The sequence below is a fragment of the Parasteatoda tepidariorum genome, chromosome 7, assembly GCF_043381705.1.
Source record: "Parasteatoda tepidariorum isolate YZ-2023 chromosome 7, CAS_Ptep_4.0, whole genome shotgun sequence".
NCBI classification, from domain to species: domain Eukaryota; kingdom Metazoa; phylum Arthropoda; class Arachnida; order Araneae; family Theridiidae; genus Parasteatoda; species Parasteatoda tepidariorum.
Window position 1 is genome coordinate 63,088,692 of NC_092210.1, and position 72,089 is coordinate 63,160,780.

The 72,089-nt window shown below is 28.2% G+C and overlaps 1 protein-coding gene across 1 annotated transcript; it reads left to right on the forward strand.

Annotated features, from left to right (window-relative positions):
• Window positions 1-1,648: 1,648 nt before the first annotated feature.
• LOC107444143 (angiotensin-converting enzyme) lies at window positions 1,649-57,584 on the forward strand. The gene is made up of 13 exons (XM_016058228.3): window positions 1,649-3,711; window positions 28,849-29,007; window positions 30,923-31,052; window positions 36,186-36,329; window positions 37,949-38,140; window positions 45,034-45,131; window positions 47,231-47,400; window positions 47,632-47,756; window positions 48,704-48,802; window positions 50,213-50,357; window positions 54,031-54,129; window positions 56,838-56,960; window positions 57,359-57,584. Exons 1-13 carry the CDS (start codon window positions 1,726-1,728, stop codon window positions 57,546-57,548), a joined length of 3,660 nt encoding a protein of 1,219 aa, XP_015913714.1. The 5' UTR covers window positions 1,649-1,725; the 3' UTR covers window positions 57,549-57,584.
• Window positions 57,585-72,089: the final 14,505 nt, after the last annotated feature.

The following is a 72,089-nucleotide window of genomic DNA, read 5'->3' on the forward strand; positions in this document are numbered from 1 at the left end:
AAAACTACGTCCATTTTTTAAACACTCGTTTTGTGCTATATTTCCAAAGTAGAAATTATTAAAAAAACAACTGGAATCCCTTACTAAATAAAAGAAACATTCGAAAATTTCGTTATATTTTTTAAATAACTTAAATATTCTCTTCATAGGAATCAACTGCCGTAGTAAACAAATAATAATAATGTATCCAAAATTACATGCTTATATAAAAATATTGCCTCTCGAATCTGCTACAACGTATTGCAAGAAATTTAAATCGATGCAATACTTTTACCGACAGATTCTATAAACGAATTGAATCAGATTCCGTTTCATTTATTTAAAGGTTTCTCGCAGTATAGTGATATCAACTTAACATTTATATTTTTATTATTCTTTCGATGCAAATATATTAACTGAGTTATCTTCAATTAACTGAACATGTGATTACAAAAAGTACTGTACGTGTTTTTACACGTTTATATTACATGAGTGTCTTAACGATGATTCCTTTCTCGGAAGTTTATTTTTATAATTATTTGAATTGTGTTTAAACTCTTTTTTAATAGAGATAAATTTAATAGAGATAATTCTTTTTAAATAGAGATAATTTTAAATTTTCTATTTTAAATATAAAATTCTATTTGTCTTGTTTCAAACTTTCTACTAAAGATTTAGTAAATATACAAAAAGTATGTTATCTCATTTACACTATTCTGCATAAAAGAAAAGAATCAACAGGTTGCATGTTCCCTCGAAAACATTTATTACAGAATCATACACCAAAAAAAGGACATTTCTTTGCAGCTTTCAGAAGATTACTTACTATTAAGTTATTTTTTTTTTAGTTTCTATTGGAATTTAATATTTACTTTGAACCAAAACATTGTCTTTAATCCATATATTCATATTAACTCGCTTTCAAGTTATTGATTTGGAAGACTTTTTTTTCTTGATGACTAAAAAAGAAATAATAAATTAGTGGTCAAATTCATTTCAAAATTTTTAAAGAAAAACATGCTTAAAAAATTACAGTAGTTTTACAGAATAGGAATAAAAAAAGAGGAAACTATTTTCATGTTGATAAAAAAGATGTTTTTCCGAGGAATTAGACTTTTCTTGTAATCTTTTGTGCTTCCATACAAGTACGGAAAACGTTTCCTTTCTACCTTATTTATTCAGTTATTGCAGAAAGTTTTATAGAAAGCTGTTTCCAAGGTTATAAAGAAGAAATAGGAGCTAATCTAGATGGTGCAACTATATGTCTTGTTAAACATGCTTAATAAAAACAAAGCAAATGAGGAAGACATCGAATTATTTCGACTTATGCCCTAGACGATGAAAAAAGCGAAGCAACCATGTTAAGGACAGGGATTAATATCCATTCTTTTGTTCTAAACTGGAAAAAGACTCAGAGAAGGGGGGAAGACCCCAGCCTGGCCGACGGGACAACTTAGATACTTCAGAAAAAACAAACAAATAGACGTAAGGAACAATTTGAAGAGAAAACAAGACAGCTTTGACGCGCTTGTAGTGACCGTCAGCCTGATCTCCAAAGCATTTTCCTCACGTGACCAGTGCATCGACACCGGACTCGTGAAACCGGCTTTCGAACGTTTTCAGAATCTCTCTTCTCTTTTAATTCTCTCTCTTCGAACTTTCATCTCTCAGTTCATCCTCATCCATCCGCGGTAGAACAGTTAAAAATCCTTCTCTGATTCATTCGAAACAAGACCGCATCAAATAATGGAGCATCCGCTCTTTCTAATTTTTGTCGTGCTCTCGGTGTTCTGTGTGAAGCTCTCGAATCAAGCTCCCCAAGCTTTACTGAACAAAAATGACTCAAATATTGATGAAATCGTTACAGAGTCGTACTCCAAATCTACTACTCACAGTATTCTTGGTGAATTGACCTCCAGCGAGTCTTTAGAAATATCATCAATATCTCCCAATGAAGTTACTAAAACTGAAGCTGTGACTGGCTCACAAGAAACGACTAAAAAAATTGAAGAGAGTTCTTCTGTTTCGGATATAGTGACTATGCTCGATTTCACCGCTACTCCTACCATTGGAGATTCTTCGGTTTCTACGGAAGGAACGACTCAAAAAAGGCCTGATGAGGAAGTTGTACGATATATCCCCCCTCTAGATCCGATGAAGAATATGTTAATGATGGCAGAAAATAAACGCGTCTTAAATATTACCGAGAATGAAAAATCCACAGAAAAAATCACGACGGAATCATTAGTCACCGAGAAAATTGAAACAACTTCCCCAAACACAGAATTATCTTCAACCCCCGAAATAATTTCTAATAAGACAGATGTTTTAAAAAAGTCCGGTGATGTTCTCACGGAGATACAGAGCACGACATTGGAAGCAGAATCATCTACCTCTGGTGTGTTGGACAAGACAGCATTATCAACAACAATGAAAGTTCCAGTTGATAACGTGACTGAAGTTATATCAGACTCTAACAGAACTGAGGAACAAAACGATTCTATTTTTAACTCAAACACTGAAATTAACACAGAAGGGAGTGAGAAAGTGAATGCAAATATTTCTGCAGTAACCGAAAAGCTGGACGAAGCATCTTCAACTGATTCTTCAGAGGAATACTTGGAAAGTGAATCTACTACTTTTTCTCTAGCGAACCAAACATCAACACCAAGTAACGTAATTGCTGAAGAAAAGATTGATGATACAATTTTATCACGAAGTGATGAAATTGATTCTGAAAACGAGACTGCCATTCCGGAAAATAGTCTTGAAATCATGAAGACGAATATTAGCGAAAAAGGGGAAATTGAATCAAGTTTTGAGTCAAATAGCACAAATCCAATAGAAAATTTAGAAAAACTATCTGCTTCTGAAGACGAAAAAGTAAAAAATATAAGTTTAGAAGAAGATTTAGAATTTAAAAATGCTGATTTACCTCTCGAGGAGTCCAATGTTGTATACAGTGAAGAATCAAACAGAACAATGGAAAGTGAAGTTGCAGAAAATGATGCAGAAGAGACGGAATCAAGAAATTTACCAGAACAGGAACAGACTACACCAAATATTCTTACAACTGTCGCTGATTTCGTACTTTCTTCAACTACAACAATACTTTCAACTTTAGGTGGTTCAGAAAGTCCTTCTAAAAACGCTACAGATTTGGTTCTCGAGTTCAACCAAACAGAACCGTCTGTTACAGAATCTGATCTTGGAGTCGTTTTAAGAGAGGAATTACCAGAAATACATAAAGGAGAACTAGAAAAATCAAATATGGAGACCATCCCTGCAGTCGAAAACGTCACTACTGTCTCCCCTGCATCTTCTGAAAAAGTTTCAGAAATTTCAAAAGAAGAACCCAATAAAAGCTTAGTTTTGACAACTACAGAATATAGTACAAGTACAGAACTGCTAAGTACAGAATTAAAAGAGCAGGAAATTCCTGTAACTGACTCTGAAATTAGTGAAAATAATACTAAACCACTAGTTGAGTTATTATCAAACTCAGCAATGCTTTTAAATACTTCTTCAAAAGAACAACCAGAAGAAAATTCCATAATAGAACACAAAAAACATGTTAATAACCGTTATGTGAGTGGCAACAAAACAGATACCATAGCAGCAGTTCAATTTCTACATTATCATGATAAAACAAGTTCTGAACAGTGTTTTAAACTAGTCGATGCTCATTGGAACTATGCGACAAATTTAACTGATGAAAACAAGAAAAAACAGGTAAGTTCCTTTTAGCATATTTTCTTATGAAATGCATTCAAAATATATTAACATTCGATTATTACGCATTTTATAAATATTCAGTTGAAGTGAAGCTATATTTGGGGAATTAATATAAGAATTTAAATTTTAATTTTACTTCTATAATTTTAAAACTTCAACCAATTTAAAAAAAACTCTTATATGTGTATAAGTTTTGTCTGAAACATATCAAATACCACCCAAGTAAAATCTATAAAAAAGAAAGTAAGTTTTAAACAATAATACAATATTTGATTGGTAAGCTTTATTTACTTAAATAAAATCAGCTGTTTTTATGGACAATTGATAAAATTGCTCCAATTTCTGAGTATACTAATCTCTTAAAAAAGAAAAAAATATTAATGTTTCAAATCAAGTATTAGTTCAAAATCAATTAGTTCGAAGTCAAAAATCATCTTTCTCATCTGATCCCTTATCTAGGAACAAATATTTGGGGATGCAAAAATTTAAATCAAGAAAATTTTTGAGCAATAATTGTCAATGAAAAAAAAAATCATCTACTTATCAAGTAATCAAATTTAATTCCGCGTGCTCCTTTTGTTTTTCTATATGTTAAAAGTACTCAATACGCATCTTATCTTATTATTAAAAAGAAATTCCGTTTAATTCTTATTTTTTCGATAATTATTCATTCACTTATTATCAAACTTTGAATTTCAGTGCAAAAAATTTTGCTATGTAAAAAGATTTAATATAATTACTTAGTTTCTACAAAAGTAACAATATCTATGTGAAAATTAAATATTATTATCTATACAATTATTTTAATAATAATATACATTCAATTGTGAGAAGTAAAAAGAAATGTTGAAAAAGGCTTAAAAATTATCTGTAACATAAAAGACCTGCTCTGAAAACTATTGAAAACTATTTTCTGATATTCAAATTTTATCAAAAATGTATATTTATTCGGGAAAAGTAAGTTATTATGCTATATTTAACTTAATTGATAAACGGGAGAAATTATCTGTATAATTTAAGTGTAACTTTTGATTCTTGGAAATTTATTTATAATTTATAAATGTGATCATTACGTCAAAAGTTATTCTCAGTGCTTTGCTTTCGCTACAGAAAATTACAAGCTAAAATATTTAAATTTTTTCTGAAATAATCAGTTGCCAAGTATCTAATTCCAATCAATTTGTATCAATCTATAAGACTAATATATTTCTAAATTTTGAATTTAGAGGCTCTTGGAAATACATCTGTATATTACTATGAGATGGGTCAATTTTGATAATTAAGCTAGTTATTAGTAGTTTCAAAACTTTAGATGATGTCTTATGATTAAGAGTTGACAGGAAGGAATTGATGCCAATGACTTGAATCACATAAATAAACATAAAATTTGATACCATGTAAAAAAAATATAAATGTTCCTTCAAGAGTGTTTCGTATTTGTTTTCAATTTTTAATTGAAAATTTTACTGATGATCATCTAACATTGAAACGATGCGTAAGTAGAATAAGAATTTTTAATAGTTTTTGAAGGACATCAGTTTTAGTAATCATCTCGTGTTTAAACTAATTGGTTATAAAATTTATGGATCTCTTGCATCTTCTTCGAACTTAAAAGACTAGTATTTATTTGCCCTCTTGCTTTATTTACTTAAATTCGTTAAGAAAAAATTGTGTTTCTTTGTTTGCAATAGGGCTAAAGAAAAAATCTCAAAATGCTCGGGCAAAATTTATTATTTTTTGTGTAAGTAGATCAAATTATGTTAAGTTATTTCAAATTTCTTGTGTAAGTAATGTTGACTTTCAAAACAATATGACTTAGGTCTGTTTTATGGCTCCTTTCAAGCGTTTTTGAAGTAATTTTTTTTGTTTTCTTTTTTCATATTTTACTAATGCATTTTTTGGAAATAATGGTCTAATGAGTATACTTAAAGGTTTATCTTTGATTTAAAAAAAATCTTTTCTGAACTTTTCAGTAACTATTTTAAAAAAATAACATATATTCGATAAAAAAATTGTTTTTTAAATTAAATAAATCAAAGTATTTTTGCTCGAATAATAAATTTTCATGTCAGAATTATTTTTCTAAAATAAGTGATTATTCAAAACTACTTTTTTTTTACTTTTATGCGAAATAAAACCTAAAAACAAATAAAAAAAAACTTTTTCTAAAGAACTTATTTAAAAATTAATTTTAAAAAAATTAATTCGAAATTAAAGCATTAATTATTTTTAAGTGATTCTGAGTCGTTCAAAACCATATCATAAAATTCATTGAAGACAACATTTTCAGTTGAGCCTGCAAACAGCCTCTCATGAAGGTTGCGTCATTTTTTGGTGGAACTGAATTATATCTTTGATATTTTTGCGTATTAAAATAAAAATAACAAAAATATGCAAATGGAACTTTAATTACTTCTTATACGTGTAGCAGCAACATCATTTAACAAAATATTAAAAAATTAAACATGGTGTTTAACTTTAGATTCATGAAAAGTTAATTTTAAAAAATTCTTATTTAAATCAATGGATTAATAATTTTATTGTTAAACATGAGTCGAACATAGCAACAACCATACTATAATAGAAATATATAATAGAAATATATAATAGAAATATATAATAGAAATATATAATAGAAATATATCATAGAAAACACATTAAAAGTCAGTCTTCTTCTGTATTTATAATGTTGTATTACAATTTTCATTCTAAATTTCAAATCTGAAATAAAACATATTTATAAGATGAGTCACCTAATAATACTTTAAAATAAATATACTAATTTAGTGGAAAAATGAATATTAACAGCTTAAGTAATACCTACAAATCACTCATCATTTGCCAATTTTAAATTAATAAAGACACGCATTCTATATTAGAACAAAATCAGTCAAAATTTAAACGAAACTTTTAAAGATGATAAGAGAGAGAAAATAAGCATTTTTCGGAAAATCATACCAATAATCAAATCATCTAAACACTGATACTTATCTTAAATGCGAAATGTGCTAATTTATCAAATGTTCCTATTTTTCAAGTTTTTGTCTTTCATAGATTATTTTAAACGGAAAAAAAACATTTAAAACAAAAAGAAAACTTATTAGAACAAAGTAGCAGAAAAAGTGTCAAGTTCATTGTCCTTTAATTTTGAAAGGTTGTTGTTCTAAAGGTTTAATTCCATAGGAAAAAAAGACCATATGAAGGATGCATACCAATTTTTAATCTGCTTTAGGGGTCTATTTGCCTAAATAATTCATTTGTTTTGAATTCCACGTAAAAATAACAAGTTTCCTAATCTATACCTTTAAAATAATATTTAGGAGCTTTTTTCTAGCTAAATTCTTTATATCTAATAAATTATTCTTTGTACCATTTAAAATTTTAAACAATATTTTTGATTTTAATACAGTTTAAAATATAGCAAAAATAAAGAATTAAACAGTTTTTGTTAAATCAATGAATGCAATTTACTCAAAACTTGGGAAACTTAAATATAATTTAATCTTTCTATTTATGAACAGAATAGTATGATTAGATAAAAAAATTCTTAATGCTTTAAACACAGCAAAATGTGAATTAATTTAGCTTCTAGCAAACCCAAATGTGCCATTTCAAATCTTATTGCCTCAACACCATTGTCTAATAATTACTTATTATTTGACCTAACAGAATAAATATAATTTACATATTATAAATATTTCATAAAATAATATATAATTTAATAAATAAATATATTATTAAATGACAATAAAAAACCATGCATTCGGGTTTTTAGTAATTTTTTGAACAAAAATACTAACAACGTATATTTATTCAAAGCAATATTTACAACAATTTTATACTATTTCTTAATTTTTCTAAATGAATAAAATATGACATATTTTTGATGAATTGATGATTTTTATAACTATAGAAACTGAACATTTGGTTGACCTATTTATTTGTTGACCCTTTGATGCAGATGAGACACCGGTGACCCTTTAATATATAATTCCTTTTGAAGATCTAATTACAAGTAAAAATATTTTTCAGCATTTTTTTATTTTAAAAACAGTCTAATAGTTACTGAAAATTCTGTCAGATAATCGGAATTATATTTGTATTATAAAACACAAAATCTAAAACAGTAGCTTTAATTTTTTTTCATTTATATTCAAGAAATTATCAATAATTGATTTTGCAAATTAAGGAAATTTAGATGATGAATTACTGTTTCTCCTGGATCTGAATAACTGTAAATAAGTGCAAATTTGAAAAAAACATGGTCTGGCCGTTTGACGTCCAAACGTGAGCAGTCAGTTCATACTTGCGAAAAGACACATGTATCTTATTTGCGACTATCTATCCCTATTTCATAACTATAAATTATTAAAACCCACATACATATTTTTAATTTATTTTGACCTGAATTAATACAAAATAAGGAAAAAAGTATAAAAAATATGTTTAATGAAAATTCTGCGTCAAAAGGTTAGTAATAAAGTTCATTTTCTGAGAACTCTTTTTGATTAATTTTATTTCCCCTTTCCATCACTTTTGCACTTAATTTTGATTTACATTTTTCAAAAATATAGATATTGTTAAATATTGTTTAATAATTAAATTATGCATAGATGAATGATCACTGAGTGTTTTAACTTAAAATTTATTTTTGCCCCTTTCGCAAGCTTAAAGAAGATAAGGACTTACCCCAACTCTATACATATTTGGATTTGGGAGCGCTACTAGGTGATTAGAAACGGCCTGAATTTATAAATATACTGATGTCAACTTTGTTATATATTTTATTGAACGTCCTATTGTCTTTTAACATGCCATTAGAAATGGAAAAATTTCAATTTAGGTGGAAACAAGACTCAAAATTCTTAACCATGAGCTTTTTTCCTTTACTTCAAAGTGATACATTCTTATTTTTTATTCAGATGGTGACAAAAACTACTTTTTTTCAAATAAAACGCAAGATAAAACATTTTCAGTTTTATTTTGATACTTTTTTGTACATTTATTAATTTATTTAATTTGGTTTTTCCTATTATATGTGTCAAGTGATACATAAAATGTGAAGTCTTTTTACTCCCTGATCGTTTCTTTTTGTTACTCTCACCCCGCTCAAGGAATATTTCTATTCAATTTTAATTTCTGAATTTTTTTAAGCAACAAATAACAAAAAATTTTAAAGACAAATAATACTATGGCTATCTTTATTCTATCCGAGATAAAATATTTTTAAATTAAAATGTAATACTTTCAGTCATATCAAAAATTAAGAACATCAATATTTTAAATTTTGCCTTTGCATCAGAAAGGTTCTGGGTTCGAATCCCGGTCAAGGCATGGATGTTCTTTCCTTCTCTGTAATATCTGTCCTTACTGTGGGAGCAACGTTGGCCCACCTAATATGGTGCCCCTGAAAGAGAGGCCGACAAATCTGCCCTGTAAAATGCCTGAATTGACGAATGTTAACACAGGTGGGCATTGGAGAAAAAAATAGTTTAAATTTTGGAAATTTTCAAAAATGAACATTTGTAAGCACTTTTGTTGATTTTTTTCTGTGGTACAGGAGCATAAAATTTTTAAAACAATGCATCAATTTCAAAAAAAAAAAATTTAAATGCACTCCTGATAATCTAATTAAATTATATTATACTACATTATGTTTTGTCATTGATAGTAGCGTCGGAAGTCCTTTCAGTCATTTGATAAGCAAAAAATATTAATTCTGATAACGTGGTATTACTAACAATTATATCAATTTCAAACATCGTGGCTTTTGGTAGGATTGTCTTAATGATGACAGTTTATTGTATTCAAATTACTTTTTATGCTTGCTCTCAGTCCCATTTACTTCCTTAATTCTTGTTTTGAACAATACATACTGCGGACTTTAATGTTCTCTCTTTCAATGATGCTTTCCACATTCTTTATGAAATAATTCTTCCGCCCATTTTACTGAGTTGTTTATTTTACGAGTTTTTTTCACTGCATTATATCTACATAGATAGTCCTAAATAAATAAACATCTGGCATGAAATAAAGGAACAATTAACTGTCAATACCCCGGAAAGGTTTTTGATTGTTTGCTTTTTCAATCATAGATATCCTTTCATTTCATTGAAAAATAAATTAAGATAAGGAATTATCAAAAATACGTTTTATGATTTTTATCTTGCATTTTCAATTTTGACATATATCATTATCACATATTATTGGCATATATTATTCTTATTGACAAAATTTGAAAATCTAGTAACCTTCAAGCATTTTAACCAAGTAATTGTCACAAAAACATGTTATTTACTCAAGAAAATTTATTCTTCATATGACGGCAAAGCATTACAACGGCAAACTCTTCATTCAGTATATATAGCTGGAATTTTTCAGAACAGATACTATCTATTGGTTAAAGAGGTACCATTTCTAGTTTTTCAAGAATATGCTACGGAATTTATTTTATTTTATGTATTTATTCATTCTTTCTGTTTTACTTTATTTCATTTTTATTAAATAATTTATTTATTTTTTACTGAGTAATTCTTACAATGAATTCGTTATACCATTATGAGAATATATTTTTCTTTAAATCACTTGTTATTTTTAAATTAATATTTTGAAATTAGTTTCGTAATGTACTTCTAAATTTCATGATTTTCTTATTTATTATTATTTTGCTTTTACTTTTTCCCTTGAGTTCGTGGCATAAACTGAATGTATAGTATTCCTATTATAAAAATAGAATCTTAATAGCAATAACTTTAAACGTATTTGTCAAATTTTCACGAACTGAAACGCAATAATTATTTCGAGTGTATAACTATATACTAATATGTTATTTTAAGTTACGAAAATAGACCCCAAAATGCACTTTCTCAAACCTTTCTTACACATTTTTTTAATAAAATCCGTATTTTTGTCATGGTGTAGCTATAATCGAGAAAATATGGCCCAAGTTAAGTCATCAAGGCAATCGAAATTTTTATCCCCCTAAGGGGTCACGGTACTCTTGCAACATTTTTTTAAATAAAGACATAATCTTTCATTTTTAGATGATTTACAAAATTTGTCAAATAACAAAAATTGTTAACCTGTTTAGTTTTTTAAAATTTAAAAAAAAATTTGAAAAAATTAACAATTTTTAAATCGCTAAGGCTTTTTTATTTTTACATATTTTTAAAAAAAAAAATTTCCTAATGCTTACAATATTCATGTTTACAACTTTGTGCATTCATTTGTTGATATATCAATTAGAAAAATTTTTATGGTTTTTTACGTAAAAAAGTAGGAAAAAATTATCAAAAATTCCTAATAGGTTAATACAACATGCTGTGAAAATTGTAATACCTTATGAAATACTTATTTCATGCACAGTTTAAAGAAGTGAAATATACTTAACATAAAAAAGTTTACTTCAAAGCTTTACCTTAAATAGAAAAAAATCCTTAGGGATTTAATATAAAAGTCCCTTTCTGTGTATATTTTTCGAATTATTAAAATGAATAATAAAACATTTGCTCAAAATTATAAAACTATTTTCGAAATATTAGGTCAAATCTAACACAAACATTAAACATTAATCATTAAACATTAATCATTAAGCATTAATCATTAAACATTAATCATTAAACATTAAACATTAAGCACAAATCATTAAGCATTAATCATTAAACATTAATCATTAAACATTAATCATTAAGCATTAATCATTAAACATTAATCATTATAATTAGATAAAATGTAATTAAAATGTCCCGATGCTTCCTTTTATTTTCATTTCAATATAAATTTTTGCTTTAAGAAGCGGACAATATTTTTTGTATGATAAATTATCAAAATTTATTGTTACATGAGAACTTTAAATAATATTTTTTTATTGTATAGTTGTTATCACCAGTCTAGCTGAACGCATTCCTGAGTTCAAACATTCCAAAAAAAAACCAAAATCTTTCTTGAAAGTTTAAAATCTCTCTGCACAGTTCCGCGCTAGTTAACATCGCTAGTTTTGCTCTTACTATTATTCGAAAGTGACATGGATTCATCATTGCCAATCATCAACCAATTTTCAGGCAGTTGATCCATTGTTTGCGGGGTCGCATCAGCCATTAAGTGAGATTGCGAAAGAGAAATCAAAGAGATTCGGGTGATGTCGGCTGAGTGGAAGGATTTTAAAACCTTTTGATTCTATAGAATCTCGGTTCACTTACTTTCGATTTCTCCCGCTACGCTTCGTTGGCCCCGATTTCGTGTCAACCTGTGAAGATGGAAAGTGTGAAATTGGAGGAAGTAACTTAAAATCTATCATTATTTTAAGAAAAAGAAAAGTGAATGTGATTAATTTGAGGCGGCACTAAGAAGCTTACTCAGATAATGTGGTATTACTCAAGTCAATAGTATTTTACACCAAAAGCAATTTCATTAAGACTAATTGGAAGAAAAAAATATCTTAGGTCTTAGTTCTGTACCTAACAACTAAATATATATGTCATATATTACTCAACTTTAAGTAAGAATTTAGGCGATCAATAGTAAAAAGGGGTATGTTAAAAATCTGTTCTTTTGAGAAAAACCAAATAAACTGTTTCAATTTGGTTAGGATTGTTTTAATTTCACTCGAATTCTTGGATTCACTTCTCTAGGCAGTCTAGAAAATTACTAGGTATTTGATAATCGGTGATTGATATTACAAAATATAAAAAAAAAATTCGTAAAAATGTTCCATAACCCCTTTTAACATTGACCGCCTCTGTCATAAACATCTTTCAGTGCTGAATTGAAAAAAATGGGTATAAACTATCAATTTTTTAATTCTTATTGAAATAAATGTCTAATAATACTAATTTCAAGAAATTCTAATGGCAAAAAAATCGATCACCCTGAATCTAATATGGATATTTAATCATGGGTATTTGAAAGCATGCATATTTGATCTAATGATCAAATATCAAATGTTCTAATGATCAAATGTTCTAAGACTCGATCTTAATGGTTAGAGGAGATGATTGAAAATGTACTAAATAATTACAAGGACAATACGGACAATATTTTAAGTTACGAAATCAGACACAAAAATGTACTTTCTCTCAGTTAACATAGCTTTTTTTAGACTGGTTACGATTTCTTTAATTTTACTTTTTGCGTATTTTGTGACTTTACTTAACTTTTAAGCGAACTTTTTAATAGAATTAAAGAAAAATTTAACACAACTATAAAGTTCGAGTATCTAAAATAATCCCCTGCAAAAAATAAGTTATAGCAATTATTTATTATTTTTTATTATTTTATTTAATAATAATCGAAAAAATTTTGAATTAAAATTGCAGTTTGATTGCATGCAGTTTTTTTACATGATTTACATAGTGAAATACAAATTTTGTGTGAGAGCAGACGAAGGGGTCCTGAGAAATTGAATTTTTAAAAAGTCGTATTTTTAAAATTTGGTTTCTCTTTAATCCTAATCCGCATTCAGAGAATTTGTCAATTGTTTTTTGAATGATTTCGTAACTTACAATATCTCCTACACAAATTAATTAGCATATTTAATTTCTACCCCTCGAAACATTAAGATTAAGTTCCTGAACGAGAAGATCAGATCATTAGATCAAAAGTTTTTCAAAGTTGTTCGATTTTCGCTTCCACTGTACGCCTTTTATATTAATAAGTGCAATAGTGCAGTGTTACAATACTAGGGCTCACAATGAACAGAAACGTGGATCAATTGAACGCCTACTAACCTATTAAGTTAAATTGTAGTAAGCTGGCTCCATATTATGGTTTAAGGTATGGCTGTAGGATACCGTGTTAAAACTAATCGGATACCGTGTTGAAACTAACTAAAACGGAAGCATTGTTGATTTCCACGCTCCACGCTTTAAAAGGGCAATATCAGCTTTAAATTTATTTTTTGCACAGTTAATGTCAAAATATCAATATCATAATTTACTTTACACTTAATTTTATCAAATGTTGTGTGGAATTTTATGTGAACAGTTTGAGAAGCCGCAATATATATATATATANATCTAGCATCATAAATACAGCTTATTAGCATTTTCATATTTTTGGAAACTGTAGACTTTCGAGACTTTTTCCAGTATTAGTGAAGAAATCTAAACATTTTTTTATAAAAAAAATGCATATCTCTTATATATATATATATATATATATATATATTAAGTGTATATATATATATATATACACTTAATATATATATATATATATATATATATATAAGAGATATGCATTTTTTTTATAAAAAAATGTTTAGATTTCTTCACTAATACTGGAAAAAGTCTCGAAAGTCTACAGTTTCCAAAAATATGAAAATGCTAATAAGCTGTATTTATGATGCTAGATAATTTAGATGATACTAGACGATTTAGCTTCTTTCAAAGACGATACAGGTTTTACGCTACTGAAATAATAATTACCTTCTGACCCTAATTAAGGTCAAACATTAGCCTTGAAAGATTTTTGTATGGGATTTCCAAAGTTAAAACGATATTTTTTTAAATAATTCTTCTCCAAATGATATCGAGGTCAAAATTTTTTGATCTATGAGACAATGGTAAAAGTTTTGGCTCTTTGATAACCCCGTTCATAATTCTTCTCAAATACTCTTTGTTAGTTATGAATTTCAACATGGATTATTTTTCAAAATGATTCAGATAGAATGAAATTAAGAAATAGAAAGGAAATGCATTTAAAGAAACGTCTTTTCATTGGATATGATTTCGTTATATTTCTTTTTCCCATGTGCTTACATTTATAAAGCTTAATTCTTCAGTAATAAGAAAGAATGAAGATAAAATGAAAATTGATAAAGGAAGATAAGGGTGAAACAAATCGGTAAATACTTTTTTATAAATTTTAACAATATTCTGTGCAGCTGAAAAATATCCTTCACAGTTTTTTATAAGCATTTTAAAATGTAATTAATGCATGAACTGAACATTAGTTTCTGCCTGTAAAAATATATTTAATAAAAAAAGCAAAAAGTATATTCTAATCCGGTTTTGACAGTAAATGAAGTCAAACATTCAATATAATGACTAATGATAACAGAAAATCTCATATATTTTATCACTTTTTTTCATAAAAAAGGGGAAGAATAACTTTAAACTTCTATAATGATGAGTGATTCTAAAGAAAATGTTCTAAAGAAAAAAATTCTAAACGAAAAACCTTGTTTAATAAGATGCTCTAATGAGAAGCTTTATAGAAAAAAGTTTTCCTTGCAATAGTTTTAAATTGCCAAGAATGAAAATTGTAATTTAGTAATGGTTGTTTGATGAAATATAGTTATTTAACCTAAAACATTAATTTTCTGATTAAATTTCAGCTCAAATTTACGTAAAGTCTTTTGCATTCCACAAAAATTCAAATTTTTGAAATACTCTAGGGTGCAACTATATTACTATATCGTTTTTTATTAAAGTTTCCAAGTTTTTCTTTTAGTTACATATTAATTAAGCATAAATTATTTTATGAAAATCACCAACTTGTTTCGTTTTCCACAGATTTATTTTAAGTAAAAAATTTTAAATTACATATTGGAATTTTCAGGTATCAGGTATATTATAATTGCAATAAAGTATTTTTTTTTTATTTCTGTCATAAAATTTAAGGTTATTATTTATTACTTGTAAATTTCAGATTTTTTGGCATTTGTCCATCTCTTCTAAACTTTCACAATCTCTTTTTTACTACAATGCTTATCTATTTAAATTATCTCATTTCACCTAATTTTTCACTATTAAAGCACTCTTTGATTGCTATAACTAATGAGATTATTCATGGAAGAAAAGAAAGTTAATTAAACGGATACACTCATTTCTAAATTAATTACTATAATGAAGTTAATAGTAATTGAAAATGAAAGAAAGTGTCATTTTCTTTAATAGAAAGAGAATCTTCATTGGAATGCATAAAATACATCATGTTCAAACAATTTCTAGCATAAATAAATCATAACATGATTTAATCTTACATTTCTTAAAATGAAAATAACAAAATTCTTTTCCTTATAATTTGACAAAAATAGAAATGGAAAACATTGTAGTATGAACTAAAAAATGTCAAATACGTGAATCTTTCAAAAAATAGAGATTTAAAATTCTAATAATACATCCTTTTCAGTTAATAGTGATAAACTGCCTTCACTTTCGTTATTATTCATCGTGTATTCTTACTTAGAAATTTATATTTCATGTTTATACTAACAGTTAGATAGATTTTCGTGTTTTGACTTGAAATTTTAGAAACTTATATCACCTCTAAACTGATTTGAGAGTAAGATAAAGTGTGAAAGCAATGAAATTTTTGCTAGCATTTTTTTTCATCATATCTCTGTCAAAAATGTGAAATATCTTTAAGAGTAAGTTTTTTATTGCATGTTTTTAAAGTTTTGAAGGCGATGATTTCATTATTCGGTTAATTAATATTCTAAGTAAAGACTACAAAATTGTTAATAAATTTCACTTTCATAATTTCAGTGAATGACTTTACCGTTTTAAAACTCTATAAATATTTTTTGAATAAACTGCAGTCAATTCTCTTTTTTTCTGTACTAGCTGGAAAAAAGTGTAAATAGTACAAATACAAAAGAGCGGAGCAATAGAAAGTAAAAAATCAATAAATCGATTTCACGCAGTACTACTCAAAAGAGCCCAAAACTGAAGGACAAAAAAAGTTAGAAATCCAAAACTATTTTAGTTTTTAAAATTAATTAATAATATTGTTTTCATTTATTGCCCTTCCTGACAATCTAATGTTATTAGATTAAGCAAATCACGATTTTGGAAGCTGAACTGATCAAAATAAATGTTTACTATGTATTGTTAAAGCTTTTAGGAAATCTCAACGAAAAAAATAGTGTCAACTACTTTACACAAAAGTGGCATAGTGAAACGCAACACATAACACTTTGATCTAGTATTTCATTACACCAATGTTCTTTAACTTTATTTGGTGTAAAGTACCAGCCACCATTTTTGTTATTAAATAACATTAAAATTTATAGCAGTAAGATACACGTAAGAATCAGTAAAGTTATTTTCATATTACAATATAAAATAAGAATCATTAATTTAGAATGCATATACTCTCTCTGCAACAAATTAACAAATAAACAAATTAATAATTAACAAAAGTGCTATAAGCTGTCAAGGAAATTTGGTTTGTTTAAATAGAAAATTAAGTTGATTGTCATCAAAGATGTTATCCTAAACAATTGAATAACTATAGTAAATTGCAGTTTATTGTAACAAGGGCTTATTGTCTGATACTAAATGTATCACATGGCTTCATTTTTTAAACTTTCGTTCTAAACGAACTAATTAACTTTTTAAAAGACTTCGTAGGGCAAAAATAAACTATGTACACAAATGGTCTTCAAATAAGAGCTAGAAATAAACTATTCATTTAATATAAATATTTCAGATTATGCTTATAAGTCAGTATGAACTCAAAAATAAATTATACTAAAATGGGCTATTTTTTCTGATTGAACACAAAAAAAACAGTGACGCTTTTTAGCCCATTAAAAAATTTTATTTATCATCTTTCTTACACTGTTAAAATTTTCATTTCAAAATTATGGTAAAATAGCTGGCAGCTGTCTGTCCATACGATTAAAAGTAAAAATTACGGTAAAGACCATTCTTTTCCTTTATGGTTTTGAAAACATTTACAAAAAGTATAGTTATAAAACCATAAATACAAAACTATACAGTTTTTTAACCATTTACAACTAGCATTTTTTCATAAACGTAAAAAATAATGAATTATTTAACTAGACATAGGAGCTCGGCATTCCGTAAGGTAATAGGCATTGGAGAGTGCTGGACACTGGAAATTCTTCATGTGTTGAAGGGAATGGAGAAAATATTGTAGTGTCAACCCTAGGACTCGAACTCCAGTTCTGCCGGTCATGAGATTGACAGATAAGCCCACTCGGCTATGATATGTACTCAGTTGCAAAGAACAAAGTAGCTTCATTAGGTGGTTCTAGTTGGTGAGATAAGATTCTGGTTGTTTAACCGTATTGGGTGAAAGCAGCTAATAAGCAGTTTTTCTCAAACTTAACAGTTTGGTTACCATTTTATTTATGGTTATTTGACTGTTTTGATTAAATATGGTAAAATAACCATTCACTAAATTGTTATTTAACCATTTTTTCCGAGAAATTTCTAACAGTGTAAAATAATCTAATACTAAACAAATAAAAATAGAAGCTTCCTATAAATGCATGCAATTTTTTTTATATAAAACACCTATATAATATTTATTAAATCTGACATACATGAAAAATTAATTTGCATATCATTTTTCCATAATATACATATCAAATTGACAATTAAATAACCATTAACCTCATATTTATTTTCTCTTTTGATTAAGGTAATCGACTACCATATCTTATCAATGAAAGAGTAAAAGTAAAATCATTGTTTAGGATGAAAGAAAGAGCATGATTGTAATGATATTCAACTTTCATTCTCAAAACCCGAAGACATATGTTAAAAAGAAAAATTCTAATTGCAAACAATGCTGAATGCAACAAGATTTAAAGCAAGAGCTTGCTTTTGTTGAAACCACTGAAAACCTTGTTGAGTTTTTGAATCACATGTTTACTCATGCGTGGAACATATCAGAACAAAATCTTCGCAATACAAAGAATTTGCTAGAACATTAAGGAGAGACTTCATGCTCTTTTTTATTTGTAATAAAAGCTTTTTGCGGTGCATTTTAATTTGTAAAGTGTCAGTTTAAAAAATCAAGCAATTCAGAAAATTTATGAAATCAGCGAACTTGCTTATTGTAGAAGATATCTATTTCGTTTTTAATTGTGCAAGTGAATTCAAGTAAATAAAACAAATGCCATTTGTAGTCTACAGTAAAATTGTTTAACGATATAAAAATATCATTTAATGCATTTCAAATTTCAAATGAAAAAGCAATAATAAAAAAAGTTATTAATTTAAATTAAAATTAAATAACATTTCTTAAAAAACAAATATCATAATGTATTCTAACTTTACCTGTACAGTGGAATAATAATAGTTTTAATAATTTTTATATCATCCTAAAACTTGTCATCTATCTTAATAAATGATATGGGATAATTGACCATATGAATCCAAATTTCTTACGCATATGCAAATCAAATTTTACTTTCATAATAGAATATAAATTTTAATCTCATCAAAATCTAATCAAATCAAATAATCTAATCAAAATGTTAACATGTTTGAATAAAACTTTAAAAAATTTAACACGAATGATATTATTGTTAAAAAAAATATATATCTAATAATATTCCAATTGATGTTTTCACACAGTGAGGAAAATTAAACATTTTAAGAAATTTTGATCCTGTCAACGAATTTCTTCGAACTACTGAGCGAAAAATAAATTTAAAATTAAAGAGCTTTAACTTCTAATCACTCTCCTGACTAAATCATTAAATCCATATTTTCTAGATAGATAGAGCGCTAGCCTCCCAAGAGGGGGCGCCAGATTCGAATCTCAGCGGTAGGTGGTTCATACGAATTCTGTCCCCAGCTTGCACTGACAGCATGAAATATCCTCGGTGGTAGACAGATCATAAGTTGGAATCCTTTTGTCGTTGGACTATGATAAAATTTAAAAAGCAGATTTGTCCTACATTTTAAAGTTTTAAGTAAATGTCTAGTTTAGTCTAACTTAGTATACTAAGTTAGACTAAACTAGACATTTAGCCTCAGACACAGCCCAGTTTAGAGGGCGGACCCATTCATACATCCATTTATTCATCCACACGTTGTTATTTTGACCTGAACCAAAGAACGATCAATCTTCGATTCAGTACCCCCAGAGGTAATCACAAAGGACTAAATTATAAATATGCAGTGCTTGAATTAAATGCATGTTTGAAATTAAATGTGCGCATAAGTACTTGCATGTAATCGGGTTTATGAGTGTTGCATTTGTGGGAATATTATAGTTTCAAAGATTTTACAATATTTTATTGACTTATTGCATTTCAAAAAAAAGTCATACTAATCCATAACTACATTGTTCTTTGTATAAATTACCATAAAATATCGGACAACTATTGTGATTATTTTATTACGTCTCAAAACTTAGATATTAAATCCAATATAAAGGATGGGTACTTATTGTCGTGAATCACGACTTAATGTCAACAAAGGGTGTTTCGAGCTCTCGTGAAAAACATTTCATTTTATTACAAGAAATATATTTCCGTACGTTTTATAACGTACATTCCAAACGTGTAAAATATGACTGATAATTATGACTACTCGATTTCTTTTCGTTCATCAACAAAGTATGCACTCTACTTTTTATGAAACTACTACATACAAATATAAATTATAATAATAAAATGAAGAGTTTTCGTCTGTCTGTCTGTGTGTATTTTTGTCAATCTATTATAACTTAAGAAGCGTTAGTTTAACGCAGACAGAAAAACATAGCCAAAAACATTTTTCCCGAAGCATTTTTTTAATGTAAAGATTTTGGTAAAATTAATAATAAAATACGTTTTTATAATATGTGCTTTAATTTGGTAAATTTATCATGATACCTTAGAGCAGGGGTTCCCAAATGATATTTTTTTCTGAACCGTAGAGTTCGAAAAACGGGTAAAAAAGATTCCGAAAGTTATTACAAATATATAAATATATAAGTATACAAATACATAAATATATAAATACATTAATATATAAATATATAAATACATAAATGTATAAAAATATAAATATAAAAAAATATAAATTATTAAGCTTTTAAACAGTGCTAATTAAATTATAACACACAAATTTAATCAAAACATAAAAATAAATTTAATACTGAAAGCAATCCGCATTTAATTAAAATCTGACAACTAAATTTAAATAATTATTTCTCGTTCATTCTTTTCATTTTAAGTCCACCAACACTTTGTTTTATAAGAACTGCTTTCAAATTTGACCTTCAAATTTGAAAAATAAAAAATAAAAAGATTTAAAACGAATTACAAGGTTAGTTAAAATCAGGAAAGTAGCTTGTAAGCAAGGATTTCATTAATCTTCTAATAGACAACGCCCAATCAAGTAAACAATCTTTATAATCGTTGAAGCTGATAGTATAAAGCAGTCTTAAGCCTATTATTCTTTACAATGCATGAAAACAATACATATTAAACTTAGATAAGGTAACATGCAATTTACATGCAGTTATTAATTTATTTTTTAAATGTTAATTTAAATTTCCTTGTATGCTGTTTCAAACAGCTAAGTGATAAATAACAGGAGATTGATCATGTAATTCAAAGGATGCACCTTAATCCACAAAAATAAACTTTTACAGATATGCACAGCATTTAATTAACAATTAAATTTAATTTACAATTAAATATAAAAATTTAACGACTTGTGGAATAATTAAATATTAACATGTAATTACATTTATTTTAGAATCTAAATTATTTATATGCTTTCGAAGTGCCATATTTAAACATGTTGTATGACCCCAATCCAGCAATTTTCCAGATAAATTGTCACTTTAGTGCATGCCTTATTTTTAATTACAGTTGGATTTAAAGTACTTAGGTTTATAAAAACTTGCTTTAAAAAGATATATCTCAAAAGCTCAAAAAAAAACATGTGGTTTCAGATTGTTTTCGAATTGCTAATTCGGTGACATGCTTACTTGATTTTTCTCATGCTTACCTTACATAACGAATCTAAATCATAGTCATATCAAGAGAAATAATTTTATTGCGAAACTCTTTTTGATTAAGTAGAGCTGTAAGCGAGCATACATCACTAATATTATCGTTTAAATAACTGAAGGTACAGAATCGTCTTAAATTTGCATATGAAAATCGCTATAATAAATCTATGAGAATAATTCATTCTTTCACACGTTGTCTCGAATAGTTTATATAATATTTATAAACTATTAAGCATTGAGGCTAAAAGTTTATAAATTTACTGTTCCAAGCAAAAGGAATTCCTGAGTTAAAAGATGGTCTCAAAAATCTTCTTTTTTATGTATGTAGCTGCGGAGTCTAAGCAAACATGGCTGACACCCAATATTTTAGTAATTTTTTTCACTTGAAAATCTGATTTTTTTTTTTTAATGTTGATCTTGCTCTGAACTTTCGTATATCTCTGTAAATATGCATCAAATTCTATATTTATAAATATATTAGATAAATGCCAATATAGTATAAAATACTTGCAACCAAATTTAAGTTATAAGCAAAAGATCGTTAGTCATAAATATCATAACATAAACGATTATAACATATACAATTGTAACGACTCTCATGTGTTTTAAAGTTATTTTTATATAGCGTAAAATATGATTTGGACCAAATACAAATGAGTAATTTATAAAGTGTTCATTTTCAGATTATTTTTCATTTGCACAATCAGTTTGTTTTCTGAGGTATTGCTAATCATTAAAACTTGTATTTTTTTCCAAAACAAAAAAAATGGTTTTAATATATAAATTTCCCACCCGATGAAAAGTGAGACTTAACAATCCTTTTATCAATTTTTATAATAAAAGGTTTCCTTTTAAACATTTCCGCAGCGTTTTAATTTTCATTATAGCTACACAATGATTTTATCTGTCCTTCTGTAAGTAAACCTTTTAAAAAGCTTTTATCCTTGATTTACAACTTTACAATTAGATTGTTTAATTAAAATATTGACAATCAAATGTATATATTATGACAAGGAAGGTCTCCCGCTTATTTATGTAGAATGAAAGGTGTTAGTCGTTATTTTTTTCTTTTTATTTTTACTTTGTCCCAGAATGTTATTTTTTTTCTATTTTCTTAATATAAGAGTTTAAATTTTTCAAATTTATCAAACAATCTACGATGATTATCATAAACCATAGTGTGGAATATTCAAGATTAAACGAACTAAAAATAAACCCTGATTTACTTCTTTATCTCAATAATTATACAAACAAATCAAAATATTTTTTTCCAATGCTGTGTTTAATATGATTAATTTCTAATAAACTTTAAAGTTAGACTATATCATATCACCTAAAAATGACTAATCACCAAACCATGTTTCCTTCGCCTATTTCTTAACGAGCACGTAATTTTGGCTCTTATTAGACGACATGGATAGTGTCTGAGCTGGTATTTCTATCCTAAAACTTCCATACCGGCTCACAAAGAGCTCTTCTAACCACGCCAAATTTAACTTGCACCCTGCTCCATTTATACACCGTTCCTATTTTGCCGGCTGTCAGAATCGAATTCACAACCAACAGCTGTCCGTCAGTGGTGCGTGTGAGGCTCCGTATAACAGCACCGTAGTAGTTTTAAATCAAAACAAATCACGACAACAAAATTCTCAAGTGTGTCAATCTAGTTTCTGCATGCTGAGACTGCAGTCTATACTTGAAATTATTTTCAGATATATTTATAATCGAAATTAACAGACATAAATTTTTCATCAGCTGAATTTTGATAAACTTCACTATATTTGGTTCTCTGAATTTGTTGTATCTGCTCAATATCAAAATTGTATCTTATTTACTGCTCTAAAAATGAAGATCTCGATAATATTGATTCTTAAGATAAGACACTGCTCAATATGAAAATTGAATTTTATTTTCGACACATTATTATTCTTTACTGCACCAAAAGTTCTTAGAATCTTGATAAGAATGATTGGAAATAAGACCCTGTTTAATATCAAAGTTGTACATTATTCTTCTTTACCAAAAACTTTTAGAATCTTGAGAAGAATGATTCGTGATAAGACCCTGTTTAATATCAAGATTGTATATTATTCTCCTTTACCAAAAAGTTTTAGAATCTTGAGAAGAATGATTCCAAATAAAACTCTGTTTAGCATCGAAATTGTATCTTATTCTAGTCACATTCCTTTCGCTCAAATATAACTACTTGTGATTTATTCCTTGCTTAGTACACATTTTCATATAAAACTATTAGTCGTATTAAAAAAACTTTAGTCAAATTTTCGTTTTCCTACTCATGCACTATTATTTGAACTAAAATTTTAAAACTGAATATCAATTTTTAATCTCCAAAAAATACACACATAAAAGAGTTAAGCCATTTTGTGACTTCAACTCAAGTTTTAAAAATCATTTCATTAAATATCAATACATCATAGTTTGCAATATAGCGTTGGAGTTCATCATTATTATAAATTGAAAAACTTAAATTCAACTCTTTAAAAATCAATGAAACAAAACTCATAGATACTTCGAAGGAAAAATAGTTTTCACACTTTGTTTGTACCCATTCGTTGGAATCACTACTATTTGTTTGAATCTTAAGCCTTAAAAATGCTGTGCAAGTGTCTACTTGTTTTTTTCCTCTTCAAAGAAATAAAATTTGAAATTAAAGTCAGTCCTTTACCTTTAAGAAGTTTTATTTTAAAAGTAAATCCGGAAGTAAACACATACAGTCTAAGCATCGACCTTCTAAAAAGAATGTGATATTAAAAATAAAGCCATCAAAGCGTTAAATCTGCTCTGTTTGATTGAAAGCACCTAACCGAATGTGAACAAAGCTGCACCATATGAGAGAGAATTTTGCCCGTGTATTTATTTCAGAGCCTCGAATCAGCGAACCAGAACGTTTTTTCTCACGAATTCGTATGCCTTTGACGGTTCATTTTAGTGGGTTACTGTAACTTGGCCACTTTTATTTTCTACTCCTTTGTTTACGTTTTATGACCCACGCTTAGGTGAATTGCTATTTTAATATTCAAAGAAATAAAGCATGATATGAGATTTTAAAATTGTTTTAACTCCGGAAAAGCTATGAAAATATTTTAGTCATGTGAACTTTTGTCAGAATTTTTGTCAGTCAGATCTTTACAAATTATTAAGGATGTTCTTCCCTGTGAGAAAAGCATTTAATACTTTTTTTTTATGAATAATGTTAAAATCTTTACGAGTTAAATCTTTACGATGTTAAAATCTTTATCGTAACGAGATTAAATTTAATAAAGTATCAGTTACATTAAAGTAAACTAGTGGGGTGCGCAGCCTGCTCGCTGACGCTCTACAACCCCAAAAAATTGCTACGCAATCTTATATGGTCTGCTTCGCAAATCAAACTCGCTTCACTCGCTACTAACTTAGGTACATTGCAAATACACAAAATTCTAAGAATTCAAAACAATCATTCAAATCCATATAAAAAAAATTTTTAAAACAAATTACATCTTTTTAGTAAATAAGTCATTAAAATAAATTTGAATTCAAATAAATGACATGTAATTCGTTTAGTCTATTGGAAATGTGCTATAGTATAATTCGTGATTTAAATCAAAAATCATCAAATAAATTTGTAATATATAAATTCGTGAAAAAAAGCGCTTTCGACAAAATACTAAAATAGAGATCTATCAACAAAGACTACTCACTTCTGCCTATCTTAATAGTATGAGATTGCCGCAGCTGATGCTCTCTGGTTATTTCAGTTTCCGTTTTTAAAAGCGCTATCTGTTGAGCCACCTCAGCTAGATTTGGCATGTGACAGTTTTAGCGGCAGTCATTGGTCGATTCGCCGTGTAAGAGAAATAGTAACGTAAACAAAACAACGCAAACGTTGCCACCGGCGGAAAAGAAATACAGCCAAAATTTGGGAGCCACGTAAGAGAATTATATATATTAGATATACAATTTGTATGCATTATTTCATTAAAAAGTACTTTTGAAAGGAAGTGAACTAGAATTACATTCTCCAAACTTATAATTTCATATTTATCTCATTTTTAATGCATTACATTACTGGGGGAAATTAAATATAATTATTGCAAGTTAAAACGTAAAACAAAACCACTAAAAATGAAATTCTATGCAGAAATTGGTGTGTAAATAGTTATCGTAATTGTGAAACAAATGTATTGAGTAAATGTGTTTGGTCGAAATAACCCCGTAATTTCTCTTCTTGCTGTTCTGCTCTAACTTTTCCTTTTTTTATTGGCAAATGTTATTTATAACACCATTAACCTTGTCACTTAAAGTATATAATGTATTTTCGTTTTTCCCCCGACTTCCGGAAAGTATAGTCAAATCCTATTTTTGCGGCATTAAACTCAAAGCCGGCAAACCAATCACAAAATTTCTGGCAATCCTACTTTTAAAAACAAAAAAGAGGTGTTTTCTAAGAAAACTTGTCAAAGAAGTTTCTTTAACAAAATATGTTTTGGATTAAAATAGTATATTTTGTACATAAGAAGAGAGGAATTTTGAACATAAATAGGAATCTTATTTACATAAAAAGGAATAATACTTTTTTTCAGGCTGTAATACATAGCTTTATTTTTTGGGGACTAGCTTAAAAAAAAGGTTTTCTTTTTCCAAGTATTTCACATCCCTTATTTCTTAAAAATTCTTATTTGCTCGTTTGTTTTTTTAATTAACTAATTAAATCTTATAAAATTACATAAATAATAAAAATAGATACAATAAGGTTTTAAGTAAGCAACTTGTATAAAAAACTGAATTCAGAAAAGAAAAACTTTATTACATTTATAACGTAAATCGTTTTAACCTTGCTTCACATTACGTATTATTTAAAATGATTTTTCTAATGAAAAAAAAAACGGCATTTACGTTAAATAGTAATTTATTAAACTCTCATTGGATAATAAAATAGCAAAAAACCATATTTATTTAATTTCAACTCTCAGAAAATCTTTTAAATCTAACTTTATATCCTTGATTAATATATGAGTGAAACTAAATCATTCTTCTCCATTTCAATTTATTGAAGACTTTCCTATCATTTATCAAATCGATCTTTCCTATTATCGATCTTCAGTCAAACAAAGCATCGGAAAGTAGGAGAATAACGACCGATGTGATCGCCCAAGGTTCTTCTCCTACAACATAATGAGAACTCATAAATTTTATGACCACAACCCAAAGCTTGACCTCTAACAGAACCGGCAGTGAATTGATATGAAGAAGATAATACAGAAACATTGTAACTACCTTTTCTTGTTTGGCACAGCAAATCGGAAATAATTACGAAGGTCAGCGCAATTATTTCTTTTGTGCAGAAAGACCTCTCCGAAAATTGGACATTTGGTGCACAAAGAAATAAAATCCTTTGTTATGATGTCCACTTCGCAGAGAGAATAGCAATAACCTTAATGAATGTAATTTCTCGATAAATTCATTTCCGAAACAAAATATTAATCCCAAGAAAATTAGTTAAACTTTGGTAAGTTGTGTTGTGAAATTTACAGGAGAAAATTAACTACAATTTAAATATATTTCGTATTTAAATGTCGTTTAATTTAACATATAAAACCATTTATTAAGTGGGGAAAACAGTAATGAAAACTTATTTCTTAATGTTAAAATACAAGGAAACACTAGATTGTCTATTTTCTATGAAAAATATGGTAAATTAAACTTCCATTTTGAAGTATTTAATACAGATATTTTTCGCATTTACTTTGTCTATTGAGAAATCCTAAAGATGTAAGATTATAAATTGAATCTCGTAGAACCACAATGCCGTGCATATTTTCTGCAACAATTAAACGATACCAAATTGAACTATATTGTCACATAAATTCTGCCCCCTCAATATTTATTATGGTATAATGATACTACTCATTATTATTTGCAATGAACTGCTCATTGTTTGCTATAACACTTTACACATTGCAAGTTAAACCATATTTCGTTCAAATTCTGATACCTCAATGTTTATTAAGGCATAACGATAAAAGTCATTAACATTGAGTTGCAATATCGCTTATTTTTCTACAGTACTTTGCACGGTAAGCTAAACCATATTACTGTGAAAATGTTACCTCCTCAATGCTCCTCATGATATAGGGAGGCAACTTATTGACTCCGATATTATGACACAACAAAGAAAGAAATGTGGTTTAATTATATGCATTTTTAAATTCTCGGATACTTTACACGTGACCATAACAATTTATTATCATTATGATTCAATGTAGAACCGACTTATCCATCCATGACTGTCGTCTGATTTTTGTACAACTTATAAGATATCAAAGTTGTTGTTGTTTCCATTGCCACTTTACAATGTCCGCAAGCCTTATTAAAAAGTAGTAGACGGATCATAGGTTAGAGTTAACTTACTGTCAGGCTAAAAGTGGGAGGTTTTTGTGGTTTCCTCTTCAAGTAACACAACTACGTGTTAGTTAAATCAAAAAGTCCTCCACGAAGGTAAATTTCTCCCAATGCTTGATCCAGAAGTTGCCTTGTCTTCTGGATTGGGTTCATAATTACAAGTCTACGGAGTTGAACATTAGTTATCGTAAACCTAAAATTGGCTGTTCGACGATGGTTATAAAATAAAATAAAATAAAATTCTCCATAAAGTATATTGATGCCTCTATTTTTCCAAAAAAATTTTTTTTCAAAAATCCAAAAATATAAATATATATATTTCTCTTTCTAAGGAAAATATTCTATTTATGACGAGATTTTTTTTTTTTTTTTGCACAAATGTAGAACAACTTTTTAATCGAATGTTTGACTACAAAGTTTTCTTACACTTTACCATTATGAGATAAATTTTAAAAATTAAAGACCTATATAGTTTTTTAAATTATAGAGTTTTTTTTAAAATTCGATAACAAAAATAAAAAACAATGTCCCTGATTTTTTACGCACTTTGAATTACATTTTTATTGCGATTTCCATAATTTTCACGGGATTAATTGAAGTCTATTTAGACTTTTTACTTCTTTATTCTGGTACAACATTCAAAAGTTTCGAAAGTTTTAATGTCACGTTTTGATAAAAAATAAAAAAAGCTCAATGTAAATAAATATAAGTACATAATATATACGTTACATAATATATAAGGATACGATAAAAATCATTTAAATTATAATAGTACATTTAACTGTAACACAACGCAAATCTGCAGCAATTTTAATGGGATGTTAAAGTTTAATCGTATTTCTGTTCGCTTTGAATGGCATAATCAGTTTTAAAATTGAATAATTTGCGTGAAAACAAAGTATAACGCAGTTTTAATGCCGCAATACACTTAAACGTCTTTAAAATTCAAAACTTTCTGAAAAAACTTGCATTAAATTTATGTACTGCAAAATTAGATTGACAACTGTCTTTGCTTTATTTCAGCTGGAGCAAACATTAGAATATTCCTTATTCCATAAAGAAGCTTGGAAGAATGCCACTTCTTTTGCCTGGAAAGCATTCAACGATACTCATCTAAGAAGATGGTTCAAAAGCCTCTCCGTATTAGGAACCGCAGCTTTGCCAGAAGATAAACTCAATGAGGTATAAAGTAATTTGAAATGTCAATAGAAAGTCTTTCCAACTGATATAAATACTAAATACTAAGCTATACTCGATTTATTACTCAGTGCATGTAAGTGATGGCTCAGTGGTTAAGGCGCTGAACTGTCATTGTGAAGGACTAAGGTTCGATCCCCAGTGGCAGGTTGAAGACCGCCCAGCTTTAGATCAATGGGTGCCAGCTTGTCTGGGAAGTAAAGGCGGCCAGTACGCAGTGCTGACCACATTGCCATCAGAATCAGAAATTTTAATTTTTCTATAATTAAGAATCGTTTAATTATTTGGTTTTCTTCCTTTGGGTTTTAAATGAAAGCGGGTTTTAAATGAAATACATCGGGTTTAATTAATTGGGTTTTAAATGAAATACACCTGAAAAAAATCATAATTAAAAATTTAATTAAAAGATCCAAATTCGGGCTTCGTAATTTGTTTCCAAATATGCTTCATGTTGAATGGCATATTTTTATTGCTACGGTATACCCGCAATCCGGTACACTCTCAAATTCTTTGTCTTATGATATGAAAAGCTTCTCAAGCAGAAAAAGAATAAAGTAAAGAATTAAATATAATTTTTATTTATTATACACTAAATGGTATTTATAATTTCTTATTATATGTTTACAACAACCGTCAAAATTCATTTTAAGAATTAACATATTAATAATAAAAGAATATGTTTTAAATTTCTTTGCACTAAAGGTTCTGACAACAAAGAATAAGCACCAAAAATAATAATATTGGGAATTAATTGCTTTATGTTTTTTTTATGATAAAGCAAACTAAAAAATTTTAGTTTCAAACCAAAATGCCTTTTTTAATCTGCAAAATTGCTTTGATAAATACTTTATGAAAATAAAAAAGTTATCCATTTGTAAAAAAAAAAATAATTACAAAAATAATAAGCAAAACAAAAATATATAAATGCTTCAAAATAAAATTTATTTTTATGCATTCTTCAATAATCAATTCATTGTATTTAATACAAAAAATTTACCCATTGTAAACATTTTCAAAAACCTGTTTTACTCTCAATAAAAACTTAAGTTTTAAAAAATTTCAAACACTAATAACTTAATGAAACTCTAGTACGCTACTAAGTGCCATCTGGTACTAGCTTACTGTAAAAAAAAATGTTATTAAAAATATTAATTAAGGAAAAAATATTTATTATGTTCATATGTCCTTAAAGATACGCTTTAATGATTAGAAACAAGTTAAAAAATATAATTATATTTTTAATCCTGTCATGGGAAATGAATTAGCACTTTTTTTTTCAAAATAATTGCGGACATTTAAAATGAAAGGATCAATGACAGTACACTATGAATTTCTTCTCCATACTATAAAAAAAATAAAATAAAATAAAATAAAACAAAATAAAATAAAATTTGTAGTATTGTATATTTCTTTTCCGTGGGTACCATTTAAGCATGAAAAAGACAGATAAAACAAATGCACACCACATTTGACAAATATATGCCATCGTGGTGCTTAACGGGTAATATTGTATATGTCTTTTCGTGGGTACCATTTAAACATAAAAGAGACAGATAGAACAGATAGAGAAAGAAATGGCCTCCATACCCGTAACAGGAATCAAACCCTTGACTTTTCTGAGATGAGGACAGCTCCCTGACCCCCATAGAAGCCTTTCTGAGAAATAATAGTCCGACAACTATAGTGCATAATTTAACAATACAATTCTGAAAATAAAATGTGCTATTCTCAGACCAAAACACTTGCAGCTGTTATGTCTGAAAATATTATTGAGCTTTATCTTATAAAATATGTATAGTAAATAAAATGTTATTTTTATAATATATTTATACAAGTAGATCTTGATAATGAAAAAAAATTCCTATAGTAAAAAAGCATGCATTTTATTTTATACTTTCAGTTCAATAGATTGAAAGCTGAAATGAAAAATACATACAGCACTGCAAAAGTATGTCCATACATTTCGCCAGATGCAAGAAAGAATGGAGAAATTGAAAATCCTAAAAGCTGCAACCTAACATTAGAGCCAGGTAGCTTATAATATTTCTTTATATCTATACATAGGGGAATAAATAACATTAGAAATATTTCTGACAATCATTTAAAAAATTGCGTCTTATTTAGAAATTTTTTGTAACAAAAGTTCAAGTTGCCAACTGCTTAGTTAAATCCCTTCTTTAATCTATAATTTCTGTTATAATTAGAACTTCTTAAGTAAAATATTTAAAAATATGAAACAAAAAAAAACTAAATAAGCTATGAAATTCACGAAGAAAAAATAATTAAAGAACAAAAATTTAATAAACCTATTTACTATTGGGCATAACAATTTATTACGAATGTGTGAATATTGTATTTTTTCCTCAACTTTCAAAGTTTCCTTGAAAAGACTAGCTTATTCATGTTTTAAGATATTTTTAATTATTAGATTTAAAAGCAAAATAACTAAATGGTTTAAACAAATTTTTAAAAAGTCAGTCAAATAAATGATAACTTCTATCAATGTAAATAGTCACGTTTCTTTTAGCTTTTACCTTAATTCATTTGTAAGGTAGCTATAATCAAAGTTATCCTATTTAGATCAACATAGTACCCTCAATGGCGAGTGGATGTCGATGAAACTTGATATACATAGATTATATGGACCATGGGAAAAAAGAAAAATCTGCAATACAAAAATATTTCCCATTTTGACTGATAGATTGCGCTTTTCATCAGCAAGAAATAGAATTTAGAATTGGGTATTAATGTTAATTTAGAACGGTTTGAAAAGCCAGTAGTGACTGTCGTAAATTGTTTTCGTCCTATGCCATTACAGACGAAATAACAGGGGGAAAACCATTTCTGAACTCGAAGAGACCGAGTGGTTAGAGGTGTTCTGCGTGACAAAGGCTTGGAATGACTTTCAAATATAATTGGATTTAAAGCACGCAGTACTCTTAATATAGCTGCAATACTAGCTTAAAATATTGTAATCACACACAAAAAATATATAAGTGCGTGTTTGATTTTTGGTTATTACTATAAATATCTTCTTAAAAAGGAAGAAAGGTGTTTGCACTTTTATAATACTACTAGCAGCAGTATGCATATTTTAGCCTTTTCTTACCTCACCATCAACTAGCATATGCCAATTGTCAAATTCCAACATTTAACCTAATATTGCGAAGTTAATTTTAGCCACAATACACAAAACTTTCATACGCCTAAACATGGAACATAACTGTAGACCCAAATTTTACAAAAAATTATCAATCTCTATAGTAAATACTCTTATACTGTTGGACATTTAAATAGCAACACACGAAAGGAATATGATTAATAGAATGATACCTACTGGACGCATGCATTGCAGTTTTAATGGCACGTAATTAAATCTATAGGAGTTAGAGCATGTAGATTCCGAGAAATCAGTACCCAAGGGCTATAGTCGAACAAGTTCTATATAAAGGAAAATCTGGACAGTACAGGAAACATGAGATTGGGCATTGCCCTGTTAAAAAAATAGCTTGAAAAATGTCTCCAATTTTAGGACAAAACAACCGGTCTTAATAAGTTTGAATGGTAATAGTTGGTGTTGGGCGGGGATTGCCTGGTTGTTAAAGCCTGGGCTCGTGTCCAAGAGGTCGTGGGTTCAATCCCCACCGGTCGAAGACTCCCCGTGTAGTAAATTGTGATTGATGCATGTTAAATCTGTCGAGTTACAAAGTCCACCATGTTCCCACAACAAATCACACCTCTTGGAGTACTGATCCAGAAGTTTCCTTGTCTTCTGGTTTGGGTTCAAAATTACAAGGCTACGGAGTTCATCAGTAGCCATGAACCGAAAATTGGGTCGGCTGTTCAACGGTGGAGCTAAAATAAAATATAAAATAGTTGGTGTTCAAAGTGCCGATCCGATTATTAAATCAAAAGCTATTCAGGTTAGTCCAATTTATTTGCGCACAGTACTATTATTTTTTCAGTCAACCAAGCAATTTAAGTACAGTTTTCAGAGCAATATTCATGGAAAAGAAAATTATTAATTCCCCATTTAAGAAATGTCTTTCCGAACCGAAATAGAAAAAAAATCCCGTAGACGGTTTGAAAACTTTCACCTAAGTTTCACAAAGAAAAAAAAAAGAGAGTTAGAAGAGCAATATCAACCCAAATGACCGACCTTCAAGAAGTTCGAGGCCGCACAGCATAGTAATCGAGAGTTAAAGGATCTTTTTTTTTTCTCTCTTTCTTGGTATATAGAACTTCTAGAAAGAAATTAACTTTCACCATAAAAGAGCCAGAAGCAAAATTCCACAGATGCCCAGCTAGCAATGAATAACTTAAAAAGGAAGGAAAAAACCCAAAACTTTCTGAGAATACTTTGGAAATAGTTATCAAGTTAATGACATAAGTATACCTAATAATATAAGGCTCTGCCATGCTAGAAACAGTCAACTATCTTTTTTATTTTTAAATTATTAATAGTACATAACTTTATAATAATTACTGTACGTACTTGTACTGAGTAAAAATTTTTAGAAAGGAAACTTTGAAGAACTTATTCTTTCGATTGTGCATTATACTTGCTTTTAAAATATCACTAAGTAATGCAATTATTAAAGTAATTTATAGAAAGAGAATAGAGGAAATTATTGCAATAGAAACTCTTTACAATAGAATTTTTTTACAATGAAAATTTTCTACAATAGAATTTTTTTAAATTTTCAATAGAAATTTTTAACAACAGAATTTTTTCACAACTACAGTATTTATTGTTAATTTTTAAATTTAATAATTTCTGACTATGAACGATAATTTCTTTTAGGTGTTAGTCATTACAGAGGAAGTTATCACTTAGTTATCTCTTAAAATGTTTAGTAAAAGTTAAAAAACTTTCACCCAGAATATAAAATTAAAACTTTTATTATAATAACCCGTGAGTAGAAATCAAACCAAAATAAAGAAATATATTGCATCGGAGATGTTAAGAATAAAAGTGAAAATATACTTTAAAGATATAAAACTGTTAACTAAGCTTCGGAAGACTGTTTCATAATTTAACAGTGAAGTCCAACTTCCAGGAGTTTTTCACGGGGCTTAACAGTTTCGAGTTACCGAAAATTAACAGCACTTAGTTATAATAAATAAAAAATCAAAATAAAAAATAATATTTTTGAAAACCACGTTTTTGCAGTGGAGATAATAATAACTAAAAAATAAAATTTGAAAAACGAAAAACGTGGGATTCATGAAATTCATAACAGTAATGTTATATTAGTGTGTGTATATGTGCTCATGAGAATATGTGTATGTATATCTGTAATTGTAATTGTATCTCAATGTGGAATATGTTTGTGCATGTGTGACTGTGCATGTGTATAAGTAAGAAAATACGTATATGTATGTGTATATGTACTGTTATGTATTTCATGCGCCCCACGTTTTTCGTCTTTCAAATTTTTATTTTTTAATTATTATTCTCCACTACAAAAACGAGGTTTTTTTTTAAAAAAAAATTTTTTGTTCTTTGTACTCACTTCCAAAATCTCAATTTTTTCACTCACTGTACACAAAACTTATCAACTGACATGTAACACTAATTTGAAATAATCGAATCGACAACAAAAGACAATCGCGAAAATATTAATTTTTACTTGAATTTTGATTTTATTTTACTTTGTATGTCTTCTTTCTCTTCATTTTCATGCATTGTCACCCAATTCTGAACTATGTACCAAATTTGAAGTCTGCAGTAGTCGGGAAGTTAGTTTAAAATCGATTACAAAATTCCACCCGAACAGACATACACGAAGGCAAGTTAATATAAACGTGGTAAAAACTTACAAGAATCATTTTTCCTTAAATAATCTTCAGTATTAAATGTGTGTGTCATTATCTTACATATTATCTCGTTTTGCTGCACCATTAACTATTATTTTCTTAAACATCATAATAATATGATTTTCAACCGTATGCGAAAGATTTTCGTGAGAATACCTTATTGCGTGACTTCTAAAAGAATGGGGAATAGCAATTTGACCACCCTATCTGACAGCTATTCTGACTGTAACGTCGAAACTTCTGACACTATCGGATCAGACGGCACTTTTCCTAGAAAGACAGGCAATTCCTAAATTACGAATGATTATGTATTTGTGGTCACAAAACAATACTTAGCAGACTTCAAACAACTTTACACGAATGCTATTGACATTACCTGAATACATACAAAAGCAATTTTGACAGCAATATACAAATACTATTATATTCAAGTTACTGTAATTTACTTTTTAGAATTTGGTTGGCGAGTGTTAGAGAGTAGGGGGTGAAGGCTCCTAGTTAAAATGATATTATCATTATTGTACAGCTAAAAATATACACATATATATTTAACGGCGAATTTTTGTTTCTGTTAATGAATATCAGTGTCAAGAATAAAAGCAAACTTATTCCAAACTCACGCCAAAACAAACTCACGCCAATTCATTCCAGGTCTTAAACCAACAACTGGCGATATTTTATAGGGTTTTTCTTGAATATTGGATATTCAAAGTGCTCAAACATTGGTGTTTTAGCAACACTGGTTTTAGGAAGTCATAATAATTCTCACACAGTGTGAAAGTGTGAGATTTTGGTGTATGATTATTCAATTATAAGTACATCTATATTTAAATTTGACCTTTTAAATAGTACGTAAACGCTTGATTAACTCACAATAAAGTGTTAACAAAATTGTTTTAGTTGTTTCACATCATATTCTGATATATTTTAAACCATAGTTCTTACAGGGTTTATGATTGGCTCAATTTCTTTTATTAAGGTCACGTAATTGCTATGCTGGGACTGACTTCTAACATTCGTGTTTTTTTTAAATAAATCTGATACGTTTCAATTTCTTTACAACTTATAAATTTCTAATGTAAAACTTTTTTTAAATAAGATTTTAATGAACAATGCTTTATTTAAAAATTAAAGTTTGTGAAATTAATTTTGACAATATTCACTAATATATTAAACGATACTCTTAGGACCACTTAGGAACACTATGATTGAATGTTATTCTGCTTTCGCCCAACTTCAAATGTTAAAAGTTATTGACATTCTTTTTTCTGATTTATTCATTTCTTTTTAATCAAAAATATAATAGTTTAAATTAGATTTAGACGTTTTTGTTTGCTTTTCAGATTTACAAAGAATATTGACTAAATCTAGAGACTATGATGAGTTGACTCACGTATGGAAAGCTTGGCGGGATGCAGCTGGAAAACCTATTCGTGAAAAATATTTAAGATTCGTAAATCTTAGCAATGAAGCAGCTTTACTCAATGGTAAGAATGGTATTTTAGAGTTTCAAAGTGGGACCAGATTTCATTAATCTCTTAGAGGATTCTGAATCTCTTTAAAAGAAACCATTTTAGAAAGACTCTCTTTGAAATATTTCTTAAAAAAGAATCTTTGAAAAAATGGTAAGAGTAATGGTAGGAATGCTTATTTTAGAGTTTCAAAGTAAGACCGATTTTCATTAATCTCTTAGAGAATTTTGGATCTCTAAAAAACCATTTTAAAAAGACTCTCTTTGAAATATTTCTTTAAAAAAATATTTAAGAACAGGCTTTTAAATTATTCATTTTTTAAGAGGTAATATTACACTGTAAAAAAGAAATTCGGAAAATTGAGTAAACATTTTCAAAATAGCTCCAAAATAAATAATAGCGCAACTATGGCGGTTAGAGCAACCAACTAAGGATCCAGTGGTCTTTAGTTTGAATCCTGCCGGCAGCAAACAAACATATTTCTCTTTCCGTACGCATTTTCTCGAATATGAGTATATGCTGTTTCAATTTTGAATACAAGAGATTTTCAAATTCTACTATTACTTGTTTCGAAACTATTTTGACGCACTTTTCTAAATATTTTACAGTGTAGAATCTCTAAAACACAGTTAGGTAATTTCTTGATGTAAATAAAATATTTAATATTCCCATGGAATTGGGAAGAAAAAACACTACGGTAAAATATAACTTAAGAAATCATTGTTTAGATTTTTAACCAAATTTTATTAGTAAAACAAAAGCATCATTCCATTTCATTTGAACATATCAAGTTGGTATTTCGTAATAAAACTAGATGGTTGCATTTAATGTTTTATAATATTTTGATTTTTCGTAATGTTTTTTTCATCGAGAATGCATTTTTTACCCTTACAAGCCTAGCTGGATGCATAAATATGCAATCAAAAATACAATGTAACACAAACTAAGTACCCCTCAAAGTTTGACAAAGTAACCAAAGTATCGGATTGAGCAAAAATAGGGAACTAAAAAATAAAAAAATTTCTCCAGTTGCTGTCGCAAAATAATTAATACGAAGGTTTCTAATATGGTCTTAAAGAATTTTTTTCAAAATATACTTTTTTGTTAATAATAATGCCCTGCACTTACTCGAGTATTGTTTAATAATACCTAATGTATATCAATAATACTTAATACCTCTATTTTATACTTTAAAAAGAGTTTTCAACTTGAGTTCGTCCAAAACAGGACTTGATTTGTCCAATTTAGTTTTTTTTAAAAAAAACAGAATTCCCCTTTTTTTAGATTTTAAAGTTCTAAATTTTTTTTCGGTGATGATAAAAACATATAAAACTTATAAATTTTCTGTAAAATCCTAGTAGATTATTTTTATTTTATACACTGTAATTTTTAAACTGTAAATATTTACGAAATATTTAAGTTTAATTAGTAAATGTTTAAGTAGTAAATTTTTTAATAAAAAAAAATTTAAAATTCAAATTAACATAATGAACAAATACGATATAGAAATTAAAAAATAGGGAAAAAATGCCTAATAAAGTGTCCTCGAGGGGAAATTACTTTAGAGTGTGAGTTCAGAGTTGAGAATTATTTCTTGTGATTTTCTTCATACCTTTTATAATATTATAATCCAGGATTTTCTGACACGGGAGACATGTGGAGAGAGGCATACGAAAGTGACACATTTAATGATGATTTGGAAGCTCTTTGGGATCAGCTGAAACCATTATATCAGCACTTGCATGCCTACGTTAGGAGGAGACTCATTCGACAATACGGAGCTGATAAAATTAAAGAAAACGGACCAATTCCAGCACATTTATTCGGTAAGTGGGTTAAAATACGAAAAATACTTACATGTTAAGAATGTTAAAAACCTGTAGTAATTTTTAAACTAATTTGTAACTAATTACTGTAAATTTTAAACCGTAAGAAAAAAAATTATGTGCTCTGGCGCTTGCATGCCCACATTAAGAGGAGACTCATTTGGCAATACGGATGTAATTAAATTAAAGAAAACGGACCAATTCCAGCACATTTGTTCGGTAAGTGGGTTAAAATACAAAAAATTTTTACATATCAAAAATGTTAAAAACCTTAAAGCTGTAAGTAAAAAATTATGTGCTGAAAATTCACGAATTTTTTTTGTTTTTACGAAGACATGCTTTGAAGATTATCCAAGCATCATTTCCTCAAATTAAGAAACTCACTATCTTCTTTTTTAGAGATACCAACTAACAATAGGCTTAATTCTGCATGAAGATTAACTTACTTGATTAGGAAGCACAAATGATCAAAAGAATATGAGTAAATGAAATTTCAGTCATCGATTGTAGTCTAACCCTTGACAACTGCTCGAAAAGCAAGTGATTTAACCCCAGTAATTATCGTACACTGCTTCGGTAATGAACTGGCGGACTTAGTTATTTTTTGGAGCTAAAAACTGAAACATTCAAGTTAAATATTTACATGCTACACTGAGAAAAAAGTATGGTCAAAACTTCCGGAATACGGTAAAATTTTCCGTGCTTCTGGCTCTACGGAAATACCAATGAGCTCGATTTTTTTATGGAAGTTCTTTGGTAATCAGTAAAATTAACAATAAAAAATGGTTTTATAATATGTCATTAAATTTGGTAAATATGGAAAAATTATGATGTCTAAAAGCGCGACATAAAAATCATTTATTCAGTTAAATTTACTCTCAGTTTTATATTTTTTACTAAATGTGTGGTAATGAGAATTATAATTTTGAAAATCAAAATTTCTGTTAAAACGTTACCATATGGAACGAAATAGTAGCAAAATAAATGGTTTAAATACCGTATATATTGGTTTTATTTACCAAAATTATGTTGTTGTTCTTTTGATCAGAAATGTCATTATCATTCAGTTGCTAATTTTCCCCAAAAATTCTTCTCCATGTTTATGAATATACCTTTGCTGAAAAACCACAAGTCATATACCTTTTTTATTCTTTTATTAAGAATCGTTTTTGTTTTATTTTCATACTTACTCCAATGAGCCTCGTATGTAATGGTCTACAAGTAGTTGTTTTTTTTAAATAAAAAATAATCATAATATTTTATTTATTTGCAATATCAATATTAAAAGCGGCTGTGGCTCAGTGGACAGGGAGTTCTCTGCTCAAAGAAGTGACCCGGGTTCGAATACCAGAGGTGGATCCTTGACACGAATTCTGCTCCCGGCCTGTTGCCGTCCGGCTAACGGTGTCAGGTTTTCGTATTTTTCCTCTCTATGTTGCGTAAGTGAGGGTTTGTCCCATTGTTTGATCCAGGAGTTCCCTTGTCTTAGAGGTTGGGTTCAAAATTACAAGGCTTCGGAGTTGAAAATTGATAGTCATTAACTCAGAATTGAGTCGGCTATTCAACACTGGATATAAGTAAAATTAATACTAGAAACTGAATTATTTTCATTTTAGACTTTTTTATCATTTGTTCACAGAAAAAAAAAACCAATGAATCAATTTCATAAAAATGAATTCAACCAGTTTCTTTAAAAATAATCAATGATTGTTACCTGCAAGTTCTAGGATGCATTTTTCTTTAAAATAATTTAATATAAACACTGGCACATGATAATATTTAGAGCGATGGAACTATGAGCAATAATTTCGTTTATTATTATTTACCATTCAAATCAAAACTTAAGTCTTTGCAGTCATAATCTTTATAATTATATACATTAGTCAATAGTTCGAATAATAGTCTGTGGGAAATAAATTTTGTTTTTAAAATATATTCTTAATTATAATCGTCTAAAGTCTCAAGTTAATTCTTCCGTGTCCTTACAGCCTAGTAAAATAATTATAGATATATTAAGAAGCTACTTATTGGCAACAGCAATTGGTATATAATTTTCTATATCATTAATTTTGAACTGCAATAGTCACCCATAAGAAATCTAAAACGTTTACCAATTAGCGAATCAATAATGCGTGGATGGAAATTGAAATAATTTCATTTATTTATTTTTGGGTAAAATATAAATCGTATGGTTGCAATTAAGTTTTGATACACTTTCTATTTTTTTTTCCTAAAAGATCACACATTAATACTGTTTTAAATAAGTTAAAACTGCTAGAGATTCATTTTATTCCTTAATGTTAAAGTTATCAATAAAAGTTATCAGTAAAAATAAAAGTTTTTAACTTTCAAGTTTTCAATAAAAATTTATACTTAATTGAAAGTAATAAATAATAAAAAATAAGTTTTGAAAACGGAGCTGATATACGACTAATTTGAAATTAACATATACTTGGCATTAAAACAAAATAACAAACTGAATGCCACCCAAAAAATTCAAGAATATTCTTGAAAAATGATGGGCAGTTAACAAATAAATAAATAGAATGAAAATTTTTGCAAAAATTTAGAACTATCGTACTAAAAGTCAATAATTTTCCTGGAATCACCATCTAACATTTCTGAAGAATTCATAAATCTTTCTATTAAAAATACAAAAAGTTTCTGTAACAAATCAGCAAATTTGAAACGTGACTGCTAAAAAGTGTAACTACTAAATGTTGTTGAAAATGTTATTTAAAGTTCAAGTAATTAGAATATTATAAATATTCTTGTGTAGTAAGAATGAAGATTATTCCAGTGATTAGAACAGATTTACTGAAGCATTTCTAGTATACAAAGCAACTAATATTTCCACTTGTAAACATGAACTTTTATGCAATTTATATAATTAAATACGGAAAAGGAAGTAACATATTAGAATGGTCTTGAGACATTTAGAAAGCATTTGAATGAGAATTAAAACCTTAAATTACAATGCACATTTTTACAGTTATTCACCTTTCAGAAGGACAAAAACCTGATAATTCCAATTTGTCTGGACCGCTCAACTACGCTGACATTGCATTAAGTCATATACAAAGGCGTTATCACTCACACTAAAAAAAATCGATTGTTGAATTCAGTTAACTTTTGAAGAAAAAAAATTTTTTTCACAGGAATCCGATAGAAATTCAGGAGAAAATGAAATGTTTCTGGAAATAAAGCATGGAAATTTTATAGAGTATTTTCACATATTATGTCTGTAAATTTGATCACCTGAAACAAAATTTGAGTTTGAAAAATAAAATTCGTATTTTACTTGACACAAAAATTTAGACGCAATTTTTATTTTATTATTTAAATTAGACAAAAATTTAGACAGATCTTTTACAAATTAAGCCTATTTAGAAGATACCAATTATTTTGCGCCAATTTATGAACCATTCGGAAAACTTTTACATTTCATTCAGTGCACCAGAAGCAATTCAGGCATAGTTAAATTTTACGAATTTGAAAGTTAAAATTTGAAAAAAAGTCTATTTTAGTAATCTGAGTTTTAATAAATCACTCAAAGTTAGGTATGTGTAGAGTCTTAGATCGTCTTGAGAATTACAAACATCAATTATCATCAACAAAAAAAAACATAGAGAGACAACTTAGAAGATAGAAAAAATCAAAAATCAGCTCCTCTCTAAAATTGTCCAACAAATAACACTGGAAATAAAATGGGTAATATTGGTTTAAGATATATCATTTCACAAATATATCAGACGCATGCTGGCTTAATTTTCATGTCTCTTTCATGTTCAAAAAAAGTTAAATTTAGATCATCCCAACAGCAATAGTTATTACTGATATGACTTAAAAAAATCCCGAAAGATTTATTATGCTTAAAGCATTTTGTAACTTTGCTTATAGTGTGAGGTTCAATAAAATTTAAAGACTGAAATAGTTGAGCATTTTAGAGTGGTCGTCAAACCTCAATCGAGCCGTAATGGCTCAGGAAATAAAGTGCTCGCTTTCCAATGAGGTGAACCGGATTTGAATCCCAGTGATGGCTGCTCGATATGAACTCTGCATCTGGCTTGCACCAATCACTCTGCTGACTTAAAATATCCTTAGTAGTAGGCAGATCATGAGTTAGAGTCCCCTTGCTTTCCGGCTAACCATGCGAGGTTCTCGTTATCTTCCTCTTCATGTAATGCAAATGCGGGTTAGTTCCATCAAAAAGTCCTCCACGAAGGCAAATTTTTCCCAGTACCTGATCCAAGAGTTCCCTTGTCTCCTGGATTGGGAAAATTGTTGAAAAAATATTTTATTTTAGAATTTATTTAGTAACTTATAAAAATATATAAATAACATGAAAATAATTAGCATGGTATACTTAAGAATAACATGATATCAGAAATTATTAAAAAAAAAATATCCGTCCCCTCTATAAGTTGACCGTTACTGACCAAGAAAGCTATGCTTCGCAAGTGTCCAACATACACTACACTATTAAAATTTTCCTTTCAAAATTATGGTACAATAACTGGCAGCTGTCTGTCCATCCGATTAACCGTAAAAATTACGGTAAAGACCATTTTTTTCCTTTATGGTTTTGAAAACATTTACAAAAAGTATTGTTATAAAACCATAAATACAAAACAATACAATTTTGCAACCATTTACAACCAGCATTTTTCATAAAAGTAAAAAATAATTAATTATTTAACTAGACATAGGAGCTCTGCATTCCGTAAGGTAATGGGCATTGGAGGTTGCCGGACACTGGAAATTCTTCATGTGTTGAAGGGAATATTGTGGTGTCAACACTAGGACTCGAACTCCAGTTCTGCCGGTCATGAGATTGACAGATAAGCCCACTCGGCTATGATATGTACTCAGTTGCAAAGAACTAAGTAGTTTCATAAGGTGGTTCTAGTTGGTGAGATAAGATTCTGGTTGTTTAACCGCATTATGTGAAAGCAGCTAATAAGCAGTTTTTCTCAAACTTAACAGTTTGATTACCATTTTATTTATGGTTATTTGACTGTTCTGATTAAATATAGTAAAATAACCATTCAATAAATTGTTATTTAACCGTTTTTTCCGAAACATTTCTAACAGTGTAGCTTTCCTCTATATATGTACTTTTTTCTATTCACTGTGTATACACATTTATTTTTCACCGGTTTCAGATGAATATTTCGTATTATTTTGAATAATCACAAACATTAGCTGACACCAAATTCTTTGGTTTACAACGTTGGAAATCAATACATCAAAACCTCATTATTGTATTTGTTTTTATCAATGTTTATATCCTATCTTAATTACAAAATAATTGATTGTCCGTTCATTAAATCATAATACGAGAGTTTCCTTTCTTAAAAGGAAACGGAAAATCGCATCACTGATTCATATTGTTAAACCATCATCAATCCTTGTTAGAAATAAATGTATCAGTAGGTAAGTTTTGCTGGTAAAAAAAAGTTTTCAGTATATTGTTTTCAGCTAAAGTACGTTTTATTTGAGATAAAAAAAAATTCAGAAAAGCAATATATTTGAAAATACTGGAACATAGAAAAACACAAAACAAAACTCAAAAATAAACATAAATAAACATGTACAAGATATTTTATTTATATATTATGTAATTTACAGTTTTCTGATAGATTAATTTGCTAATCATATAAATACCATTAAGTAAAAACATCATTAGTTTTTTTAAAAAAAATATTAAAAAAAATCCTTTCTTAAGAAAAAAGAATTATTTTCTTTGTTTATTTTACTCACAATAAAAATGTGTACAGCATAAATGAAAAACTCGATACATTTATTTCGAATAACAAGTTGTATGCAAACAATAATTTCTAAAATTAAGAATTTTTCATTTATAAAAATCAAAATGTTTATAAATAAGAATATTCCAACCGAAAAATTTAATCATCAATCACCATTTTCAAATAAAATTTTTAAGTAACAATTATTCCTTTTAACTTACGTATTTAAAAAATTAAACTGTTTCGAAGTATTCTTTTTTTTCTTATACACTCTTGGGCATAAAAGTTTTAAAACAAGTAGTTTTAAGTACATTGGTGATTTTCTTTTTCTTAGAAAACAGTGTCACATAATCAATTCTGTTGTACCAATAGTCAATAAATCACTAATTAAATGTACATTTGATTAAATGATTAAATGTATTTCATTTAAAAGAGTGGACTAACACTTTCTAAGGAGTATTTTAATTATTTTAAAAACACAAACTTTTAAGAACACAAAAAAAACTTTTAAAAACACAAACTTAACAAACTTTTTCATTAATCTCAGATTTTACCTACTTAGGAAGGAAAGCATGTTACGAAAAACCGCAATGTTCTCGACTCCCAACTTTCTAAGATACTCTTGCCAATTATAATATCATTAGTGTCAAAGAATTTGTCACGTGACACATATTTTCCCTTATCCGTAACATCGTAACTAAAAGCTTGATTTTTTATCCAAAAAAAATTGTGTAAAATACAGTATTGAGTCATTCGAGAAAAATTTTATAATACATTGTAAAATCCGTACAACGAGTCATCACTTGGAAATATCCATTAAATTCTCAAAATTGCATTAATATAATGAAAAACACATTTCCATTCATTATTAAATTATGCAATAAAAACACATTTCCATTCATTATATGAATTTGAATTCAAATGTGATAATAACTCGACAGAAACAACTTTTCTAATAAGGAGCATCATGGCCTTTTCAACCTAGTTCCCTTTTACATCTTTTGATAACGCTTTGATCTTTTGCAATAGAGGCGCAGCAAAAGGTCATCTTAGGTCTCGACATCAAAACATTTCATTTTTTTCGATATCTGAAACTATTACTGTCCACCCCTAACTAAAATATTCTTATTTTTCCCTACTTAGGAAATATGTGGGCGCAATCGTGGGTGTCACTGTTGGACATCGCTCAACCTTACTTGGGAAAACCCTCTGTAGATGTCACACCCATAATGGAAGCTAAGGTAAACAATTGTCTGGTTTTTATAGTCATTTGGGTGGACAAAATCCCACTGAAATTGATTTATTTCAAAATGTCTTGTATTTAATTTTTTTTTAAATGTCACTGACAAAATAAATTCTTTAGAAAATATGTTATTTCTTTTAACGTTTCTTATACTAACATTGAGATGCAGAGGTTGGACAAAATGATGGAAACACTATTGTACTTTTTTGTTCATATTTCTCAATAAATACTAAAAGAACCATTTTCTTACTTAAGAAGTATTTGCATCACGCAATTTCTCATACTTATCAAAGAAGTTTAAATAAATTTGAGGGACCGACAGTAAAATTCAAACGGGAAATAGTGTTTTTAAACACCCTAAGCCAAAAAAAGTAGCAATAAGTTTGTAACTTGTAAAAATTGTTTCGGTTATATGCAATAAATGTCCAAAACTTCGTTAGTCTAGCTTAAATATTTCTGGAGATACTGGCATTGTTATAAAATAAAATAAAAATTTGTCTTGCTTTTTTTTCTGCTATAACTTTAAAAATATTCAGCAAAATTCAACGAAATTTTTAGAGTAATTTGAAATTAATTACAAAATTTTTGCTTTAAAATTACGAAAAAAAATTGGTTAAACTGTGCAATATATAAAAAATTAAAGTAGTTTTTTTATGCTGTGCATGATCGAAAAGACATTTAACAATTTTTTTTAATTAATTTTGTGGTGAATCATATTTGGCAACTAATGAAAAAAATCTGATCTGGGTATCTTAAAAATTTAATTTGTTTCTAGCAATTTTGTATTTAGTCTTTGTAATTTTTAAAAAAAAACTCAAAATGATGGGGTTGAAAGGGGTTTTCTACAAATATTATTTTGCATCACAAGACAAAATTAAGTAATGAATGATAACACCTTACAATGAACGCTCATACACCGATATATGATTGTATAAGGAAAGAGAACATGCGAAGGAAAAGATATTTTTATGGGGATGATCCCCAACAATGTATGTGTCATTTTTAAAAAATCGTGTTTAATAGTAGAAAATAAAATTTGTAGAAAACCACTTATTTTTTCTAGCTTTTTTTTTTAAAAAAAAGTGCAAAAACTACTTAGAAAATTGCTTGAAACTTTTTTCACTGCAATCACACGATTCACAGCAAAATTAAGAAAAAACAAATTTAAATTTTTCCCTCGTTTGCGCAGTATAAGAGAACCTTCTTTAATTACTCATATCTTGCGCAGTTTTGAACAAATTTTTCTCAAATTTTAAAGTAATAATTTTGTAATTAATTTTACAATGGTCCAAAAATGTTGTTTAATTTTATTTAATATTTTTAAAGTTATTGAAAAAAAGTAAGGAAAAAAAATTTCTTTACAAAAATGTCCATATCATTATAAATATTTAAGATAGGCTTACGAAATTTTTTAAAATTATTACACTTGATAGCCAAAACAATTGTTATAAGTTACAAATTTATTGCTACATTTTTTGGTATAGGTTATTCAAAAACACTATTTTCCGTTTGTAATTCATTGTCGGTCCTTGAAACCTCTGAAAACTAACTTCTTTGATAAGTATAATAAATCGCATAACCAAAACACTTATTAATTTATAAAATGTCCTATAAAATTACCTTAGACTTTTAAAAATTACGCTTTCATTTTTTAAAAATATTAAAATAATACTTACAATTATCAATGCTTAATGAATATATAATGGCTGAAGACAATGACTTTATAAAAGCCTAATTTATTAATATACGCAGTGAATATTTATTGTACGAGTATTCTATATTGTTCAAGTAATAGAAATCCCTAAAATTAATGAAAATTTAAATAATCCAATGAAAATTTTATTTTTTTAGCAATCTAACTCAATTATCCGAACTTGGACTTTATCACTGTACTTTATTTTATGAGTATCTGCAAATTTCGATGTTGGTATTTGTACAAATTTTAATACAGGTAATTTTTAAATGAAATGTTAAAAATATATTCAATTTCCAATCATATATCTGTCTAATTCAATTAAATCTCCCTAACGAAAATAATTCTCTTCGCTATATCCCAAAAACCTTGACAATTTAATTAATTTAAATATTTATTTTCAGAATCTAAGTGCTTTGGAGATGTTTCAAATATCCGAAGAGTTTTTTACATCACTGGGTTTAAAACCCATGCCAGCCGAGTTTTGGAAACACTCTCTTATTGAAAAACCAAAAAACAGAGAAATTATTTGCCATGCATCTGCATGGGACTTTTGCAATGGAAAAGATTACAGGTTCGTTCAAATTTCATGTATAAGTCAAAACATACTTTTTAAAACTTAGGTTCTGATTTTTTTTAAAAAAAATATTACTTTGAAGTAACAAAAAAATATCATTTTTGACTCATTTTTAACACGTACTATACTAGTTTGAAATCCTAAAAATATTGTTAACGTTAAGATCATCAGAGATATGTTAAAATTCACAGCTGTGATAATTACTTGAAATGCAATTCATAATTTCAGAATTAAGCAATGTACAGACATTACTATGGAAGATTTAATAACAGTTCATCATGAAATGGGCCATATTCAGTATTTCTTACAATATGCAAGACAACCAAACGTTTTCAGAGAAGGAGCAAATCCAGGTAATATTTAATATCAACAGGTGATACTATCTTAAGATGCGCATTTACGTTAAGAATTAATATTTGTTGCATATTTAAATTTCAGTTTTTTAAAAAAAAAAGTAAGGAGAAAATTTAATGTTTTTTAATGTAAATGTTTAATGTTAAACGATGAAACATAAGAGGAAAAAAAGCTAAGAAAGATTTATTTCATTTTCGTATATGCATATTTTGAAAATTATTCTGTGGAGTTATTTGAAAGCTTGCCGAATATCAAAGTATTTGTTAGAAATAACAAAAAATTGCTTAGTAAATTATAATAATCATGATTTTTTTCTAATTGCAAGCAATATTTACTATTTCTTACTAAAATTAGTTTTATTATTCTAATTTCAGTCTAAAAAGTAAATAGTTATTTTTTCTGAATAATTAAGCAATAAATAATAACTATAATATTATTTGTGTAATACTTTAAAAAAACGAACTTTTTTAACTATCGATGTTTTTCAAACTGTTTTATTAACTAAATGAACTAAAGCAGTTTTGATCAAAATGAAAATGGTATTAAAGCAAAGAGATTAAAATATTTTATTAAAACTCTTACTTGAACTTATATGTAATTGCTCTCTTTTATTCGATAGTGTCTCACAAGTGTGGAATATGGAATTAAAGATAACAAAGTTGTAATAATTTTTCACTACATTTCCTAATACTTTATTTTATAGGTTACCATTTTGGAGTCGTAATTTCTAAAAAAATCATCCGAAAATTTCGGTAGTCGTTTTGTTCTACGCTTTCCGTTTCATATAGTTTTCTAATTTACAAAAAAAACTTTATGCGTTAAATTAAAAAATATTGAGAAGTGAATTACCTTTGATCAGTTAATATTTGGTTAATATAACAATAAGACAATATTAGATATTTTTACGGATTTAAAGCTTGAAATGAGTAAAATAAAATCTTTGCAGGATTCCATGAGGCAATTGGAGACGTCCTTGCTTTGTCTGTCTCAACTCCTACACATCTGCAAAAGATAGGTCTTCTAGAAGAAGTAGCCGATGATCCAGGTAATAAATAATAAACCTCAGGTTTCGGAATAAATCTAAATCTAACAATTAATAGGTTACATGAAATCGATTATTTTAAGGCGTTAGATGTTATTATGAAATTTGGTGCGATTTATTTTTATTTTATTTTTTTTATTTTTTTGAAACAAAGATAAACCCAGATCTGAAATAAACATTTAGTTCATAAATGAGAAATTTTATAGTTCAGTAGATAATTGGTCAGTGAATAAATCAAAACACTTACTTCCATATTTAATACTGATCAAAAACTATTTAGACTATTCAATGAATTACCATACATTTACTAAACATTAATCACCATCCGGAAGATGCAAATAATCAATAATTTGATTCAAAAACAATCATTGTGAACAAAAATTATTTTCAATGAAAGAATTTTTAACTAGAATTGAGATATGCTAGAAAAAGACTTGAGGCCTCCTGCTAACAGTAATTTAAATTCTAGTTAGCTCGGTAGCCAAATGTAAGTAAAAGAATCCATAATTTTGATTAGAAAATTGATTGTCTTCAAAGTTTGGATTCTCTATTAATAAGAACTTCAAAAATTTAAAATGCGTTTGCCGTGGGAATTTAATACGCGTTTCTTTTAAAAAGATAACATTTAGCAAGAGAACTTTAAAGGTAGTAAATATTTATGAAAATGTATTAAGCAATTGTCGAAAGATAACTAGTTTAGAGAATTTTATTTCCACTCAGAAAATGTTACTTTGGATATTTTCCTTGAGAAAAAGATCAAATCAGATAATAAATATAAATTAAGTTCTTAAATAATAGAAATATGTTAGGCCTATAACAGAGGCAGAAAACCGTGAACGTTCTTAACCTTTATTTACCCATTTGTTGCTTTTAAGCAGCACAGCTTTCATGAATTCTCCGAATTTTACTTTTTTCTTTCGTTTAAACTTTTTTTTCTATTTCTACCTAAAGTGACAGTGTTTCCTCTTTTTTTAGTAACTGCTATTTTCAATACTATTTTTGCTCTTATTTTCAAGTAAACAAGTTTGCGTTTGATGCATTGTTAATGTCAAAAGCATAAAGAAAGATAAGTTTATTAGTATTATTTACGAAAAAAATTCTGAATTTTTTTTCAATTAAGAGTGACATTTGTTTAAATATGTATAAGTGCAATAGAATTAAATAGAAAAAACTATAGAGAATAGAACTAAAAAAAACATTTCAAAAAGAATTCAATACAAATTTAAAAACAGTTCTCGTGTCATTTTTAATTGAAAAAAAAACTGAAAAAACTTTTAAAAAACAGTGCCTATGGAGGTAGGTGTGAAAAGATAGGTATAACTAAGGAGATAGGTGTGAAAAAATCAATTAAAGTGCTAAATAAATTGTTTTTTTTTCTTTTTTGTTCTTTTTCTAATCATTATTTTCTTCTAGAGGGTGATTTGAACTTCCTGCTGCGAACTGCTTTAGACAAAGTTTCATTCTTACCATCTGGTTACCTTATTGATCTTTGGAGATGGGGTCTCTTCAGTGGGGAAATAAAACCCGAAGAAATGAATACAAAATGGTGGGGTCTCAGGTAAGTTAATCACATTAGGTTTATCATATTCAGAAACAAAAAATTTACTGAAAATTCCAATAATTTTAAGTTTCAAAAATAATAACTTTAAATATATTTATAGTTAAAATGTTTGGACAATTATGCGAAAACTAATTTTCTAAATCAGGTCTTTGGACTGTAACAATATCAAACAATTCTGCAATGAGAAAAAAAGTATTATCAAAAGAATACCATAAAGTTTACCAGAATATGGTAAACTTTAAGGTGTTGCGAGCTCAATGGGAACAACAAAAAGAGCGACAATTCTTAAGGTAGCGCTTTGGTAATGATTTTGGCAAAATTAACAATGAGATATGGTTTTATATTATATGATGAAATTTGGTAATATTTGGTACTTAAAAGTATGGCACAAAAATGATTTAGCTAAATGGAATTTTCAGTTTAGTATTTTTTACTAAGTGTGTGGTAATAAGAACTGAAATTTTAAAATCCGGTATTTCCGGCTAACTGTTACCATACAAGAGGAAAAATTACCAAAATAATGGTTAAAATTCTATAAATTTCGGTTTTATTAACCAGAATTATGGATTTTGTAGCGGAAATGGCCTTACTATACAGTACTGCAACTTCACCAGACTTTTTTTTCTCCATGTGATTAAGACCTGCAGATGAAACAACTTGCATAGGCTTGACTTTATGCATTGTCAATTTATAAGAATTAAGTTATTGTAAACCATAAAGAAATACAAAGCATTAAATCTTCGTAATTCTTGTAATGATCTTCGTAATAATTTATCAATATTTATAATATAGAGGCTAAATTGTATGAGATTTTATACAGTTAAGAACTTTGAAGAGTTTTTGAACCCTAATATTAATCAAGAAAGATTGTCCCCAAATTTCTTTTAAATTGAATCATAATATAATAGTTCAACTAGAACTAGAGTATGGTTTAATTTAACATCTTTTTAAAGTTGTGGCAAATTTCCATGGCATTATAGTTCAAAATACCAATATTATGATTTAACGTTAAACCAATTGTCCTTAGAATATACGCAAAATAAATACTCAGATGATTCGTTTTTATGTTAACACAGGAAGCATTAATATAAATACTGCAGTTTAGGAAAAGCAAGCATTGAAAAAACCTTCATTAAATATGATTAAATGCTTATTTTATGAATGTGCAGGTATATTCTGATTGATTACTAAAAAATAAATAACATTTATTTTTCAGAGAACAATGTTTGAACAATTGGGGAACAATTTTTTTCTTTCTTTTCCTTTGCATAAGAATTTGTACCTCTTATTTCAGATCTGCTTCTCTCTTTCTCTAAGCTACAGTTTTTTAAACGACATTTTTAGTTAATTTTTTGTTGAAATGGGCAAATTTGAGAAATTATATATAACAGGTGTTTGCATAAATATTGCTACAAACTTCTAGACCACATCATCGGGATTAAAATTGTATAGGAAATAGGAACCCATGCCCTGAAATCACGTTCTACGCCACTAGGGGCGCTTCCTTATTATGAACTGCTTCTTCGTATGCTTCTGAACAAGTCATTATAGGGGAAAAGAGCCTAGTCACGTGTGATGACATTTTCGAACATGGGTTCCCATGATTTTTTAATCCAGATCATGTACCAGACTCTCCTGAAAGTTTGTTGCAACATTTAAGCGACCCATTTTATATGTAACGTTTTTAAACTTGTACATTTCGACAAAAAATAGATTAAAAATGTAATTTTTCAAAAAAAACTGTAGCTTTAGGAGCAAAAGTAGTTTAAGATTTGAAATATCCACCCCCGAATTAAGCATGATCAAGTATTTGTATAAATGCAACAAAAGATTTGTTCCCCTGTGCAATTACTAGGATAATGATCTAAATCTGTTTTAACAAAAATGTCTAAATACATAATGAGATGCTAATGCTGTACTTTTAATTAACAAAATTCGGCTTGTAACATTAATAAATTTATAACTAAACAAGAAAGAACTAATATTAAACAAAATTAATTCTAACGTAAAGAAAATTTTATAATCTAAAAATGTTCTTAGCATGTAAAAATAAATTTTTCGAAGCGAAGTATAAAATTAGATACGACACTTAATTCTTTGAGACCATTTTGATATTTTATAATGAGCTACAAGTATGTTTCATTAACTTTTTATTCCCATTCTCTTAGAATATAAATTTTACAAGATTAGTCTTGAAATATTTTCTACACTAACGATTTCATTAAAACTTTAGACTTCGAAAGTAAGTTTAAATATCAGAATCTAATTTTTCTTATGCGCAAAAATATGATACTTTAATAATTTATTTCAAAGCTGCTCATTTTAAAAGGAAAAAAAAAATTTACAAGTAAAATTCACTTTTAATTTTATTTATTATAATTTAAAGTAAGAGAGTACTTACATGTAGGTCTTAAATATTTAGAATTTCTTAAAAGATTATTTTAAAATAACTATTAGAAAGTATTATTTTAGTTTTCAAAAATATCTTTTTTTTATTTTATGTAATTTGAAAAATAGAGACTTGCAATTTTTTTTTAGTGTGACAAATGAAAATCTGTTACTCGCTTGGTCTCTGCATACATTTTACGTTGGTTGTTTTAATGCATATTTATTTTATTAAACATTTAAAAATCCACGTTTTGTCAGAAATTACGTGATTTTCTGATGAATAGATTACCGAAAATTACATAATACAACTCATGGTCTGCTGAATAATAAAAAAAATGATAGTTCTATTTTTGAAAATGTCTTGCAACCATCTCTGTAATAACATGCTAAAGTAAAAAATGAATATCTAATAAATCATTCGAGTTTTTTAACTCAAGTTTAGAGAGTGGACTAAATTTTATAATCAGTGGAAAACTATCAGTGGAAACATCAGTGGAAAACTATTTTAAAATCAGTGCTCCTCTCATGTGTGTCAAAGATACAACTCCATATAATCAATAATTTCATTCATGAATATTTATACGAATATATGAAGTTTAGAAACAAAACTGAATAACTATAAAAACTGGAGAACTGTTTCTATTTTTAAATTGAACCCAAAGGGCGTTGATAGCCCAGTAGTAAGAGAACGGACTGCGGTCCGAAGGGCCGGAATTTTATACACGACTCCAATAAGACCTACTCTGATAAGACCTACAGTATACATGCGATATACGTGCTGATAAAATCTGGGGGATTCAATGTCCTATAGTCGATCACTGAGCAATACCATGAATACAAGAATCTAAAGAAAATTTCCTTCCCCATATCCAATTTGGGAATGAGTGGTATTGCCATTCATCGGGGGGGGGGGGAGCTCTGAGTTAATAAGTACTTTCACCCTAGTGGTACTGTCTTGTCAAACGAAAGGCGCACCTTCCTGACTTAATTCGAATAAAGCCATTAGCAAGCTTGGATTGTTCAAGTCTTATTAGAAACAACAGCAAATTCAACCAAAACATAATGATTTTTAAGAAAGCGCATCTTCTTCGATTATAAGAGAAAAAACATATGGATCACAAAAAAACTTTAATTAAGTATTATAAGTCTTCTGAGTTTTATTCCGAAATCTCACTTTTTCACACATTCACAGCAAATTGAGACATGTTTCGAAATGTTATACGGCATTGTTACTTTTTCAAAAGCGTTGTTATCGATAAAATCTATCTCTTTGTCCTAACAGGCTTAAGTATCAAGGAATCTGTCCACCTGTCAAGAGAGAAGACACTGATTTCGATCCAGGTGCAAAATATCACGTACCCGGTAACGTTCCTTACATAAGGTAAGTACATTGTTGGGTAATAATTTAGGCATTGTTAAATTTTATTGCTCTTTCTTTTGCTAATGGAAAAACATTGTAATAGAAATGGAGTTTTCACCAAGCTTGCAATTTAATTTCAAAGCAATTTTACTTTCTTGTGGTGTGTTTCTTCCGTAGGTATTTAATGTTGCTTATATCTTTTCTGTCCAATGATCTGGTATTTATTTTATAATTAAAGATATTTTATTTTGAAGATACAGATATAAAAGCTTGCATAAAATATCACATCATTTAGAAACTCGTGTACTCTGTTGAATCTTAGGAATATTACTTGCTTGTTTTTCTTTTTAAATTAACTATGCATTTTATAATATTAAAATAATACTATTTTATCAATTAAGTAATGATGATTGGTGTGCAATGCTGACAGCATTGCCCCTTTATACCGTCGGTCACTTAATTTTTGAACTTCCTTGGCTGCTGACAATCAGTTATTGTGAAAGTGTTTATTATCATTTAATTGTTAATATAATGTTAAATTTTTAATAAAGTCGGTTGGAATCTATAAAGATATTAAGAGAAAGGATAAGGAAAAAGCTGTTTTGCGAAAGCAACATATAAAGTTTGAAAGGGCAATTAAATCCTTATACATGTCAATGCAATATGTGTCATAAATACTAAGTGAGCAAATATTCAAATAGATGTAGTATGTATATAAATTCCAACCTATGGAATAAATAGAAATAAATGTAATAACTTTGATGTGTAGAAATGGATGTAATAATTTTAATTAATGCATTCTATACCTCATGCACAGTAAAAATACAAAAAGGAAAAAAAAGAATCTCTGTTGAATTAGTTCTTCATCAAACGCATCTAAACAAGTTATGGAAAATTCAGACTCCATTTTTCTAAAGGGCCTTTCTTTCAGGTATTTCAATCTATTGTTATTTGTTTAATATACAAATAACTGAAGATTCAGTGTGGTGGGAATAGTATTCCCCTTATAAGACTACGGTTTGATTCTCCATGCTGAAAGGTGGGTGTCTAGTGGTTTGTCACGGTTTGGTGGGAATATTATTCTCCTAATAAGACTACGGTTTGATTATCCATGCTGAAAAGTGGGTGTCTAGTGGTTTGTCACTGTTTGGTGGGAATAGTATTCTCCTAATAAGACTACGGTTTGATTCTCCATGCTGAAAAATGGGTGTCTAGTAGAGTTGCACTTTCTCAGATAGTGTCAAAGGTCCACTCTGGTATTATGTCCTCCAGCACTCCAGTGGCGTAGTCGGTGAAGACGACAACTCCCTCCGATGGTGTTTGTGAGTTCGATCCAGCGTGCATATGCAGCAAGATACATGCTAAGTCTGTCATGGCTTAAAGTCCCTTATTTGCTGTGGTGTGGAAGTTTGAAGAGAGAGGTACCAGCTCAAGTGCTGTCCACGTCTTCTAACTGGAATCAAAATTACTGGGCACTCCTAACATGGCCGTTATAAGATAGTGTCCTGAAAAACAAGGATAGCCATTCTTGGTTGTGGTTAAATAATGTTTGGATGTACCGCCAGTGATTTCAGTACCTAAAAAAGCAAAATGTCCAAAGTCGGACAGTCACAGAGTTTTACTTACCCTATTTTTCTAAAATTATTAAGTCTCCCATTAATATTTTCTCTTGTAATTTTAACGAAACTATCCGTTTTTAATTCTTTACAATTTTGTTTTAGGCTTTTGATAAATGATTTTTAGTAGATTGTACTGTATAAGAATTTTTATAGTGCACGGTAATTTATTTACATTTCAAGTGTTCTTACATGTGTCTCTTTAGAAAACCGACTTTCTGAGACAATATTTAAACCTGAAACATTAAAACCAGAAAAATAGTAAGGAATAGAATTCAATAATATAATTTAGTTTCTGAGAAATGCAAATGCATTGTAGAAATACTTATTTTTCTTAATTATGCGAAGTCCATAAGAAGAGTTTGGAATTCTAGTGTAAAAAGATTTTAATGATACTTTTTTCTTTTATTTTGGTTGATAGTCTCGTAATAATTGTCGAGGAAGATTATTGTCCTTACTATAAGCTCTTATATAGTTGCAACTTCATTTCTCTACTGAAGTATTTGAATTTGTACTATACTCACAAAAAGTTAACATTATAAAAATAGAAAAAGCGAAGACCAATCGCTGTGCATTAAAATAAGATATCCATTATTCGGCTATCTAACAAAAATTGAGCCAGAATGCAATGAAAAAGAAAAGTTAAATTTTAAATGGATTGCCAATGACTTCATGGATAATTTAAAACGCCAAAAATATTGTGGTGCTTTTATTCCTCAAACACCTCATTAATTTATATTTATTGTGCCGTAAAAATGTTTTTGACAATGAAATGTTTCTTAAGAATGATGATATTGTGTTTTCTTGGAATAAAATATTTAATGAACTCCTTTATTGAGGATGGGGTTAGAGAATTTAATGTAATTTCAAGAGTTAAATGATATTAAAAAGTTAGGAAATATCAATTGCCTATAATTCACAACAAAAATGCAAGAAAATAAGTCTCAAATTTAAAATTTCAACTTTAAATCAAATGGTTAATTAAGTTTCAATTTTAATAACTTTATATGGACAATCAAAAAAAATTTTGTCATTTTGAATATTTTTAAGATTTATTATAAATAATTGAGTTATTTGAATTCTGTTTCAAAATATTCTTTTTTATAATTTTAGATACTTTGTGAGCTTTGTTATTCAATTCCAATTCCACAAAGTCCTCTGTGAAGCTGCTGGTCACACAGGTCCTCTTTACAAATGTGATATTTACAGGTCAAAAGAAGCAGGTCAAATTCTAAGGCAAGTAGTTGTTTTTGATCTATGTCATGAATGCATTCCATATTATAAGAAGTTTATTTTTACCATTTCACGTTTGATTATAATTTTTATATTCACTTAAAGGCAGTCATGAATCTTAATTCCGTCATTGTTACAATATAATGTAATCAACTTTAAAATTTCACATTATCTGTCAACTTTATGGTATAAAAATGAATTTAAAAAATTATTTAGAATGTCAAATTTTACCTTTTTGATTATAATGTCAGGAGTAATATTGATAAAAATATGTTCATACATTGTGTCCCACCGGCATAAAATGCATTTCTAAACCAGCCTATAATGCATTTTGGGTTGGCTGGAATGGATTTAAGCTCTTATACTACATTAATTAACTAAATATATGTTTCTTTTTATAGTCAAGTAATGGAACTTGGTAGCTCAGAGCATTGGTCTGAAGCAATGAAAATCATGACAGGAGGTGCAACAAATAAGATGGATGCTGGACCCATTTTGGAATACTTTCAACCACTTATGGAATATTTTAAAGAACAGAACAAGAATGAAACATTAGGATGGTACTCCAACGACTCAACGATATGCCCCTAGAACTTATAAATTAAAATTTATTTTATTTAAAAAAAACATCTAAATTCAATGAACTACTATGAATAGATATGATGAATTGACTTATGGCTCTTATTGTGTGAAATCATATAGGGGAATCCGATATACTTCGGCAGAAAAATTCAACTGCTTAATTCATCACGTGCAAATTTTTATTTTGTTATTAATCTTTTTATTTTATGGAGTTAAATCAAATATCAGAATGGAAAATTATAAAGTGGGGCATGTATGCTATTTCCAATGAAATATTCTGGATTCAGGTTTGAAAATTTGCTTAGTAATTTTTTTTTCTTATCTGTCTTCAATTCCGGATCTTTTAATAAAAACTAATTTTCTACTTGTACAAACTATACGGACAATAGAATTTGACTCTCAAAAACACAAAAGTAGCAATTATAAAGTCTTTAATTAAAGATATTAAAGGTAAGAAAAAACAAAATTTTAAAGAAAACATATTGTGCTTTGCAAGTACTCAACTTCTCTGACTCAACGTTTATATTGTTCTAGAAAAACAAAATAAATGAGAAATTTCAGTATTACTGGGGAAAAAATGTGCAGTCTTTTTAAACATTATTTTCATGTAAATGTAGATTCCTAACTTACCAAACTTCTCTCTGAATGTGGAATTTCGATTTAAGTATTTTTATTGATTCAATTTTTTATTGATTTAATTTTTTTATTGATTTCATTATTTTTTATTGATTCAATAATTTATTAAATTTTTTATCTGCCATTCGTAAATATTTTTTGCATGTAGATCGAAATTTTTCATGCAGATATTGCTAATTTATTTTTAAAAAACGCAACACAATTTTCTAAAGTAACTATGTCTTATTTTATGATCTTTCAATTATTAAGAAGAAGAAAAAAGTTTTGTTCAACTCTCTATAAATAAAATACTCTTTACAATACTCTTTACGAAAATTGGTTCATCGTATAGCAATTATATCAGAATACTCTTTGTCAAATTATTAAGTAAATTTGTGCGTGCTGTATAATATAGAATTGTACTTATAATAGCTTAATGGTTTTTGCAAATTCTTTAGCTCTTTTTGGTCTTGCAAACTTGCTATTTTCAAAACACTTACATGTGCCAAAAGTAAAGTAGTATGCATTATGCATCATTAAGGGTCGCCTTCCAAAGTATTTCTCATCTTGTACACAATCTTGTCACACAAATCTCTACGGAGAGTTATGTGACAGGAATTTCCTTATTCAGTAACTAATAGTTTTGATTAAATTTCCTTTCACCTTATTCACGTTTCTATTAAATTCAGTTTCCGGATTTAAAATTTTAAAGTAGTAAGCTCTTTTTAAACTTTTTCAAAGTTCAAGTTTTATGAAACATTACTTCTAGGTATAAAAGAATATACAAGTTTAGCAAAATAAGTAAAATCATTTTTAAAGAAATAAATAAAACAATTGCTATTTTAATTTACTTTTCTTTCAAGATTTTAGAAAGTCTGTAATATTTTAATATCTACGGCTGTAATGTTTTATTAAATAAAATAATATAAATCTATATCATCAGTTTTGTTTTGTTTTTTTTAAATTAAAACTATCAAATTCCATGAAAAACCATTAACCTATTCCAAGTAATTCTTTACATCGTAAGATTAAATCCTTTCCCTTCTTTAATAACAAAGTTATAAATGAGAAAACAATAAGATTTTACAGTTTGTTTGAAAAATAGTCAAATGTTTCTTAAATATCTGGGAACCAATGTTTAATGATTTTTGCATATTAAATATGTCATTAATTTTCAAAATATCTTTTTATATACGCATATTTTCTCAATTTGTAAAGATTCATTTCATATACAAAATCCATTGTAAAGTCGCATTTATGTTGTTTTGTCTCAAGCACTTTATACTACAATGTTGATATTAAAAAAAATACCTTCGTATTCAATTTTTTTTTAATTTATGCTAACATTTTATTGTGGTTCGTCTTTATACTGTATACGTTTTAGGGTATTTTAATTTATTTTACATTTTTGTTTGCGTATTTTATTGTTACTTGTAGTCTTGTTCAAATAAAAAAATAAAACCTTATGTTATTTTCTTCTTTTGAAAGTGTGTAAATCATATTTTTATTCCATTTAAAGTTTTCTTTGAATATTTATTTCAAATTCAGGTGAGTTTGAAGCGTACTGTAACGTATCGTAAGTTACATAAATGGCAGTTCAGTTTTTCGTAAGAAAAAAAAAAAAAAGCTTTTATTCACGAACACCAATAGTAAGAAATATGAAGTACCCGTAACGGGATAGTTATAATCTTATAAAACAAACTAGAAAAAGTGCCCGTAACGGGATATATGAAAACTCAAATTCCACAACAAAATCTAATCTCTAAAAAATCAACAACTCTTTGTTGTTCTATCACAAAGTCTTCTAATTTTATCATCTGCTTTTATTTTATTGTTTATCTCTTTATGTGCTTAGTTTACTTTTATTCATGCTTTAGCATGTACAAATTAGACGTAATCGATTATTGCAGAATGTGACAGGGCATAAATTTTTCTTTCCAGAGTTTTTTGTTTCAATTGAAATTTTTTCGACAGAGGGCGCTGCAAATAGTAAACTTATAAACCAATTGTGAAAATCGCATCACAATTCATAGAATAATTTTAAGGAATAATAATCTCCTAGAAATATATTCGAATTGTCAAACATCAACCGCAATTGCATGTAGTAATGCCCCATGTTGTAATGAGATTTTTAATTGATTTTATTTGATAAGTTTACACTCCGCAATGCCAAGTCGAATGACGAATTTCGAACTAAAACTAGGAACTCTTGGAGGAAACATTTATGCCTTTACTTCTGTCAGAGATCTCTTATGACTCTTATTTATAATTTTGCTGTCAGAGTTCAATCCTTAAACTCATCCGTTTTCCTATTATACATTTTTGGAAATTCCTCAATCAAATTTAAGACGTCATAAAGATTATGTTCTTTTGCGAGTTCAAAAGAATTTTTCTCGTTAAAATAAATAATATACATCAAGCATTTAAAATGAAAATGCTAAGTATCTTAAAAAGATAAATAAAAATTTATTGAAATTAAAAATAATTTTTTTTATTCAATTTCATTATAATGTGAACAACCGAAAAAAAATAAAAGAATAATAAAAAACACTCTAAGTAATATTGTAATTGTACTCTATACTCTATAAATTATACTCTAAGTAATATTCAGCACTTGTAAGGTAATTAATGCGAATTATTAAATGCAGTTCATTTAAACCTTTATTACCTCCAAAGATTTTATAAAAAATTCATTGCGTCAGAATATATTTCAATTTCAAAGAAAGTTATTAGGTAACGGAGGCAATTAGTGATTACTAATGAAATAGTGCAACCCGATAACGGAACTAGTAACGAAATAACGGAATAAAATTTTGCATTATAAGGAATGCAATCTGGAATAGTGTTTATCACGGTTATGCTTAAAGTTGCAAAACTTCGAGATTCTTTTTTAAATAGCAAACCCGTTTTTTATTAATCATAACGTAATAATCGTAAGAAACTTAAAATAAAATAAAATTGAAACGATAATTTTTGCAGGAAATATAGCGAGAGATGAAGAAAATAGAATTTAAAAAATAATTAAAAAGTTCACGTTCGTGTTTCGGCTCTGACTGTCTGCTCTGCCCTTTTTAAGCTAAAACCAACGTCCCTACACAATTTCATGTAAGGATTACGTTTTGGTGGAGAGAAAAAGTTCCAAAATCATTTTTACTATTCTTCTGCATGTGTTCTAGTGCACATCCAATAAAATTTTGGTGAAAATTTTTATTTTGTCCTGTTGAAGGGTAAGTAGTTTTTGAGTAAGTCATATTTCGACAAACGATATAAACGTATGACTCATATTTCGAAACAACCGCAGCATTATACAACGAAACCTCTCGGGAGCGAGAACTCTCCATTCCACAGTAAAATGGTCGATAACGAAGGGTGGTCGCTCTTTTAGGGGTTACCTCCACTGACTTCAAAATATTATCAAAGTACATAATTTTTCGCAAATGAATTATTTAATTTTAGTCAATGTCAATTTCTTAATTCGAAAAACAAATTTAAATATGCATATCTCTCTTGGTGTATTTTTTTATTTTAGAAACTAATTATTTTGTCTCAATATTTATCATAAACCCAATAATAAACAATTAATCTGAGAAATAAATATGCAAAATGAACAGTATAGTTTAAGTTTTCAATGATAGATGGCAGCACTAAATTCTTTCGCTCCTTTTCCATTTCTATGTAAAACTATTTTGGTTAAATCCTTTTTAATCTTGGAATAAAGCAAAAACCATGAAGTGTAAATAATTAGAAACATATTAAAAATAAAAAACTGTTTTTTTTAAAAAAAAAACATTAAATAGCAATTAATCTAGATACAGTAAAACTACACTTCCAATTAAATTCGAAAGAAATTAATAGTTCGCTTTTAATAATCTAAAAAAATATAAATGTTTGTCAAGCATTTAAATGAAACTAAATCTTAAAATAAAAAAGTACAAATAATAAAATTATAAATTATAAAAGTAAAAATATCTTTATATAGTTTACTTCAGAGAATATAGATGGCACTACTAAACATGAAAATGTTTACAAATAAATGGAATTGAAACGGTGAATGAGTTCTCTGATAAAAATTATATTTTTAGTTTACTATTCATGTTTTGAAAATACTTATGTATATAGTATGAAAAAAATATTATGCAATATTGTGAAAATGTTATGCAATATGAAAGTGTTGTAGACGTTAAAATCTATATTAGTTCCTGAAATAGTTTTTTCCTTTTAGATCTTTTTGTTTCTATTTTTATTTAATATGTTTAATTTGATGTAGAGAAATACTGCATTTATACACTGTTCCAATTTTTAATATTCTGTAACAATTTTTTCCTCAATTTAATAACTTTTTTGTCTTATTATTGATGAAATATTACGAGAAGTGTTTTATATAGCAAACAAGACAAATAAACTCCATAATTAAAATTTCTAAACGGTTTTCTTTAATAAGAACAAGAATAAAAATTAGCAAACAATTTCTAATTGATATATTTACTTCAGGCAATCGTGCTACTTAAAAAACTTTTAAAAAATTGATAGTAAAGTAATTGAAAACAAGAATTCAGTAAATAAACGTCAAAAACAACTTATTGGGTTACAGTAGGAAAAAAAAATCATAATGCACAAAATTATTCTTGCTAAAAAGAATTCATTTATATTTTCCTTCTCAGGAAAAAACTAAATATCCCTTAGAATAAAATTTAGCTTTATATTCATAATTTACTTTTTTATGTTACTTAATACGAACAACTTTTTATTCAAAATAAAGCTGTTTTGTTCAAAATAAGTATTATGGTGAATACAATATTTCATAAAACAAATAAAAACTTCATCTAAATATATTTTTTTAAAGAATTTAAAAGAAATATTTTTCTCTAACGTGATTTTCTACAAGAAAATAATCCGATCAAAAAAAATTTTTTGATGCCAGATTCTAAAACTAGTGTAATGATTGGAAAATATGAAACATGAAACCATTTTCTATAATACTTCCTGATAAAAAAAAAAAACTCTATATTCCCTAATCTATGTTATTAAAAATGATTTTATTAAAAATGATTTGATTAATGTTATTAAAACATGCTTTAATAAGCACGTTACGGTATTCTATGAGAAGTAAATATAAAGAAGTAAATCCCATCAAGAGACACGATCAGAAAATTTATCCCTTAAATTGAGATGCATGTAATCAGAGAGTGCATAATTAAAATTTTAAGAAAGCATTTTAATTAATTTCTATTTAACTTTCTAATCTAGTGTGCTACTTGCTACGTATATACTGGTTTTCGAAATTCTTTTTTCCCACACCATATAAATAGTCTTAAAAGTAACATTTTATTCTTGTGTAAATTTATCTAATCAAATATTTCATTCTTTGGGAGTGCTGTAGCCCCAGAGCTTTCGAAATCGTGTTTGTTTTTTCGAGCAATGATACTCTACTTTCAGGAATTATTCCTACTCTTACAGAACAAAAAACAGTTGAACAACTATGAACAGTTCATAGTTAGATAGACAGTTCATTACATGATCTTTATTTCTTTGTTTTTAAATTTTTTCTATCCTACAGTAGAGTAATTTATAAGCTTTTACTTAAAACAAATTTTTAAACCTCTTAAACTAGGCTTCTCAATTTCTGCTGTACTAATTACATCAAATATTATCTTTTAATGTTCATCTTTTTCTGTTTGAAGAGTTGATAGGTAGCATGCAAAAATTCAAGAATTGAAATTATAGAAATTTTCATTATATTTATCATTAATGCTGTATGGTCTAGTCTTTCCTTCTCATTGGTTTCTACCTCTCCCATACCCCAAGGAAATTTTTGGGATAGTAAAGTGTGTCATCTTCCTTTTTCACATTTATCTTACACTCGAAAATTCTCTGAATGCGAAATTCCTTTTGCTTGCACCGTGGCAAATGCTTTTCTTCAAGCATGTTGTTCCTTTTCTTCCCCAACAACTATCAGAAAATATGTTAACAAAGAGTATTTAAATTTTGTCTTTCTTTAATATTATCTTACTTTTTGAAAAAAATTTCTGTGACCCTTAAAGTGCTCCCTTTAAGAGGTAACAACGACATCAGAGTTCCCATTCAAGGGATCCTTTCTTCAAGTTTTACCTTACAAGTTTTACCACATAACTTACTTCCACATAAAAAAAAAAATTAAGAATCTTGATGACGCGTTAACAAGCACTTATACATAATTATTAGCAATGTTTTCGAAAAAGTAATCTGGAAATCAGAATTAAAAAGCAGGTTTTAATATAACTTCATACTCCACAATCGTACTATAACACACTCTTTTTACCCACATCATCAATCTTGTTACAGTTCATTTTTTTAAAAATCTTGAGATAATTCTTCATACTTCTCTATTCAAAGCGCCGGCGTAATGCCAGACTCACTCAACAACTTCAGTCTATCCGAGTAATACTTCACACATTTTCTAATTAGCCTAAAGACATATGGGCTAATTCTTATGAGCCTAAAAAACATCAGGCTGATAAGACAGTACTAGAGACATTTTCTGTGATTCCGAGGTATAGCGAAATGCCAGTTATACTCACAAGGAGGTGAAATGCCAAGGACACAAAGGTCAATGTGGAACAGATAAATAGCATGTTCGTATGGTTGGATCGCTACTGTCAATAATTTTAATAGGCAGTTTTTCAAATAATCTGCTATTTCTCAAAACAACGCTTTTTAGCAAATAGTTTGCTTTTTGCATAATTTTTATGAGTTTGTAACAGTTAGTCATGTATGTTAGGCTAAACTTTGTCTATCATTATTCAGCGCCCTCTATTCTAATTGTGGAAATGAAGCAAAACGTCCAAACCACGTTTAATGAAGCAAACGTCCAAACCACAAGAAAGCCACATTTTGGTAATAGGAAAAGAGCTTGTGATTCAATTTTTAAAGCTTTAAATGCTAATCCAACGCTGCATTATCTGCGTTCATAAAAATGTGCAGAATTTGTGAATTATTCATTGATTTTATTCTAGGGGGGGAAATCTGACTTTTAAAAAGAAATTAAACAGTTTTTAAAATTTTTAAGCCATATTTTTCCATTTTAAAGCCCAGACAATTTTTAGCAGAAAATTAATGTATGCGACGTAAAGTTATAACTTTGAGTGTTAGGCACTTAAACTATGTTTCTTTTCCTACTTTCCTTACAGAAAATTTCCTTACAGTTTTATACGCGAAATGGTTCTTGAAAACTCTATTGCTGGGAAATTTTGATGTCACCCACGATCAAAATATCTGTAAAATCTTTTTTCTATGGTCCCTTACCACGGGGGAAAAGTATGTCATTGAAAAGGATTATTGCTGAAATTAATCATGCATTATTAAAGTAAAACTGTTATTTGGTGAGTATAAAATAATTGAAAAATAAATTGACGGAAGATCATTTCTTTACCCTTGCAATCTCCTTTTGCACTTAAATATCCTATTCCCGACATGACGAATAATCTTTTTTTACTAATTCAACAGTTCAACGTACCCTCTTCTATTTTATTGCTTACTTCTTTATGTGACCCATCAAACTATAAAGCTGAGAATAATAAAATCTTCTTATTCTCTTGACAATAAACCTTTTTAACTGTCTTCCAAAATGAAAAAATTTCTCTTTTTAAACGATAAATCGATAAATTAAAGACTGCAAATTCATAATTAAATTAAGTAATTAAAATGCCATAAAAACGTCTCCCTTAGCAACCGTCTAAACAACAAAAGTAACACTTTAAAATTTGTGGTACCACATTTGATCAGATCTGTTGTTTTTTTTTAACGTTATCCCCTAAAAGAATCATTTAAGCTTCATGCTCTGCATGCAATTTTATTCAAGCTTCATGTTCTGAATGCAACTTTATTCAAGCTTCATGTTCTGAATGCAATTTTATTCAAGCTTCATGTTCTGAATGCAATTCTATTAAAGCTTCATGTTCTGAATGCAATTTTACTCAAGCTTCATGATCTGAAAGCAATTTTATTCAAGCTTCATGTTCTGAATGCAATTTTATTCAAGCTTCATGTTCTAAGCTGCGTTGAAGTACTAAACAGGTTTTAATACAAATATGAATACAATTATAAATCAAGATATAAGAAACGAAGACACTTTCGAATCAGTTGTTCAACCTATTATGATATCATTTTTAGGAACTGGCCTAGACTTACGCCCTATTGCCCACATTTCGGGACAAAACAAAAAGAAAAAAATGAGAGGATCTATTCCATTAAAATTATCTGAAATATTTTTAGTTTTTCAAACTTTATTTGTCATTGCCCATAGTCTAGACATGATCTTTGACGAAAATGCGTTGTCTTTGAAATTGAGCCTGATTAATAAAATTTTACAAACCTCTTTCTTATGTCTAAAGTTCGGGATTTATTTTAAACGCAAAGAAATCGCGCAGATTGTTACATCCATATCTCAGTTGTATAATAATACACCGAAGAAACCAAAGTATCTTACCAAAAACGTTATTGCCAGTTTGTGCGCCATGTGTTTTATATTTGATGTCTCTTTATATACGATTGTTTTCTTATCCAAAACGGAAAACGATGAAAAAACATTTGGTGAGTTTATTTTAGGTCACTTATCACCAATACTTCCTCCAATCAAATCAATCTATGCGTATTTATTGGTATCTATTTTTGTTTTTGTTTTTCATCTCTCGTTGACTTTGCCTACGATGTACTTCATGGTTGCTTTTGCAACCATCTGTCTAGCACTACGTACTATAGTCAAAGGATTAGTTGAAAGATTACAGACATCGGAAGCGTCGTTTCAAAAATTATGTAAATACTACCTCGATTGTATAGCTGTAATAAGAAAAGCCGATAAATGCTTATCGTTCAGCTTGTTCGCTAATTTATTGAAAATTTTAAGTCTCTTATTTTTCTGTACTAATTATATGATAAATATAATTTTTAAAAATGAATTTTCGATCTTAGACGTTTACATATATTTTTGTTTTTTAGCTAATGCCGTATATTTTATGTTACACACGGTTTCAGCTGCACTTTTACAATCAGAGCTGGACGAAGTGAAACAAGAAATAGCTGCTTCTCGTTCTTTGGGAGTCAATGTATGTGAAGAAACATTATGGATGATAAAGATTAACAACAGCTTCAAAGGTTTAACAGTATGGGGGTTTGTAACAATTAATAAAAATTTTATATTTTCATCATTTGGAGCCATTGTAACATATGGAGTTTTGTTATGTTCTCTGCCAAGTTAAAAAAAACTTTTAAAAGCCGCGTACTCTGAAACTGACAGAACTGGTTAACCCTTGTATACTTCCCACAAATTTCTTTAATTTTTAATGGTGATAAAAAAAAACTATTTTCCCTCCTCTGATTTGTGCGACCATCTTCAGATTACTTCAGAAAAAAAATTTTAAAAATGAAAGGCTCTATTTATCTAACGGTGAGTAATTGTAAACGACCAAGAAGAAAGACCAACTCTGGAGAACAACTGTTCTCTCCTGTGCGTTATGCGTGCGTTCATTTGCTCATTTCTCCTCTATTTTTTTTTTTTTTTATAAATTTGGTTATTTATAAACATAAAAGTTCAAGTTTATGAGCTATTCTTAACAGTGGGTAACATTTCGAAGTGACATTTCAACTTATCTCTCATTCAAGTGCGAAATTATACATGAGCTGCGTGCTCTGAAATTATACATGAACTGGTTATTTTATTGAAAGAACTATTATGGCTTTTTTCTCCACCATTTTGGTTTTTTTCTCATCCAAGTGAGTAGTTATACATGAACTGCGTGCTTTAAACAGACAGATTATCTTATTGGAAGAACTATTAAGTGACATTTTGGCTTTGTTCTCATCCAAGTGAGATGTTATACGTGAACTGCGTGCTTTAAATAGACAGATTATCTTATTGGAAGAACTATTAAGTGACATTTTGGCTTTGTTCTCATCCAAGTGAAATGTTATACATGAACTGCGTGCTTTAAATAGACAGATTATCTTATTGGAAGAACTATTAAGTGACATATTTGCTTTGCTCTCATCCAAATGATATATTATATATATATAGTATATTATACATGAACTGAGTTCTCTGAAATAGACAGGTTAAGAACTATTGTGTGACATTTTGGCTTTGAATCGAGTGAAAAGTTATGCATGAGCTGCTTGCTCTGAAAAAAAAATTGCGTATCTTATTGGAAGTATTATCAGATGACAACTGTGCTATGTCCTTTGTCAAGTTAAACAAGAACTTCTAGTTAATAAGTTGTCCGATTATCTTATAGAAAGAATTTGTTGGATGGTATTTTCACGGATTTCCCGGTTCAAGAATATATTGTGATTGACTGTGTGTATAATGACATGTATGTATAGAATTCGAGTATCTATGAAAAGCATATGTTCGCAATCGTTCCTTTTACTGTATTTTAGCTGTTAAATATTTTGAACAAAAACATTTTTATCTTCTTTTTTAATGCCATTTTAAAATAATCTATATATATATATATTTCTCTTACACGGCGACAAAGAAAAGCCTCATTACAACTCCCCGAATGGCAACGCTAGAAAATCGACCAATGATTGCAGCTGAAAATGTCACATGCCAATTCTAGCTGAGATGGCTCAACATATAGCGCTTTTAAAAACGGAAACTGAAATAACCAGAGAGATCAAAAGCTAGGCAGAAGTGAGTAGTCTTTGTCGATAGATCTCTATTTTAGTATTCTGTCGAAAGCGCTTTTTTTCACGAATTTATATATTAGGAATTTATTTGACGATTTTTGATTTATATCACGAATTTATTTGTTTTACTAGAATTTATTTGTTTATGCAGGTTTTCTCATTGCAATTCACTTATTTCAATTTTTAATAGACTTAATTATAGCCAAAGTTTTAACCTTTTTAAAGAGATAGCAGTTTTAGAAATTTTATCTTAAGATTTTATACAATAGCGCATTTCTAATAGGTTTAACAAATTACATGTCATTTATTTGAATTCAAATTTATGTTAATGACTTAGTATTTTCTAAAAAGATGTAATTTTTCTTTTAAAAAAATTTGTTATATGGATTTGAATGATTGTTCTGAATTCTAAGAATTTTGTGCATTTACAATGTACCTAAGTTAGTAGCGAGCGAAACGAGCTTGGTCTGCGAATCAAACCATATAAGATTGCGTAGCAATTTTCGGGGGTTGGCGAGCGTTAGCAAGCAGGGGGCTCTGCCCACTAGTAGTTTGAAATTTTTTATTGTGTGAAGAGCAATCTTAAGATAATTTCTATATATTGCTATATCTTGGTTGATGGTTGGTGCCAGCAGGCGGGAAAAAGGACACGTTGACAGCTGAAGGACTTCATGCCATTTAATGATAGGCCGCATTTATAAATTTTCACTAGTGCGTTTTCGGTGAGCATTTCAGGTGAAAAACACCAATTATTGCAGTATTAACACGTGACATGTAGTACACCGTGAACTAACAGTGTGATGTAAAACTGGTCACATTTGAAAAACGTAAAGCTTATCACTATAGAGACTCAAGCTCTTAAATTTTTTGCCTAAATAAATATATTCAGTTCCACAGTGCTATGTCAGAGCCTTTTTATTCAATTACACCCCTCTATACTACTGAGATAGTAGTAAGTATTAGTTTTACAGAGCGTGTATCAAATTTTCTGTCAAGTGGCAGATCAAATTTAAAATCCACCAATTTTTAGAGTTTTAAATGTTCATGCACAAAACATTTTAAATTAGGAAATTACAATTTTAATAAAAAATGGATCATTTAAATTTTAATTCAGTAAATATATGACTTGAAGGACGATGAAGTGTACATTCTTGTATGATTGGTTATTTTACAGCTACCTTGCATAAGAATTTTGGACTGATGATTTTTTGCCTTAAGGGATGAGGAACACCCACACATTTGTTGCGAAAATTTGTGTGCATAAAAGATTTATTTTAATTCTCAAACGAAAATAATTTAATGATCTAAATAAGTATAAAAACTTAATTTTACCAGTAAACACAAATGAGATAAGTGCGTGTATTTCCGCTTTATGACAATAAAAAATAACAAAAATGGCAATAATAAATTTGTATAAATGCTCGCCAATTTTTCTTTTCTTAAAAAATAATTCCTTAAAAAAAAATAATAATAATAATAGTATATATATATATATATATATATATATATATAACAGTAAAGTAAGTTGTAATTTTGCAATTCTTTCTTACGCTTTAAAGCTTGCTAAATGATTAATAAATATCCATTAGTATGTAAGTCTTTGTTTAACTAAAAACATCATCAATGAGGTATTTCATAATCATCGGATTATTCATTGTAGCAATTATTTGATATGTAACATGCAAAAATTCAAGAATTGAAATGATAGAAATTTTCATTATATTTTTCATTAATGCTGTATGGTCCTGTCTTTCTTTCTCATTGATTTCTACCTCTCCCATACCCCAAGGAAATTTTTGGGTTAGTAAGCTGCGTCATCTTCCTTTTTCCCATTTATCTTACACTCGAAAACTCTTTGAATTCGAAATTCCTTTTGGTTGCACCATGGCATATGCTTTTCTTCAAGCATGTTGTTCCTTTTCTTCCCCAATAACTATCAGAAAATATGTTAACAAAGAGTATTTAAATTTTGCCTTTCTTAACCACTATCTTAATTTTTGAAAAAAATTTCTGTGACCCTTAAAGTGATCCTTATTAAGAGGTAACAACAACATCAGAGTTCCCACTCAAGAGGTCCTTTCTTCAAGTTTTACCTTACAAGACCACATTACTTATTTCCACATAAAAAAAAAAATTTAAATCTTGATGACGCGTTAACAAGCACTTATACGTTATTACTAGGAATGTTTTCGAAAAAGTAATCTGAAAATCAGAATTAAAAAGCAGATTTTAATATAACTTCATACTCCACAGTCGTACTATAACACACGCTTTTTTACCACATCATCAATCTTGTTACAGTTCTTTTTTTTTAAAAAAACTTGAGATAATTCTTCGTACTTCTCGATTCAAAGCGCCGGCATAATGCTAGACTCACTTAACAAATTCAGTCTATCCGAGTGATTCTTCACACATTTTCTATTTAGCCTAAAGACATATGGGCTGATTCTAATGAGCCTAAAAAGCATCAGGCTGATAAGACAGTACTGGAGACATTTTCAGTGATTCCGAGGTATAACGAAATGCCAGTTATACTCACAAGGAGTTGAAATGCCAAGGACACAAAGGTCAATGTGGAACAGATAAATGGCATGTTCGTATGGGTGGATCGCTACAGTCAATAATTTTGATAGGCAGTTTTTCAAATAATCTGCCATTTCTCAAAACAACGCTTTTTAGCAAATAGTTTGCTTTTTGCATAATTTTTAAGAGTTTGTAACAGTTAGTCATGTATGTTAGGTTAAACTTTGTCTATGGTTATTCAGCGCCCTCTATACTAATTGCGGAAATGAAGCAAAACGTCCAAACCACATTTAATGAAGCAAACATCCAAACCACATGAAAAGCCACATTTTTGTAAAAGGAAAAGAGCTAGTGATCCAATTTTTAAAGCTTTAAATGTTAATCCAACGCTGCATTATCTGCGTTTAAAAAAATGTGCAAAATTTGTGAATTATTCCTTGATTTTATTCTAGGGGGTATAATCTTTTAAAAAGAAGTTAAACAATTTTTATAATTCTTAAGCTATTTTTCCATTTTAAAGTCAAGACAATTTTTAACAGAAAATTAATATATGCAACATAAAGTTATAACTGTGAGTGTAAGGCACTTAAACTATATTTCTTTTCTTACTTTCCTTACAGAAAATTTCCTTACAGTTTTATACGAGAAATGGCTCTTGAAAACTCTATTGTTGGGAAATTTTGACGTCTCCCACGATCAAAATTTCTACATAATCTCTTTTCTATGATCCCTTACCACTGGGGAAAAGTA

Bases quoted from the DNA above. Each gene is read 5' to 3' on its own strand.
- LOC107444143 (XM_016058228.3), top strand. From the start codon at position 1,726: ATGGAGCATCCGCTCTTTCTAATTTTTGTCGTGCTCTCGGTGTTCTGT. The intron at 36,330-37,948 runs GTAAGAATGGTA...ATTATAATCCAG, and splicing joins TGAAGCAGCTTTACTCAATG to GATTTTCTGACACGGGAGAC. The intron at 48,803-50,212 runs GTAATAAATAAT...ATTTTCTTCTAG, and splicing joins AGAAGTAGCCGATGATCCAG to AGGGTGATTTGAACTTCCTG.